The 72089-nt window shown below is 41.2% G+C and overlaps 2 protein-coding genes and 1 long non-coding RNA gene across 4 annotated transcripts; 1 reads left to right on the top strand and 2 right to left on the bottom strand.

Moving 5' to 3' along the window:
* Nucleotides 1-10724: 10724 nt before the first annotated feature.
* On the bottom strand, nucleotides 10725-20014 carry barx2 (BARX homeobox 2). The gene is made up of 4 exons (XM_029446829.1): nucleotides 19828-20014; nucleotides 14711-15020; nucleotides 11977-12061; nucleotides 10725-11570 (listed from the first exon to the last, which is right to left on the bottom strand). Exons 1-4 carry the CDS (start codon nucleotides 20012-20014, stop codon nucleotides 11262-11264), a joined length of 891 nt encoding a protein of 296 aa, XP_029302689.1. The 3' UTR covers nucleotides 10725-11261.
* A 3325-nt stretch (nucleotides 20015-23339) lies between these two features.
* rbm7 (RNA binding motif protein 7) lies at nucleotides 23340-27925 on the bottom strand. Its single transcript, XM_029447081.1, has 5 exons — nucleotides 27784-27925; nucleotides 27323-27485; nucleotides 26711-26777; nucleotides 24499-24592; nucleotides 23340-24342 (listed from the first exon to the last, which is right to left on the bottom strand). The coding sequence occupies exons 1-5, from the start codon at nucleotides 27874-27876 to the stop codon at nucleotides 23977-23979; spliced, it is 783 nt and encodes a 260-aa protein (XP_029302941.1). The 5' UTR covers nucleotides 27877-27925; the 3' UTR covers nucleotides 23340-23976.
* On the top strand, nucleotides 27915-55870 carry LOC115018196 (uncharacterized). 2 transcript variants are annotated; one of them, XR_003833332.1, is made up of 5 exons: nucleotides 27915-28046; nucleotides 29027-29099; nucleotides 49912-50072; nucleotides 50653-50860; nucleotides 54946-55870. It is a non-coding gene; the product is annotated as an uncharacterized LOC115018196 (long non-coding RNA). The 2 variants fall into 2 exon arrangements; XR_003833333.1 differs by having other exon boundaries at nucleotides 49912-50130.
* Nucleotides 55871-72089: the final 16219 nt, after the last annotated feature.

The raw sequence follows: 72089 nt of genomic DNA, 5'->3' as shown, positions 1-72089 counted from the left end.
GGATGAATCTGTGTGTGTGTGTGTGTGTGTGTGTGTGTGTGTGTGTGTGTGTGTGTGTGTGTGTGTTCATATACATGTGTATACGTTTGAAGGCCCCAAAGGGTCATCGGTCTCTTCCATCCTCTTTCTTCCCTCTCCGACGTCCCAGAATGCCACAGCACATGAGAGGACTGAGGATTAGAGAAAGTGTCCTCTCAGATGACTCGTCCATCTGTCCCCAGGATCGAGTTATAAGGAGTTGTGATATTGGGCCGATTCATTTCAATCAACAGCAGATCCAATTCAAATAAGCCCCTCAACTGTGAGGAAAATCCCCCCCCCCAGAGGCTCTGTTACCGTGTTCCTTTGGTGGAAGAAAAATAGCGCAGTGACATTTTTTTTTCTGTCTCTCTTGTTCTTTCATTCGGTGATGAACAAGCTCTGCTGTTCCTTTGCTTCATTATTCCCAAACCTCATAGCGGGGCCATTTTTCATCATTTCTTCATCTCTTCTTCCCTTTTTTTTCGCCTCCAGTTTGGTAATCAGGAAGCACCTCGTCTCTATTTATCATGGAAATTGAATCTTTACCACCCACACCACAGGAAAGAAAAACATCATCATTGCCTAATGCATTTGGTGACTGCATTTATAGTGATTGCCATTATGCATTTTAACAGATGCTTAATGATAATGCTTTTGATCTTCTTTAAACAAGCTGGCTTGAGATGTGACCTTTGAACATTTCCACATTTAAGCTCCGTTAGAACTGTCCCGCAGAGGAAACGTCCCGATATGTCTCTATATCACTGATTATTACTTAAACTATTAGCGTCTTAATCTGCCCTGCTCCATGTGTTTCCGTTGTTTGTTCAATCATTCATGTTTTAGTGATTCTTTTTTTATTTTTGGTGTATTCATTTTGGTATGTACCGATTTATATTTGGTATATTTCGATGTATTCACCGTCAGATTCTTCACTTCCTGCCCCCGTTGTTATTTCCCTCTTCTCCGCTCCGCTTGTCTGTTACCATTTCGTCCCATTTGTTTCAGTGAGTGTTCCAGTCCGGGAGTCCCTTGTGAGTTTTTTTTACCCAGTCACCAGAAAAAATGTTGCCATCGTACCTTTCTGCAAAACGTTTTAGGTAATTTAGGTTAAAAAAAAAAAAGCTACTTATGTGACTCAGTGAAGCTACGTGACATGACATTATGATTTTGATTTCATTACAGGGCATATAGCTGTCGCTCTTACCCAGAGTGACTTACAGTGAGTTAACTACAGGGACAGTCTCTCTGCCTTGGGGTTAAGTACCTTGCTGCAGCCCGTGGTATTGAACTCACAACCTTCAGTGTTGTGTTTGGAAGGCGCACCACTAGACCACTAGGCCTTCACCACCACATATAGGGCACGAACAGCAGTCTCCTGGATGAAAGTCTTGAGCTTGTTCGATTAAAATGATCTTAACTTGTTATTCCTGAAGCCTAAGAAATGTCACTCAAAATGTTCTGGTATTTGTATGTATGTGAAATGCAGGTTTATGCAAATATAAATGTGACATTACTGTCAACTTATGATGCTACACATCACAATTGACGGTTTGCTAAGCTGCACTTGTCAAGCTTGTTGTTCTCGTACATGTTGTCACCAGCAAGACTAAAAGGCTAAAGCTGCAATATTGTTCTTGGGTTATGATACGTCTGATTGTGCAACATTGCAGGGCATGAATTAAAAGAGAACAGTAGTATGATTCTGTCTATCATATGACAAAAGGGGTTGGACTAAAGTGGAAATGATTAAATAGTTCTACATGTCCTAGCAATTTTCTAACACAGGTTGAACACAGGTTGAAAATATGTCATGTTGGCAAGATCGTCTTCCTACAATTAAGTGACAGTTGATGGACAACAATAAAAGTATGGTTAACAATGATTCACCCCAAGGTTACTTGTCTTTGGAAATCGTCAGCTTCTCTGAAAACCACAAACATAAACACAAAATATCTTTAAAAACACTTCTTTCAAACTCTTCTCCATCACAGAATAAATAACTCTCCCCACCTTCCATCTCCACACTGAAGTGTGTGAAGTATAAAACATAATTATCTGGAGACTTTGGCATCTTCAATTGTATAATGATGTAAATATAGACTATGAACACAAATGCAACGGGGAAGCAAACAAATACTCAATCCTATTTCTAAACTTTGGTTTTTCACTAATTGGTTTTCACGTGTGCATTCTGGGTGCAGGTGATCGACACAGGTCTGCAAACAACACATGTTTTTAGCTTTGAATGACATGTTTAATGTAAATAACATTGTGTAGTTATTTGCGAAAAGTCGGGTTAGGCTTAGGGTTAGGGTTAGGGTTAGGGTTAGGGTGCTTTCGAATGTCTAACTTAGTGTAAAGCAGACAATGTGCTTATAGTTGAGCATATCTGACCAATAGATTTATATTTTTTGTATTTTGCTAATTAGAAAATTAGAAGAATGTAATGAACATTGGATCAGATCACAAGTTAATATGGTTAATAGGGTTAATGCGGAGACCAACAATAGGAAACTAAATGATTAATAATAATAATAATAATAATAATAATAATAATAATAATAATAATAAAAGTAATGCCTAAGTATGTGTTGTGCATTGTCAAAGAATGTATTTCTTTCACTGGCTTTTCCTTTTGACACTTGTTGACACTGTGATAAAGTGTGTATGTCTTTGTGTCAGTTAACACACACACACACACACACACACACACACACACACATGCCATGCCCTTGTGTTTCATCACCTTTAAGTGCTTATGAAATGAAATATATTCACTGATGGCTCAGAGCCTTTTCCTTTTGCTTCACCAGCCAGCAATGTTGTTTGTGCAGTCAGTCCTCGGGGCAGAGAGAGCTCACCTTGTCAGGGTTAAGGACAGAGATACACCTCCTCATCCTCGCTGTGCACCCCTCCTTTCTTTTTTCTTTTTCACCACCATCTTCTCTGTGTGTGTGTGTGTGTGTGTGTGTGTGTGTGTGTGTGTTGTGAATGACTAAGTGTGTATGTGTTTCGGCCTGTGCATACACCCCGAGTGCATGGCACGGCGCCAGATGCAGGCAGATAACATCTTGAAGGAAATATTACAGTACTGCATACTCAATTCAAATTACTCAAATGTTTATAGCAACCAGCGCCACAACAGGTGGAGAGGGATGAACCTTTTGGCAAGCTGGCAGGACTTGCTTTTCATGGAGCTGTGCTTTCTGATGCCTTATGACAGCAAGTCAAGAGGAACTGACTCACTTGAGCATGTCCCATATAAAGAAGGTTTTTGTCTGTGCAGAGAAGGCATTGAAAGTGCAGCAAAAACCTGCTGAAATGCATGCTCTTATATTACCCAAGTGAAATTTGCAAACAACAGCCATTATGATTTGATCCACTCTATATTTAGTGGCGACGGGCTTGTATTTACGTTTTGAAACTACACCTTGTAAAACAAATTGGAAGTTAACGTTATTATTACGGCATTTCCTTCCTCACTCGCCTCTTGTCAGACACAGCGCGGACAGTGCACGGCCCTGTAAATTACTTTCATTGTGGAACGAGCTGTGAGTAATTTCACTCGAAGTTGCCCACAAAAAACGAATCATGTCAACCTCTGTCTGTATGATTTGTAATTCATACTTGTTATTTATGACAATCATATGCAATATATTTCCCCTCAGATGAGTCATACATGCATCTGCCTCACATGTAGCAGCTTGTATGTGCCTTGGCCATAAGCACAGCTGTTTCAGCACATTTCATTCCAATGACAGCAGCGTAATTATCGTGATTGAAGAAGAAGAAAAAAAGGCTAATAATCAGAATATAGATATTATGGTACAATTAAAAGAATACTAAGGTTATTTCATTCATAAAAACCACATATTGGATTCAGTAAGAGCTTGCGAAGCATGCCAGTCTGCCGGCTCCACCCCCTCACTCTGGTAAATCCAGCCCTGGAGCTGACGGCTGACCCCTGGCTGCTCCCTGACATCAGCCGAGGCAGAAAAGCACCAGAGCCCCTTCACAGGATCACTGACATGCTATGCTGTCAAAGCAGTTGACAGAGGAGAGGCTAAACATGTTGAGAAAATAGAAGCTCCTCACAGCTTGCCAATCACCAATACCCATCCTCTCTTTTTTTTTTTTTTTTTTTTTCCCCGAGTGGAAATATTTGAAGACAGGACAGATCGCTCACCTGCGCTCATTACCTGCCTGCTGGGCCAACACAACACAATTTAAGTGACATTAAGTCCTTCTATAAACACAGTCACACACACTTTTCTCTTCGCAGGAACAGGGTGTAAGTCCACCGGTAGAGAAAAGGAAAGCACTGTCAGCGCAGGAATGAGTCCTGGCACGGATCTGCGTCAAAAATAAGTCTTATTCAAAGAAATGTCGACAAGGAGGAAGTTTTCTTTGCTCTCGTAGAGAAGAGAAAACATCAGTTGATAAAAGGTGTCTGGATGTGAATACAGAGCCAAGAAGATCTCTGAGAAAAGGCAAAAAACACACAAAAATTCACACACACACACACACACGTGTCCTTGGATCCCTTCGTTTTATTTCAGTTGGGCACAGACCTATGAAACGAGCTTTCAACAAATACGTAATTGCTCAGTCATTCTGCCACTTGGTTGATCCCACATTACACAGCCGGCACTAGTGCAGATTTTCCCCGACTCCCTTTGACATTTCCTTGGCTTTTAGTGCGGCTTCCTTTATAAACTCAAGACTCAGTGTAAAACGTGGATTACAAGCCTATTGAGCTCAGTTTTTCATGTAGCCTAAATTAAGTGCATTAGGAGCTGCTCTTTACCATTAGGGAAAACCCTGAGTGAAGGCCTGGAGGAGAGAGCGAGGGAAGGAGAAGTGAAGAGATTATATGTGTGAAATATACAGAGCTGGAAGAGTGTGTGAAATCCAGTTAAAGCGCTGTTTGTGCCAGTAACAGTTCCTATTTTCACTTATAGAATATGAAGTTTTTGCCTCGTCAAGACAAAACTTTTCGAGATATACGTGCAGTATGGATTTGCTGCCGGCTGTAAACACTCTCCCCCGTGTGCCATTCTTTTTACCTGAACGGTTTGATTTGTTACCGTAAAGCCAAGTAAGGGAAAAAAGCACCGTAAAATTCCTTCTCCCAAACGGCAAATGAGAGCACATCTTTCAAAGGCCAGACCAGGTCACGGCAGAAAGAAAAAACTGAACAGCAGGCTTTGCGGGATTTTGTATGGATGACTCCCTTGTACTCAGCTGTCCCTGAGAATGAGTTATGATCACAGTGAGAAACTCTGAAAGTACCCACCACCCACATGGTGCTTGTCTCACTTTGGATTTTTTTATGTAGTTGTTGCTTTTTGTAAGCATTTAGCCATAAATAGGATACTTTGTGGAAGAACAAGGTACAGTGTACCACAGGAAGGTTACAACTCACTGGCTCTCAGGTAACTTACTTTGCCCTATTAATCGTCTAACATGGAACATTTAATAAACTTGTGAGTACTCGGATACATTTTGCAAATGCAATGATGATGACCCTCTGATTCTGCAAAATCACAAATAATGTTCCATTACAAAGTGTAATGCAAAGGATTTTTCTTTTACAATATGTGCGCATGTCAACTGCAGGGTTATTAAGAAATACACTTTTAGGGTTTGGCAAAATAAATAATTTGGCTTCAGGCCCATCTACCTCCCCACCACCACACCCTTGTGGCCTACTTACATGAAGCCACACTCTTCCCTGCATTGGCTGGTAGTACGCTGCCGTATATCAAGACGTGTAGATTAGTTTAACGCTGCTCTTAGGGATACTGCGCTGCTTTTAAAGCTCTGGATTATTGGACCTTAAAGTTTAGATTATCTTCATAAAAAAAAAATAAAAGTTTACATGATTTGCATTTAAGGAGCTAAATCTTTCAAACACACTAGTATCCTTTACATACACACATGTATAGGCTGTTACCAGTGTATGGGGTTAAGTCACTAGTGGCAGGGATCTTCATGGAGGTCTGTGGCGTTTTGGGGGAGTCTGCAGTGATTTGGACATAACAGCACGCCGTAGCTCCTGGGTGAAACTCAACTGACAGGTCTATTACCGCCCATCTCCACAGCAGACGGATATACACCCCTGAGCCAGTGAACATGACTTCCATAACAAGCCCTTCAATATCCCTGCAGCAAAAACATGCACACAGACACACACACACACACACACACACACACACACACACACACACACACACACACACACACACACACACACACACACACACATGCACACGTATACTGGTTGATTTATGAGCTTGAGAGCCTGGAGGTGGGAGGCAGCGTCGTCGTCTCCCAGACATGTTGACCAGAGCATGAGCTATCAAAAGACGACAGGGAGGCGGGCAGCACTGTAATTAACACACTAAATGCATTAGGCTGAAGGATCCCACTGTACATCAACATGGCATGCTTGGAGCTCTTAGTCCGTACGCTTTTTATTTTATTTTTTGGTTGCTACTCTACACTGTGTCACTAAATGTCTGCTCTTCGCTATTCATTTTGAAAATAAAAGTAAACAGATTCATTGACTTCTATTCATCTGGAATGTGCATTCACCTTCATTCATTTATATCTGTAGTGGTGACCTCTAGTGGGCAATAGATGGAGCTTTATGGTGACATGTTGGTAGTTTTACTTTGCACGTCTCTGTGAGGAAAGAGGTTGTGGGGGAAATATAGAAAAATGTGTTCCTCTTATCACATCCGCTGTATCTGAAGGCCTTTTACTCTCTTTAATGCAACAAACATAGTCCGAGCGGAGTCTCACAGCAGGTTTGCTTTTCACTGAATGGATGATGCACGCACTAAATCATTCTACAAGTGTAGCAGAACTGTCAAGGGCATCCCTCAACATGTATTCAGACTCACGTCAATCCATTGAGATCTGAAATGAATTACAGAAAGATGCACACGGTCCTGTCGACGATCCATAAAGGCACGGTGGACGGTGAGTGTAAGGTCGGACGACAGCGCTGTGTGAAGAAATGGCGCCCCATCGTTTCATTTGAATGGGGTCACACGGTTCGCTCAGCGGGGGTGCCGACGCAGAGGGATCCAGCAAAAAGAACATAGGGTTGTTTGGCATAAGAAGTTGAACCTGGCGCAGCTTTTGCCGCAACGCAGCGTCGTCCATTAAGGTACTGCAGTGGCCAGCAGACATTTATGAACACCGTGTTTCTGTTGTTTATCGTGGGATTGATGGATTCCAGGGCTTTCCAGAGTTTTGCAGTGTTTTGGTGTCTCAATTGCCTTCAAACTCACTGATCTGCTACTCAAACCAGCCTTCGTATTTCACGACCCTGAAACAACACTTACATCGGGTGAAGGTGCAAGGGGAAATGAAGGAAGGTTGATCAAGTTGAAGTCAGAACTGTCAAGTTACAGTAAAGCTCTGTCTACTGTAACAAGAAACTACATCAGAGTGAATCAAGTGATGTGGAGGATACCAGATGCAGATTTGCACTGTATGCAACCTTCATCACGACTGCTAGAAAACATGTCGCCTGGCTTTTTAAGTGGAAGGTACAGAAAGATGGTTATTTACAAGGTTTTACTCCACGCCACATGTATTGGTGTCCACTCTGCACAGTCCATAGTTGCGAATTTACAAGAATGAACCTCCGCCACATGCAAGTGTTTGAAAACGAGAGCCTTAACACAGTTATATACAATGATATTATGAAGGCTTATGTCTGTTTGATTTGTATTTATAAATAATATTCCAGCGGGAGGACATTTCTTCAACACATATGTTGCTCAACAGATTCATAGCAGCAGCTACAGTCAGCCACATGTCTCACACACGCTCCACCAGGTGATCCTGATGCGAGTGCCGATGATTGCTGCTCTCTTCAACTGTTGTGGAAGACAATGGGGAGCATTGTGCATGTCGTAGAAAGCATCCGCCTTTATTGACTTAGGTAAGCCCTGCTGTTGCTCCTGCACTCAACATTTAGAGATAACTTCCTCTGTCATGACACAAATGAGGGTGACACACTGTGAGCTACACCCACTCTTCTTCTCCCCCCGTCAGCCCCCGCTAACTACCTGAGCGTACACTAAGCTGACAGGTGAAGGTGTGCAATGGATGTTTTAGTGGGTGGAGGGAGGGAAGAGGGGTCGCTGGGGTTGACACCACTCCACTCATGTGACCTACAGCTGAACTTGGACCTGTGAGAAAATAACAGGTTCCAATTAGGCCGCCAGTGTCTCACCTCGCCACACAACAATTAGCCCGGAGGAGCTCGGCAGCCTGTTAAGACATGCAAAGTAAGCTTTCTCGCAGGCCCGTGTTTCCACAAGGATATTTAATTAGAAAACGTTTGCGCTCATTCCCTGCAATTAACGCAGAGACACTAACCCTGCTCCAAAGACGCTTGTTATTTTTGTCTTAATTTAAGCAGGTGGCGAGGCTGAGTCACAGCTCAACATACACCTGGCAAGGAGCAAGGCCAATTCTAAGTCATCAACATTTTATCTATTCCAATAAATAGCTACTGTAAATGCCAACAGTTGTTACCATAAAGTATCATAGTCATTGTACAAGTTCCTTTAAACAGGCAGTTAGAAGTTCTTCTGTATAGTTGAAGCAATGGGGACAATTAAAGGGTAATTACTGTAATGACTATACTGAAAGCAATGCATTGTTTGTAGGAATCTATGCACAAACCGTTCATGGCTTGTTTTACACACTATTATATTTGTGTAAAAAAATAATAATAAAAGAAAATAATAATAATAATAATAATAAAAGAAAATAATAATAATAATAATAAAAGAAAATAATAATAATAATAATAATAATAATAATAATAAAAGAAAATAATAATAATAATAATAATAATAATAATAAAAGAAAATAATAATAATAATAATATAATAAATATAAATATAAATATATATATATTATTATATTACATAGCACTGTAATGTGATATGATAATGTTTTCGGATAAATCCAAACCATTCATATACTGTATGTCAATTATGCTGAAATTACAATAATGTTACAAATTAGGCTAAAACAGAAATAATAAGATAAATCATCAACACATACATTTTTTCTGTTCTATTTTCTATATTCGACCAGCAAACTGCAGAAAAATAACACTGATGTAGAAAACAGTTCTAATTGGAGACTTGCGTCACACAACCTGTGATAAAAACAAGTCACATTTATTCACTGAGACTAAGCAAAAGTAAAATATTCAATCCTACTTCCAAGAAGTGTGTCAGCTTCTGCTGTTGAATGCATGGCACACACAAACACACACACACACCCACACACACACACACACATGTGACGCATACTTAGAATGTTTACACAAGGCGTTAAAACCCAGTTCACTTTACTCAATGCAAACCTGCGCTGTTTGCTTTACAAACCATCCATGTCCGAGATCGTGCACTAGAAATACACTTGAGCCTCGCTCAGGGTCACGGAGGAGCCCTTAGGTTCACCACAGGCCACCTTGTTTGCTCTGCAGATAAAGATGATAAATGTCACAACAAGGAGTGCTTAAATGCTTTGTTCTCCTGACTGTGATTTATGGCAAACTTTGACTGTGGCTAACACATCTTCAAAAGCTTCCTCAGTAATGGATGTGCCTGAACGTCAACCCACAGTAACTGTTTGATTTACACACTTGACAGTACTTATGACCTGTAGGCAACTTTAATCTGTAGTAGAACTAGTTTCATTACAGACAAACCAAAAAAATGAAGCAGTTTCTTATATATTTATGGTTGCAAATGCGAATTTCAGCGTGCAAAACCAGCGTCAGTGTGATTTAACATTTAGAATAAACAGAAAAAACAGGATCGTATCAACCGAAACTCAAAGCCATTGCAACAAATGATACCGAGAGGAATTTAAATGGTTGCTATTTTATTAAGTGTATTTAAATACATAAACACAAACTTGTATATAGTGAAAAAGATTGTACACAAACCTAAAAAAAAAAGAAAAGATGCAAGCAAGCTTTACCAAACAAGCATTATTTACATCAGAAAAATACTGCACTTCTCATATGAAACAATAACAAAGAAAAATAAATCTGTATAAATTCAAAAAGTGAAAATCTTTAATTACAAATATTTGGAGGGAGGGAAGTACAGTTGGGAGTGACAGGCAGTTGAAGACGGTGTTATGTTAATGCAAGTCTAATGTACGAATTTGGGCACAGAGCCTGCAGGCTGAAAAGCTTTTAGATTTTAAATGTTCAGCATTTTGCTGTGCATCTTTGGCACAGGTTATGATTTACTCCCTCTGAGATCTCTGACAGCTTTAGAGTCAAAGGAGAATCATCCTGACTCCCATGAGACTAAGGAGAAAAAAGATCAGGGACGGCAGTAACGTTATGCATACAAACTATTTTAATCCAATTTAAAACAGCTGTTAAAAAATACTGTTTTTACATATATATCCAAAAGACCATATATTTTATACTTTATACACATTTCTACAGTATGATACAGTGTATGGCTTGGCAGAAATATTGATTTCTCAGATTGAAAAAATAAAAATGCAAGCTTTACCGACCAAATAATGAAAACACACGTGAGCCTTGAAGCTGTGCAGAATAACTCCAACGTAAACATGGAAGTGTTCTTCGAAGCCTAACAACTCTGTCTCCAGAAACGGCACTTGTAATTGCGAACCACTGTAAAAAATATACTTGCATTTTGTTTCCTCTGAGACCGACAAGGCACTGTAGCTATTTGATATATATATATATATATATATATATAGGTGTTGGCAGTGAAGTGATTTGTAATGCACAGATATATAGAGACACGACAGTAAGGCAAATCTTGATATTTTTTGGCACATGCACTACGTGAGGCACCTAAAGATGTTTGATCTTTCATTGTAATGCACAATAAGGTGTGGCGTTTTACGGGTTTTGCTTTGACAGACCTGCTTGTATTTGGCAGATTTACACTCCTTACACCACGGACCTGCTCAAATACAATATTTTTTAAAAGGCCGATTTCTTTTTACCAGTGCAATCAGTGTCTTTGCATTTTAGCTCTTTGTACGGTACATTTTCAAACACAAAATCAGTTTACAAAAAAGAGGCTGCATTAGGGTAAAGATTGGATTCCAGCAATATGTTTCCAGTCAACTCCCCCAAAGCAAATGGCTCTAAAACACCACACAGGCTTTTTACAGTGATCCTGAGGCACTATGTGTTTTCAGGTTGGCTTCAGTCTTTGGTTGTTTTGTCCTTGCTTAGCTGGCTCCGACGGCATCAGGAGCTCTCGCTCAGATCCCTCCATCGCTGCGGCTGGATTGTGATGTTCTGAACTGAGGTCTTGAGGTTCAAGCTGAGACGCCTCTCCTCCGTGACCCAGCACCGGCTCCTTGGTCGCCCACCTCATCTTATCCTCCTCCTCCACCTTAATTCTTCGCTCTTCAGCCTCTATTTCCTCCGTGGTGGGAATGGAGTTCTTCTTGGGTCTTCCCTTGGGCTTAGTCGGGGCCTCGTGACCTCCTTTGAGCACCTAGAATAACACACAGACAATCTTAGCGGACTGGTAATAAATGGCAGTGGCAGTCGAAGGCAATGCTTGCTATTATAGTAATTAAGAGAAGACGTATTGCTGCTGGCTGCACCCTTGTGCACTCATATATCTTTAACGATTTCAGCTCGTTTTTGTTCTCTGAGTTGTTGACCCTACAGAGGTGTTTGCTCTCCCTGCCGTCATCATCTGTCACACTTCACACCGCACCCTCTCTCCATGTCATACTGCTACCGACCATTCGCTTCTCTCACTGTTATAGTTCAAATCAGCTTTACATAAAGAGAAACAGTGAGCTGCCAGTAAAAACCAAAGCTTTTAAGGATGATAGAAGATAAAAACAAGGATGTTGTTGCCAGACCTGCCTGGCTTTTACTGCGTCTCTTACCAATTTCTTCCACTTCATGCGTCTGTTTTGGTACCAAGTCTTCACCTGGAGCTGTGTGAGGCCAAGTGACTGGGCCAGGTCTAACCTGCAATCAAAAACAAATCAAGCCACACATTAGTCCTCTTTAACCTGAACAGGCTCATACATCCTATTATTCACATGCTTTAAATGTATATGTGTACCTCTCCACCAAAGTATCCTGTATAATGCAGCTTCGTGCTTAGATGTTTGGCAGGATGTCAGGCTTAGGTACAATATAAGACCTTTTCTTGTACTCTTTGAATCTCACATCAAAGCTGATTTGCTAGTAGCTGGAGTTTGACACTGTACACCTGCAGCTCAGGGAACACTGTTTGAAACATATGTACCGAGGCTTGTAGCTGGACGATCGAGGCCGTCGGGAGAGAATTCTGAATGCATCCACCACATGTGTTGATCCATGACTAACACGGCTATTGGATGTGTGCAATGTGATACCTCAGGAAGGGACAGATAAAGTGAACACGCCATCCATTTGTAAAGGAAAGGAGCAGTTATCTGGGTTTCTTTAAAATGAGATTTCCTCTTCCCTGCTCTTCTCAGTCTTTAACAGTCAGATGAAGGCATTCTCACCCCCACCCCACCCCCCAGTGAAAGGAACTGACTTTCATTTGATGGTGAAAGTGGAAGCTGAGACGGAGAAAAGGCATGAACGGAATCTAAAAAGCAGAGCAGCAACAAAACCCCTGAGATTCATGGGATCATCGACATACCCTTATACCTTACATAAAGGGCTGTGCGTGGTTTCTGTGTGCGTGTGCGTGTCCTTGAACAGCAGACACACAGGCAATCAAGCTGTCTATCACACTTCACTATCATGCGTGCCTCAGACTGTAGCAGTGCAACAACTGGAGGCAAGGAAAAGTAATTGCAGAGAAGGAAAACACCCCTTTTATTTATGGTCATTAGTTCTCAATGGAGAGAAACCGCACAGTCACAGCAAATGAAAGAGTCCCTGCAGGCTTCTGCAAGACCGCCATTTTGTTTGATTCTCACACCTTTGACCTGGAGTGTAACTGAACTCTTTTTCTCCTAATGATGGTGATGACAGTTAGCATTATTAAGATACTAATTATTATAATTGAACGCTGCATAAAATCATTATTGCTCTTTGATGTAAATAATTAAAAGCCTTATTTTAGGGATATTTTTTTTTTTGTCTCCTGCCCCCGCACGTAGTCTCAATTCAAAACCGCAAGAGCTTCCAAGCCAAGAAGAGGGAGAGAAAAGAAAAGTTATCTTTGGATCATAACAAACCAAAGTGGGGAGCACGCCACACCTTTGATGTGGGGCTTTAAAGGGGGATTTTCTATGTTGATGTTTTTCCACCAACCGGGTATTTAATTAATTTTCAACGCAGTATCAGAATCGGATATTTTGACAGGACACATTATTTTGGCACCGCCATTCGTAAGGGTGCTTGGTTTTGATCACTGAGTTGTGCTCAGCCTCGGGGCTTCTGCTTTAAGATGACGCATGGCACCTTTCCAACGGCTCCCGGCAAAAGCCAAGATGTGATATATTTAATAATGCATCGTGGGAGTTTTTCCCCACAGATGGGATGTAAAAGGCATGACAAATAAATCTGGTTTATTCCCAAATATGCTTATGTCTTTTCAGATAAGATGTGGCAAGCAAGATACAATGTGTGAGACGGCTGTGTAGCTATTTGCATTTCTAAATGCATGAAGATAGTGCACATAAAGCCAGTTATTTCTGTTTTTAATCCCCGCTGATGTACTCGCGGTAAAAAATGGATGAGTAATGGGGGTGGAGTGTACAGACATCCAATCTCTGCTTGATGCAAGGTTCACAGGCAGTTTAAAATGCCTACTGCGCATGTGAAGGAAAGATTTTTATAACATATATGGCTCAATATTATTTTGAGTTATAATGGAAAATAAAAGCCTGCAGGCCAAATATAAAAGTGAGTCAAACAGGCCAAACAGGAAAATAAAGTCTAACCTCATGTCAGGTCCCAAAAATGACCCACGGAAAGGAACTTAAGACACCGATATTAACACAAAGATTACTTCATGTTACTGTAGAAATGTACTTTATATACACCTGCACATGTGTGAAATGATTAGTAGTAAATCAATGTAATACATTTCTGTTTGCTAGTGTTGGCCTCCGTCCCTGCTTTCTTGAATAAGGCAGTGTTTCTTTGTTGGGGATTTTTTTTTTGCTGTTCCAGAGCTCAGGGTTAAAACGTTACTCCTGTCTCAACTAGAATGCTGAGGTAATGCTCTGGCTTAGACAAATTCCCATTACATTAGACATTCCCCAGAGGATAAATCAAAAATTATGATGTTGGGTTAACCACGGCCATGATAATTGCAGTTGCAGCTTTCTAAATGTGCGTGGGCTGTACTTTCAAAATGCGCTCTATGCCAGGTATGCAGGTTATCAAAATGTCAGTGCTCAGTGATGCTTATACTGTGTTAGCTTTTGCTTGTGTTCTTTACATCCGGGTGAAATTTAAAAACTGTGGTAGTTACCTTTAACACACTAGTGGTTTGCTGTCTTTTCTGTAACTTAGTCACAAAACCGGTTTTAGTGACTGCTCTCAGTGTGTGTGTGTGTGTGTGTGTGTGTGTGTGTGTGTGTGTGTGTATGTGTGTTTCCCTGTATGTGCAACAGACTTTTAATCTACCTATCCAATCCCATGTGGTGCCTCTCAACTGTTACTGACCTGTCAGGTGTGGACAGGTACTTCTGCTTCTGGAACTTCTTCTCCAGGCCCATCAGCTGCAGCTCTGTGAAGATGGTGCGGCTGCGACGGGGCTTCTTCAGGCGGGGCGTGCTGCGCTCTGTATCCGACTCACTGCTGATGCTGAGGGGCGTCTGGCTGGGCGAGTGCTCGGAGCCTCGTGGATGCAGCGGGGAAAGCAGGTGCGAGGGGACCCCGCACGGAGATGGCGGCTGAGGGAGGTGGAGGGGCAGGTTGGGGGGCTGCCGCGTGATCACCGAGAGGAGAGGGTAGGCACGTAGTGACGAGGAGCCTAGAGAGCAGAGACAGAGCGTCAGGTGACAGTGTAAAAAAGATATTCTCTTGAATCACTGTGAGTTTTTAGTGAGCTCTTGGTTGTACGATTATCGACCGCCTGTAATTGCTTGGACAGGTTCTTTTTAATTGCCCTGTGTTTGCAGTGAAAAGTGTTTTGCTTTTGACCTCCCCCATGTAGAGGGCTGCGATCCCAATGACGCAGACTGTGTTTTACACCGCTCCCCTGAACCCTTCAAATGAATGATTATTTTTCAGAGGTTGTTAAATGATAACAGGCTTCCCAACACAGAACCACACTTACACACTGAGCCTGACAGCATGATGTAAATGCACAGACACACACACACACACACACACACACACACACACACACACACACACACACACACACACACACACACAGAATAAGATGTAATAAAATCCCCAAAAACTAAATCAAACAGTTGAGCTAATAAACTTTGCACATGTACGCAGTCAGATACACACACATGCACACGCACATGCACACACACACACACACACACACACACACACACACACACTTTTGCTCTTTATCAGAGCAGACAGAAGCAGCAAGACGCCAGAATCAATAAAAAGTAACATTTGTCTGGAGCCGAGATGGGAGGGAAGCAGACCAGGAGGGTGGCCAAGAGGATGCGGTGGGTTAGCCAAAGTGAATATAATTTATGTCAGAAAAATCCTTACGGCTTCAAATATAAAATCAATCCCCTGACCAAAATTTACAAGCCAACTGAGCACAGCGCAGACTGTTATGCACGGGCTGATAAGGAGCAGCAGAAAGGACACAAGGGGGATTATGGGAGTCGAGCTGGAAGATATAGAGGGAGATATAGAAGGCTGCAATGGAGCGGAGAAATAAGAGGTTGTCACACACCAACACACACAGTCTGTGTGTTGGTGGTTGTCTGTGGTGGATCTGTGTCCTTAATCTTCTCATCGATCCAAACAGAGAGGACACGGACACACACGGACACACACACAGATACCCACAGGAGACATGCAGTCAGATGTTTAGTAGTTCTGTTTATTTCCTTAAGGCTGGTGAGAAGAAGAAGAAGAAGAAGAAGAAGAAGAAGAAGAAGAAGAAGAAGAAGAAGAAGAAGAAGAAGAAGAAGAAGAAGAAGAAGAAGAAGAAGAAGAAGAACTTACAGTAGGACATGAATTCAGATGCTTGCACAAATGTACCTGTACTGCATACACGTACACATGCAGGTAGAGGCCCGGTTGCTCTACACTCACGTACAGACACACACAGACACACACAGACACACACACACGCACACACACACACACACCAGACACTGCCTTGGGCTCATCATGACATCATGGTAAGGCGCTGAGGTCATTAGTAATCCTCCAGCGTGAGATTGCTGCTATTGCAACGAGTCTAGACAAGAAGACCTCTCTTCTCTCGCTGTACGCTCTCGCTCTCCATTCACACCTTTCCATTTATATCGCCCTCCGTCTTCCTCTCCGTAAATCAGACGTGTAAATAGTACATGTTCTGATATCGGTGAATCAGTTGATTTAATGTTTGAGCTCCTTTCACAGGAGGAATTTCACCCAGAACATGTGTGGAGTCGTGTACAACATGGAAAGAGGGGGGGGGGGGGGGCGTCATTCTGAATGAAAGACTCACGACTGTCAGGAAATCTCTTGTCAACAGAGAGCTTGAAGTTGTCTCCGGACAGTCGCTCAGGGGGGGGGAGCGCCAGAGAAAGAGAAAGAAAGAAGAGATAGCGAAAGCGAAGAGGTAAATGTCAGTGGTGACTTTCCACTGACGGGGGAACTGCTTCTCTGACATGTTGTTGACAAGTGCCAGGGTGCTGTCAATAGTCTACAAATAAACTGTTTGAGTAGCTGCAAGAGCGCAACTCAGCCCCACACTAAAGTACACTGATACTCCTGATAATCACTGTCGGAATGTAAGGACCAGCACAAGTGCTTATGGTGACCATTACAGAAGACATAGCTGCTAAGAATAGATCAAGAAGAGCCGTTTGTTATGCATTCCTTTTAATACCAATACTTTGCTAATTAATCATGTAGTTATTGTGACCTATGTCTTGTTAGAATGAACCATATATCCAGAATCAGCCTGCTCCCTATCATAGCATCTACACTTTCTTTTGTCAATGGGATTGTGAAAAAAAGGATGATTCATTGCTGAGCTGAAAATCAAATACAATCTAGGCCACATGCCACACGTCTTAGTTATCTTCCCGAACTGATTGCTTTAATTAGAATCGTTCACCTTCGGGAGATGACAGATTGGAGCAATTTGATGCCAAATCTCACCAAATAGTAGCGGGTAAGTGTCAGGGACAGGAACATCTCGTTGGGTTTTATCGACGCAGTATTTTCCCAGGTACACTGACAAACTTCTCCTGCTGGAGCTGTACATCGAGCTTCACATTCAACAAAAGTATAATGTGAAACCTGATCCGCACCGGTGCTACTGCTGCTTTTAGAAGTGATTTATTACTGATCCTTGTCGAGATAGAAACATCTAATGGCAGTGCAGCAATGGTGCAGGGTTGTCATACGTTATCCTTAAGTGAATATGGAAGATGGACACGCATTTGTGTGTGTGTGTGTGTGTGTGTGTGTGTGTGTGTGTGTGTGTGTGTGTGTGTGTGTGTGCATACTTGCCCGTGTGTGTTGACATGGGCGTAATCAACCTTCTCAAACTGGCTTTATGCTTAATGGGAGACTTTATTGTGTGCAGCGGATTAGGGTTTAAAATGGGATAAAAACTCTTTTGCTCACTTGGATTTCTTCTATAAACCTTCATCTCGTACCTAAACACATGCAGCCGCCCTCTGGCTGCACACAATCCTGCTTTTTGTGTTGTTTTTTCATCATGCTGTCAAGTGAGATTACGCCACAGTTGATCTTAATCTCTCTCACCTCTTCCAGAAAGCACCACTAAAAGCCCTGCCCTGGGTCCTGCTGAAAGATGGGAATCTAAATGAAATATTGTAACCTGCCATTACGTTGTTCCCCATTCAGCAGCAGGTCAGGGCCCATTGTCTCTGATCCTGCTTTAACTGACAGGGAATTAACTCCACGAGTATTTGCCACTTTTAGAGTACAGAATTATATTTAAAAATAGACTCTGCCATAAGACAAAATACAGGAAGACGGTTATGTTGGTATGTGTGAGTGGCATGCCAGAGATAAACAATGCACAACCAACTATTAATTTGTTGTCAACTCCGTCAGGCATCATTACAGGCGTCACTGTCTTCCAGCGGCCCCCGCTGGTAGCGGAGCGTTACAGCATCCTTTCATTTGAAGAAGTCAACTTTCACTGTTGTGGGACCACGCAGGAGCCAACAGCCTCTCTGTGGCCCAGGACCTGCAAGCCTGCCAGCTTCTATATCCAGCACTAAAAGCCATTGATGTTAGAGAATATACTGTGTCTCACACCCCCGCAGCCACAAATAAGTGGTGGGCACAGTGTTCTAATATGCAGGGCGAGTTACTCTATCCATCCGAACAGAGGGGTGCCAAAGCCCAGTCATAGTGCCCTCTCGCATACACCAATCCATATCAGATGGATGAGGGAATCGCTTCCCCCTATTTTTATCCACCCACCGCTGTCATCATCAAATTGCAGTGGCTATTATTTCAGACTTTAGAGCAATTATCCTAATGGTTACTGGAGTGTGCGGTAGCTGTTCAGTTGTTTGGATTCATCTGTAATTACAATTAAGAATCAGTCAAGACGTTTTGTTTTGACAATTTAACATTTGCTGTGCCAACGGAGCTCCGTCAAACTACGTTGGTCATTTTCAGCATGTGCAAGACACGTATCTATTAATCTATCACGAAGAGATCTAGATAATAACCGCTTTAATGAGAGGAAAGCACTTCACGGGCAAGACGAAAAAGAGTTTATCATTCAAATGGATCAGCTTTAAATCAATGCAGAAGCATCAGCGCAGAGTATAATTCATCCTTTATAGGGTGCTATGACCAACCACAAGGACTTATTATTGTGTGCACAACTTTACTTTGCTCCAGGTCACATTTCTGTCTTAGCGCACTAACAAGATACAATCCTCCCATTTGCAAATGTCCAACGGCAGCACAAGGCATCAGGTGAGGCCTCTGATCAAACGGAACGACACAATGAATCAAGTGGAATCAGAAGAAATAAGCTGCAGTTTAAAGCTAGTAAGCTCTGGCTCTCTGTATCCGTCCTCCTGCCACTGCATTGACCTTTATGTGCATCTACAACTTCTTATCAGTGCATTCATCAGTTCAACAAAAGCCCCGAAGCATCCCTGACATTCACTCACTCTCCATGTCTTTGATTTTCAACACTTACTTGCAGTGATTTATAAAGTAACGCACAGAGTGAGGAAGAAACGTGTTTGTTGAAGCGTTCATAAATGAATTGTGATTAATGTTAGATTCCCTCTTGTAAAAAAACATCTGATGCAAACTTATAAACTTAATGATGGAGATGATTAATTATAGAAGCGTAGTAATGATATTATTTTCCTTATATATACATATATATACATATATATATTTTCAATTACAGCAGCATAACCAACCACACAATTTCACATGTCTGATATAAACTGTATTTTCACACTTCCTAACCCATGAATAAAAGTATCATCGTGTTTTCCCAATTTAAATAAAATATGTATTAATAATTGCGTAAAAGTGTCAGAATTTCCCAAAAAATAACCTCATCTCGTTTTTCCCACATATCTGCAAATGCTTTCTAATTTGTTTATGTCACAAAAAAAGAGTCCTCTTACCTGAGCATGAATGAAGCGGCTTCGGCCGTACGATGAGCGAAGGGCACACAGAGTAGAGAGAAAGTTTCTCAAAATAATCACAAGTCTCCTTGGAGAGGATCTCGTCAATCATGAAAGTCTTGTAGCGCCGCCTGGCAGCCTTCAGCTGTCCGGGGGAGGAGAGCCTCAACTCGGCTTGACAGTGCATGGTCTGTCCCGGTGCGCTATTCGCTGCACAATAGCTTTTGTTCACTAATATCTAAAGCTTTGCAGGTTTAACCGTGTGGCGAATGCGACTGCTGTAAGTTCATGCGCTTAAATCATTCATTGCTTTTTTCAAAAAAGGTAGTTTAGCTTTCCCTGAAGTGTCGTGGTGAAGATCAGTAGCCTTCAACTTGAGCTGCGCACAGCGCCACAGTGGTTATCAGCTGACTGCGATCTGTGCTCACACCCACTGCTATATAAACCATCCCAGCACATCTCTACTTACTTTACTCTCTCTCTCTCTCTCTCTCTCTCTCTCTCTCTCTCTCTCTCTCTCTCTCTCTCTCTCTCTCTCTCTCTCTCTCTCTCTCTCTCTCTCTCTCTCTCTCTCTCTCACACATACATTCATGTACTGTACTTACACATGGCCAACCTCCCAAACACTCACCCCGACTCCACAAAACGTTTCTCTCTCTCTGATTTACTTGACATATTAGTTGTAGTTTACAACAGTTGTCATAAATTGTCAACTTATAATTAATAAAAATAATATGTTATTATTATTATCAAAGTCCCTCTCATTTGAGGGTTATTAACACAATTCAAACGCTTTATTTGAATTAGGCTATGTGTCTGTATTAATGACCGTTTTATTAATTTAGCTATTAATTACCACGTGTGAAACTTATTTTCTTATTAACTTTACTTATAATTTAGACTATTTGAATCTAAATTTAATTAATACAAGACAACATCTAATCTATTCGATGTTTTAACTTTGGACTCACACTAAAACAAACTTGAAGTGCTTTATTCAAAGGCGAAACAAACAAGTAGAGAAACAATCATATTTTAATCTTTCTTTTTTATTTCCTAAACCCTCAACATATAAAGGGCTTGTCTAGTGGTTTAAACCAGTGAGTCGGTTTACTTACATGTAAGTTAAACTGTGTAATATTTGTTTTTGTTTTCACAATTTAAATATTACTGTTAGTAATAAATATTATAATTATAATAACATGTGTCGCAATAATAAGGATTCTCTTGTTGAAACTGTATAATTCTTAAAGCCTACAAGGAAAACAGCAACATTTAGAGGCTTACTTATATAAGTGTGCAGAACATCAGTAAAAGGCCAAGTCACTAATGTCCGTTTCTTTAATGAGTTGACAAGAAAACTGACGCATTCATTTATTATTAATCAACAACGTGTGTGCGCGCGCACGGAGTGAAGGCGCGCAGATAAAAAGACATAGCCAAAGCAAACTTACCTGTAGCTCTGATTTGAATGAAAATAAGTTTGTTTCGAGGAGAGAATATATTTTATTATAATGTATAAAAGTAGCAGCAGTGTCGGTGACATCACAGTCGCTGCCGGCACGTTCTCTTCTCTCCACACAGAGAAACCTTGTGTGCCTTTATCATCGTTTTATTCTTCTCTAAATCTATTTTAATGAGCTTTATTTTATGGCAAAATAACTTGTGTGTCTTCTTTTACGTCTTTCTGTCGTTTAGTTATTGCAGATTTTTTAGGAGATATTTGCTTGAAAGACTATATGAGGTCATAAAACGAGTTTTAAACAATTTGTAATTTAACTAAATTGTAAAACGAATAATCCCTCTGAGGAAACCCAAGTGCAGGAAGGGTTTCAAGTAATGTCGGTGTCCGAAGGAGGGGTGGGGTTGGGGGTGGGGGGGGGGACCGATTATCATCTAAAGAATTGGAAATAAATTTAACTCACTGGAGGCTTGTGCCTCCGAAGCCGCCGTGTTCAAAGCGTAGGAGGATTATGGAGGAGGAAATATGGGAGCTCTGCATGGGAAAGCTCGGCTTCTTTCAGAGGTTTGATGGCTTGATCAAAGAGGGGGAGATGAGAACAACTGCTGTGGAGCACATTTTACTTTTTTGGGGTGGAGTGAAGCCACTGGAAAAAAAACAACAACCGGTGTTTAAGATTGTACCTTAAATGTTTAAAGCTGAAACTTTTCTGATTACTTTTAATTGTAACTCGCCCTTCTTTCTTTATTCTGAATAAAGCGTTATTTTGTGTTTCACTAAAGAACACTTTGACTGCATTTATTGCTTCCATTAAACCCGACAATATATAAAAGTAATTCCACATTTTCACCTATTTTAAAAAGGAGATTAAAGATTGCTTGAAGAAGACAAAGACTTACGAGCAGCTAATTTAGGCCTGGCCCGTATCTCGGGCTACTGTGGCACCAATGAACCCAACAACCTGAGGTGGTGCCAAGATCCGGGAATCACGGCTGCTGTCACTTGTGGTTTGCGTTGCGGGACTGCTGGAGAGGGAGGGTCTCTGGATGTTTGGAAGTGGATCATTTCAGCAGACACGCTTCTATATAAGTCCACACAGCAGCGGCTACTGAGCGGCTTCTCTAATCCGCCCGCTCCAGGGCTGGAGACGCCAGGCAGATCAACCAATTAAAAGAGTTATGCCACAGCCAGAAGCGTAATAAGGGCCTTCCTAGTACCGACACCGAACAGAGGATACTCTCTATTAGAGCGATTTGGGAGCATCAGGATGCAATTTGACACGAGGCAGTTTACAGGCAAGACGGAGCTTAGTGCAGAAGGTGCAAATTCACCTCCACTTCTGGACACTGGGAGATTAATTTGGGGGATGTAGTTGTCGATATCACGCGGCAGCCACTGTTAGTGGAATAAGCACTTTCGGAAGGGTAGATTAAGACTGCAACACGGGACATTATCATCACTTTGTTAAAAGCAGGTCCGCATAGAGACGCTGGGGCATCAACGCTGATCACAACATGAGATGTTAAGGATCAAAGTGCTGCTAATTCTAGGATGGGACAATTCTTTCAGTAAATTGAGAAAAACCTGCTCCGTTTATAAAGTGGTGTTAAGCCTCTCCTGATACAAGAGAACAAGATATCAGTGTTCCACTTTGGCGAACAATAAATAAACCTTAACATAATTGCATGCTGTAAAGTGAACGGGGTGAGTGTCAAATCCACGTCAAGACTTGAAAGCATCCTAAATAGAAAGGTCAAAAGTAGGAGCTGATCATGTGGCTCAGATATATTTAACATCTTAATTGATTCAATAAAAAGGATGCGTGTGGCGCCACCTGTAGATTACTTCATAACCCACTACACAAGCATATTACTTACACATGGGCCATTTATAGGTGCAGATAAGGCCATGTGTTCGTGCATTACAGCATGTAGCATCAACATACAATAGCTCACTTAGTCAAACACACAAAGAGCTGTAAAAAGCATTCATGATGTACAGCCAAGTCCCAGGCATGTGTGCTGTGGCCGGATGAAAGACAATGCAACGATCAAATGAAAGGAGCTTTATAATAATAATAATGAAAGTGTTCATTTTTAAAACAGTTCGTCTTAAAGACTCAGAATAAAAAAATTCAATAAAGCCCATTGTTTTGTTTTTTCAGTTTGTTTTAGAAAGAGCAAGGTCAACAGATCCAACATTAAAAAAGGATGGTGCCCTATTACCGTAAAAGTGGTGCTGGTGGAATCTTTAGCTGAAACATTTGTTCTTTTTTTTTACAAAGTACCTGAAGAATTTCTGTGAGCACCATTTCAATATCTTTTGCATAACATAAAAACTGGCCAATATCCTAAATCTTTTTTTTTTTTTTTTTTTTTGTCTTCCAAAATAACTCATGTCTAATATTTTGTTCCTTGCTCTCCATCATTACAGCTCAAAAATATTTGCAACATCTGTGAGGAAAATCTCACATGGAAGTGTACACATTTAAAAACACCTTAAAAAGTCAACAAAAAGTTCTAGAAAGGCATAAGTTATCAAATCTGGTTGCAAACTGGATCATGTACAAACAACCTGAGTATACAAGTGAATTTGTCAACATAAATTCATGACTTTTTTTTTTTTGTAAGCTGTCCACAAATTTGTGAAGAACTGAAGTCTTTACAGAAGTTCTTTACGGAAGTCCTTTACATGTCTCTGTACCGTCGCCATCTGTTATCTTGGTGGCCACGGTTGCCACCTTTATCGTCATGTCTGTTGCCACCTCTGCTGTCATGGTGACGGTTGCCACTCCTGTCGTTCTGATGCTGATAGTTGTCCCGGCTGTGGCCGTGTTGCTGATGACGAGCGGGAGCCGCTTCGTCTGGGTGGCGCTGATTTCTGCCACCGCTGTGCATCTGGGACGGATGCCGGTAGGGGGCGTTATCGTGTTGCCTCGAGCCGCCTCCGCCGGAATTTCCACCTGCAGACGGCTGCCTCTGCGTAGATTTGGAGAGACCGCCATTCAACTGCTCAATCTGCTGCATGTGGAGCTGCCACATCATGTTGTTCATCTACGGGTGAAGGGAAAGACATAACATGAGGTTGTTTCTATTCCTGTCGACTTGCAGTGTAAACATTTCTTCATTTGTTGCAAAGAGCAGGTCTGAACATGTCACTTATTCAAATAAGAACTTTACATTCTGGCACGAAGTAGAAAAGAAGGTTACCATGACATGCTTCTGCAGATTATCGGGAGATGAAAGGGACCTCTGCATTTGGGGTGGAGGAGTATATGGTGGAGAACTGAACTGGATCGGGGTCCTGCAAGAGGTGAGCAAAACATCGTCAAATATTTTCTTATCATAAAAAAGACAACAAGTCTAGATGTCTGGCGCACATTCCAAATATGGACTATAACCCACTTTAACGCTCAACATTTTATTATTTTAGCTGATGTTTTAAAGTCATGCTTTGACCTTATTTCACTCATCTGGCATTTATGGAAAGGTCCTGTAACATTTTGTAGGAATCACTTTTTGAAAATCAGTTCTGCCTCAAGTTCAGAGCGATGAAAATGAACCATTGGGAGAATGAAGGTCAAACCTTCACAAACAGTTTAGGCAGCAGAAGCACTAAATACAGAGGGAACAGTTACTGACAGGTGACGAGCTCATAATTCAGTCGTTTTATTTCATTTAATTTGCTCCAACTACACAATAATCATAAAGCTCCACTGTAAAATGTTTAGAAGAAAATGCCTACGAGTACACGCAGACAAACATTTCTAAGTACGTCAAGCGCCGTACATCCCGCTATCAACATGATGTAATTAAGATCCTGCAAATGCAAACTCGGACTTTAAGCAAAGAGCAATCAGAACCTCGTCAAACAATATAAATTAACTCAGAATTCATCCATACACATCGAGCCACGCCAGCCAGATATATCCATGTAACCCGCTGCTGTTGAAGTTTTGAAAAACTTTAGTGATAAGAGAGTAATGCTAAAATCTGTGATGCAATATCTGATGGAAAAGTCCATCAGCACTGATGGGAAGCAAAGTCTGACATCGATTTCCTGGAGCTGGATCGACCTGCAACTAATGTTGCAATCAGTGGATTGTGCGCACCTTCGCCTCAAGTTGCAGACGAGTCTGTTTGCCATCAGTCACGACTCCGCTTTGACTGTAATCTGCATTAATGCTTCATGTTCACACTTCATGTTGTTTAAATCCACTTTGGTTTGGTCTGTGGCCAACCAATGTGAGTCCAGAACGCTTTGTCTTGAGAAAATCTTCCTCCAGACATGGTTTCTTTCTTCTTCCCTCTACTTTTGCTATCGTTATGGTTTTAAAGCGAGATTGTGTTCAGTCAAATGTTGTTAAAAATATATAGTAAAACTGACAAACACTACATTGTATTGAAACGTGAGCCGACTGGATTGACATGTAGCAAAGGATGACACGGTGCTCTAACCAGGTTAGTGATACCATAACGCCTGGGTTACCTCAGAGTTACCTGGGTAGCTCAATAACTGTACTTTGTGATATCAGTCCTGGGTGTTTTATCTGCTTCACTCAGTAACTAATAAATGCATAACAAAATAAGCTTCAGCTAGCACAATTATGGTTGTATGCAGGGAGTCAGTTACATAATTGTTTAAACATCAATAACAACATTTTCATTCTAATTTGTTCCACATGTAGACATAAAAAAGGTACATGAATTGAAGGAAAGAAAGATTTTAATCACCACAGAATGCAAAACACTACATTACACTGGTGTGATTACTGCCTAATTTAACTCTACGTTCAATACTTTCAAGTTTTCCAGCAAAAGCCGTTAACAGGCAGAGCTGCATGATGAAATGTGGCATGAAACATGGAAATGATTGCACACGGAGTCTTCTATACGAGTAAATACAGACCAGTCCAATCCCATTTCATGCCACATCTTTTGCCAGAGCTCCAATTTGTGTGCACAGGGCACTGCCAAGAGCATGGAGAACATGCATGTCTAAGTAATATTCAATAAGGAGGAAGCATCTTTGGGAGCACACGCACTGAACATCTGGTACGAATTACAACCATACAGTAGTTCCATTCCTCCAAATGATTAACTACTGACAAACTAGGTTACTAAAAGGCTCAATTCACAGACCCAAATAAAATAGGAGTGCATTTGCCTATATTGTTATTATAGTACCACATTCTAGAATACAGATCACCCCACTCTGATCTGCCTCAAGGATGAGTCATTAAAATGTGTGTTGTGAAAAACAGCTGTTTGCATCATCCCCTCAGAAACAACCATAGATGTATGCAACTCTAGGAGACCCTTTAGTCTATTCATACAGTTTGTTGTACCAAACCTGTGCTGCACCAAGAAACTTAAAAATGGCTGCTCAAAATTGAGATGTCTGTCCATGAGGCTTTCTTACCTCTGGCCATGTGGATTTGGGGTATTTGCAGGACTTGAGTTCCCTGGACTGCTGCTATGACTACTCCCTATGATGGGGTCATAAAGAACAAAACAGAGTTTATTAGTAAAAGCAAATTAATTCAAGTTTGACAATAACTTCCACAGTGATTACCAACACGGACACATTTAACTGTATGAGAAAATGACTAAATGATAACAGTTGTTATTTCCTTCCATGTTTCTGCAGTTCACTCACGATACAGTAGTCAATATGATCTTAGCAAGAATATTAGCCATATTGTCATGACATGAAATAGATCACGACTGAAACATTGTTATGCAAAATGTGATAATTTAATGACGGATTTAGTCCCATTACAGTTTATTTCCACAAGGCATAAAATATGTCAAATAAAACGTAGGCTTGCATGTATACATTGAATAACTAAGTAGTGTTTGGCATATATTCAGCAAGTATTGATGGAAACCTTTAGAACAACAATGTCTGTTACTACACGAGGGACACACACTGAGGCTAACGTTACTTCTAAACACGGGTTTAGCAGTGTAACTCCGTTAAATGAATATGTTCTAAGTAATGTTTGTATATGACAAGTTAACAACAACTCACCTGATCTGAACTGCACATGGATAGTTCTCCCATGCAACGATGTCCCGTTGAGTAGTTGCATGGCAAATGGCACGGACACTTCATGTTTGTAAACGGCAAACCCAAATGTTTTCTGTTTCCCATCGCCATCTTTTGGAATTTTAGTTTTGATGAGAGGTCCTGCCTGCAAAAACAAGCAGTTGGCGTTAATGACGTATCCAAACAACAACTAGCTAAAGCTAACTGTAGCTTCCCAAAGTAAACCAAGAACATCGCTATTGAAATTGTCCACAGCCTGTGCATAAAACACGATGAGCCAGGTTTGTTGTAAGAGAGCGTACCACTTCATAACTTAATATTTTGTGATATTTTACCTCCGACATTGCTTTCGATTTGTTAGCATTATGCGCGTGATGCTTTCCGTAAACTTGACATTAGCTAGCTAGCTAGCTAGCTAAATCTAACGTTAGTGACAAACGCACCTGTACAAACAGCTCGAACAAAAGCTCCTCCGTCACTCTTGAATCCAAATTTCTTATAAAGAGCGTCCGGTCCGTTTCCTCCTCTATTCCCATTGTATTTGAGCAGATACTAGCCTCTCAAGTGAAATAAATGATAACGTCTAGCTTAGTAAAGCGATCCGCCAAATATAACCGGAAGGCCTAGGTTGTCGTAAAGTGAAATGCCGTAAGACTTGAGCTTCTGTCGTAATGAACGGCGGCAACTTTACAACACTGAAAATACGGTATGTTTATCTGAATTGTTTTACATTTGCGTTGAGAATAACTAATTTGTTTAAACTGCAAAAGCAGGGGTGAATGCAAACATGTTTTTATTATCAATATGTTATAATACATTTAATATATGGGGTGGAACATGTTTTGTTTTGTTTGGTACTACAGTTGTAGACCAAAGTGCCATAAAACAACAAAATGTATTACTTAACTTTACCTTGATATTTACTTTGATATTTACTGGTACTTTATAATGTTTTTTGTAATTAGTTTTTAGGGGTGCAACATATTATTTAATTGTCAATTAATATAGCAATTATTATAAGATTCATCAATTCATTGTTTAGTTTACCCTGGAACAGGAAAAAGTCCTTTAAATATTTTTAAAATCCAAATTCAAATCTTCAAACTGCTTGTTTGTCTGTTGGTTTGGAAACTTTGGACCAACCGTCTTAAACATGCACAATGATAGGCTATGACAAAGAGTAAAGCAGGAAATGTTTTCTTGATAAATGACTCAAACGATTAATTGTTTATCAAAATTGGTGCAGATTAATTTTCCAATTAAGTAATTTATTATTCAACTGATCGCTTACGTTCTACAGGACACTTGTAGCCTACATGACCTCTATGTCTGCTTATGTATTTCCATTATGTGTGTCTTTTCTGTCAAAGAGAAGCAATCCAACTTGTTGTTAGATGTGCGTGTGTTTACCCAAAGGTGTGCAGACGCAGTGCTAGCTTAAGTGAGGGACATGGAATGGTTGAGAATGTATTTTAAATGGCAATTACTACAAGAAGATACTTTGATCTGGTAGAGGTTTCTCAAGGCAAGTTTACTTTTGTTAATTATTTATATTATGTATCACACAATGTGCCACATAATACAAGATTGTTGTGCTTGTACAGTATGTGTGGGAGTTATTTTCAAACTGGAATTGATCCGTTCTTTACTATTTAACACTGTTTTGTTCCTTTTACCCCATCACAGGAAGCAGTCATAGCAACAGTCCAGCTCGCAGGATTCAAGTACTACAAAAACCCCAAATCCGTCAAGACCAGAGGTAAGACTGTCTCAAGGACAGTTTGTCCAACAGTGTCCAAAACATGATCTGGTTACCATCAGCAACAGTAGCGTACAGTCTCTGCCTCTCGGCTAGACCTTTGTGTCCCTCAAGCTTTGTACTGGCATCTGCCTTTAGTAATGCCAGATGCAATTTTCTACCTTCTAACTTTGCTAATATAAAGTCATTCTTCTCTTCTTATCTCACCTCTTCTCTTCTGTGGCTTATTCAGTTTCCTTGACTGCCTGACTGTTGCACACAGATAAGGTTTTCTTTTTCTCTTACTCTGTGGCTCACTGTGATTGGGTCAGTGACTCAAGCGTCTGGAACCAAATGCCTCTGGTGGCTGCGACATCATTGAGTGTGGAGGTCAAGCGAGCGGCGTGAAAGGCTCGACTTCCACCCTAATCAGATGGGCTGTGGTGTCTGTCCTCCATATTAATTAGATCAATTTAAACTAATGATTTTCTCCTTCATGCCTGGAAATGATCCTCACAGAATGTGGCCCTGTTCAAGCTCAAGCAAGAGGAATCGGCTGACGATCTGAAAACCAATTTTCTTTGACTTTTCTTGCTGTTTTAATTTATGAAAAACCAGAGTGGACCGTATGCTCACCTTGCAATCTCTATTACATATTTATTCCATGCAAGGTGCTGTTTCCATCACTTATATTCCTCACGTAGCAATAAACACCGCCATTTAACACCAAAATCTTGGCTGTCAACGTGTCTTGTGGGTCCTTTGCTGCTGTGCATAGTTGTTAACACTTGACGTATTGGACGCATTGGACGTATTGGACGTATTGGACGCATTGGACGTATTGGACGTATTGGACATATTGGACGTATTGGACATATTGGACGTATTGGACGTATTGGACGTATTGGACGTATTGGACGCATTGGACGTATTGGACGTATTGGACGTATTGGACGTATTGGACATATTGGACGTATTGGACATATTGGCGCTTTCCCACGAAATGCTTATGATTTAAAATACTGCAAGGTTGCAATGGAAGCAGTAAAAAAAAAAAAAAGCCTAAACCATAAAACCACACCTGTGCAGTATACTATTTGATGACTAAAGCCCTTGAATCTATTTGTGTCCCTACATTGCCATTACCCCATACATCTCCCTGATGTATTCCCTCTCTTTTTTTATAACCATTGGAATGAATTCAGGAGAGCACTATGGAAGTGCTGTTGCACAGGACAAAGTGTACAGTGTGTAAATGGGGCAGAGGGGTAAGTGAATTGGAATACGAAACAGGCAGACCTGCTGAATCTGTAAAACCCTCGTTACTGCACAGAGAACCCGACTGTGCCATGTGTTGTTGTTTTGCCAAAAAATAAATGCATATTGCATTTAATTTATAAACGGAACTAGATTTTTAAACAAAAACAATGAAATGTCTTCACAATAACCATTTCATTCATTACTCTTTATACTGTACAGCAAGAGTGAAGAGGCTGACTCGTGCCAGTAGATGGCAGCGTTGATCCAGTGATGCTGGTTGTGGCAGCGTTGCATCAGTGGAGCGTCTTCTCTGTGGGGATGTCAGACGGTTGCTATGCACTGTGGAAGAAAAGGAAGCTGAATTTAAAGAGTTTGCTGGGAGGTTCTTTATGCGGAGAAGTGAATTGTCATAGGAATATCCTCTTTTCATGTTTCTGTTTCAGCCCACTTTCAGGTTTTTCCTAACATGAAAGGGTTAATGGCTTGTTAGGGACGTGGTGTTGTTGTCCACGGGACGACTTCTAGAGTTTTTGTATTTTCAGTTTAAGCAGAGAGTTATTGAGTAAAAGTTTGGGGTCCACACGGATTTACATTCTACACTTTACAGTACATGTACTGATATTGGAAATCAGGAATATGGTAATATTTGGACACCGGCGGCCTCCGCTGCTGTTTGTGCAGTTCGGTTCTCCAGTTTGCATACAATGTGACATACTGTGTGTGTGTGTGTGTGTGTGTGTGTGTGTGTGTGTGTGTGTGTGTGTGTGTGTGTGTGTGTGTTTGTGTAATTGTATGCACCTTAAAAACTTGTTTATCCATGGCACTTTAAGTCGCCCTACATGTTATTGTGGGCTCAGTTCATTATGCAACTAAATATTATGCATATGTAGTAGAAGGTCGTGTGTGTGTGTGTGTGTGTGTGTGTGTGTGTGTGTGTGTGTGTGTGTGTGTGTGTGTGTGTGTGTGTGTGTGACGGATATGACAAGCAGAGCACCGTCATGCCTTTTCATCTGTCTGGAAATAAGTACGGCTCAAGCAGAAAAGCATTGTGCTAATTTATAGCAATTACATAAACCCTTTCAGAGCTAAATATGAAACGGCGATATGCACTTTAGCTCGAAAACAATTCTACACTTAGCGTCATTAACATGAGTGCATCAGTTCCTCTTCTTATGACTGGGGTTTTGGATGCCTGCACACAAGTCTTGGCCGCATTGTTTTAATTAATAGAGGAAGAAGAAAAGCATGACAAAATGGGAGCAATGCTCAAGGGCAAGATGGTAGCCCGCGAGCGCTCGTGGCTGGTCCCCAGAAATAGGCCACCAGCAGCAACCCCTGCTCTGGTCAAATCAGGGTGAAATCTTATGGCGGTTTAGTGCCTCCACACAAGTCCACTGTAATGAGGCTATACATACACACACTGTGCTCACTTCTAATCATGACCTTTTTGCCTGGAGAGTTTGGTGGCACTGTGAAGTGATTGGCTGATGGCTGAACACATCCATCTCCTTCACCAACATCCACCCCATGCTTTAGGCTCCAACCTATACAAAAAAACACCCTTCCGCTGCCCTTCTCTCTTGTTCATTAATATTCATAATTCATGTGGAATGAAGTGATTCGGGATCATTAAACGCACATGAATATTTGTCGGATGAAAGTTTAATTAAGCCATCCTTCTTTGGCAGCGTGATGTCACAGAGCGGCTTCCCATTCAATGCATCCAGTGCACGGTTTTATGGCCTGTACCTTTGTTTTTTATAAGTGCTACTCAGCACTTATCCAGCAACAACCTCCACCTATACACGGTCTTATTTTACCGCTCCTGCGCTGCTGGATAGACTCAATTGATGCCGACGGTGTGTGAGTGGTTCTTATAGTTGCAGTGGTAGTATGTGGATCAATCATGCTTAATTTAATAGAGCAGGAGAACCACTTTTGTGGTAGATGTCATATATTATTCAGGACTGCGGACTATACATATAGGATCGCCTTTAGATTGTTACTAAGCTGCATATGCATACTGCATACAATATGTCTCTGCAACAAGAGTGATGAATGCTGAGTCCATAATGCAATTTGCATGTGTTCTATAATGTCTACAATCCTGTATGTGAGTCTGAACCGTTCTTAGATTACAGCACAAGAAAAGCTACACACTCTCAGCCACACACAGAGTTTAGCTTTACTCATCCTTACGTCTGCAGAATAATAATCATTTCCAATCAATCCATTTTTAGAGGTTTGCCTCAAATTTGAAGCGTACGACTTTAAGGAAATGTTCTGTCCTCACTTTGTAAGACACATCTGATAAAGTAACGCTCTCTCTCACACACACACACACACACACACACACACACACACACACACACACACACACACACAGACAAGAGCTCATCACTGGCAGCACGCCACACCGTTTCAACACCCTCCTGAAACAAATGGATGCAAAGATTCTTGTGAGGGGTGTCAGAGCCGCTTCGTTTCTTTGCAGTTTTCCTCTCCCGTTTCAACATGCTTGTTATCTCAATATCGCCGCTGCATGTTGCTGCCGCACTGACATGCTGTGACTTCATTTCCATATCTGTGACCCCCCCCCCCCCCCCCCCCTCTCACGTTTTGTCTCTCTCTCTCTCTCAAACACACACACAAGCACACACATTAAGGCAGGGATCCATCCTCTTGCTACAGTGCTGCAGTGCTGAGTAGCAGTATCAGAAAGAGAGAGAGCGAGCGGGAGAGAGAGGGATGTCTGGCATCAGCCCCACACCACAAAACGGACTGCGGCAGGGCATCCAAAACCCTTTTTACTATTCCAACTCTTAAATTAAACAGCACCCGCTTGTTTCCTAGTTCTCCCCTAGAGAGGGTGTCCAGTGACTAATATTAACTTACAGTATCTGATCAAGAGCATGGAAGCAGCATCTGTTGCAAATAAACAAAACCAAGGGACATTTTCTTTTGCATTCTCTATTTCCTCCAGCCCCCCTCCTCCCATTACCTCTGCCCCGTTAACTGTTGCAGAAAGTGAGGTGTCAGCACATTTACGATGGCCATGCTCACCCCTGATGCCTGCCTGTTGAGGAGCAGAATCATGCCCTTTGCCAAAGGTGCCATATGGAGGGTGTTTTATAGCTGGGGAGTGCAGGGGAAATGGCTGTCCTAGAGGAATAATTAAGAAATGGATCCCCACAGTATAGAGCTCATCACATCACAGCCGCTCTGGATGTTCCTCCACTCTCCTCTCTACCTCTCTCTCTGCTGCTGCTGCTGCATGCTTTGTAAAGCCTCACATACCTCCAGAGAAGATAATGAGCTCGGTCTCCTTTTTTCCTCTTCCAAAAGTAAGCTTTTGCCTTTCCCCCCCCCCACTTCATTATAATCAACAGTGGAGTGTCCCATATTCCTGCTGCCGAGCAGAACATGCCCTCAGAGACAGTCAATATTGCAGCTTATAACCTATAACTTTGAGCTCAACCCCCCAAAGAAGAAAGTTTTCCCTTTGAAGATTCTCATCACTATGTTAATCAGCTGATCAGAGGATGTTATGCCAACTCCTTGTGATGCAAATATTTGCATTACATGCAAAAACCTCCAGATTTTTAGCTATTTCTCTAATTAGCACTTGAGTTCAGGCTCGCACTCTGACTGCCATCAATTATGTAATTGCACTGAGTAAATGACACTCAAGAACCCTGTAGTCAGTCAGACCAACATCTGTAATGTCAGTTTATTGAAGACGTTACAGAGGAACTGGAATGGGGTTTATATTTTTAGTTTTATAGTCGAAATTCCTCCATTCAGACAAGATATCACAGCTGTTCTCAAACAGCAGCGCCTATCGATCAAATGCCTCTTGAGGAGCTAAAAGTTTATATTTCAACTGAAGTGGTGGTGTCATCAGCCTTGTGTGTTTAATGTGGTTTTAAAAAGACTCATATAAAGCATGCATGACTGGCACTCAGTTAAGGGGTTGTTAAGATACCCTAGGCTTTGGCTAAAATTGCCAACGACCACAAAGTCAATGATGCAAATGAAATAAAATTCCATTTATCCATGTCATTTCATTTCATTTAGAGAGTTTATGGAGATCATAAGAAGGTCGAATTCTTTTCAGCGTGCCGCTCCGTGGCCTCTCGTGTAAATGAATTCCCGAGTATCTTTCTGAGATACTTGACATCTTATATTGGCACACGACTGCAGAGCTAACCTTCACATTCACAAGAAGCTCTCTGGAGACCTCAGAGTTGTTGTTTTTGTTCTCCTCCGCCTCAGCCCCAGCCCCAGCCCTTTATCTTCACTATCAGTGTAAAGCACATTACTTCAAACCCGTGCAGGAGCGGCTCTAGGCTCAACTGTGTTCCTCACCGCAAAAATAATAGAAAGAAAAGTTCAAGAGGAGTTTGACAGATCCGGCAAGATAGGACCATGTCAAATCCATTGAAGGCTGTTTCAGGGGTTTGGATCTGTCATTGTCACAACTAATATATAGTGTGGTCCCTCTATCCTTGGCTTGTGGGTTTCTCCGTACAAGCGTTCAGCATTTGCCTTGACATTCAACTAATTTATTTACGATGTCAGAGAGTTGTAGGCGAGCTATGAAACTACCACAAAAAGAGTTGAGGGAAAGATGTGTAGGATTTACTGAGTCGCTATTCCATTGTGCCAGTACAACTATACAGGTAGATACTAGTTGACCAGCCACAAAAGTGTCATATAGTGTTCTCAAGACAAACAGAAGAATTCTCAAAGTCTCAGTAGGGCTCAACTGTTAATTCAAATTTTAACGAAATCGCAATATGGCTTACGGCAATGTTCAAATCGTAGGAAACGCAATATCTTTTGACGAAATGTGTTTCAAAATAGCATTTTAAATGTCATATTGTCGCGCTGCATAGATGCCCTACGCATCTTATTCTGCAGACCTAAGAAAACATCTTTGTTTGGTGCAGACATTTGCAAAAATCCTGCAAAAAATAATTACATTTTTTTCAAAACCGTGAGAATAAAGATGTAAAAACGGTTTATTCCTTCTATTAATGGGAATCACATTGCATCTGCGATATCAGTCATAAATAATCGCAATTAGATATTTAAAAAAAAATCATTCTTTCAGTTACTCTGTGAGAAGCACATGAATTATGTATACGTACAAACCAGAGGCACACGTAGACGTACTGTATAATTGAACAGTCATTTACATTTTCTTTCACTCTAATTGCAAAGAAGCTTCCTGATCATTAATGTAAATTACAGTTTATTAAAGATCATGCCTTGAGTTACTGTGTGAACGTCGTCTCCTCCGGTCTTGATTTCAGGATTGGATTGTACCAACTAGATAGAGCTTTACTATATTAGGTTGCACATTTCAAATTTAAGAAAATGCATTTTGTAAAAGACTTGAGTCAGTTACTAGGAAACATATTTATTGTTGTCCTATTACAACCAATCAGCTTTAAACAGGAAGTCACAAGATGCAACATAACTGCCAAAAATAGCAGTTTTAACTTAGAAATAAAGGTTTCAGAGTGAGTAGTATTCATGCAGTCTGGAATGAATGGGACATATCAGATTATGCTATTAAGTCATTTAGTCTAAATCTTTTACTATTAAATCTTCGTAGTTTACATACTAAATGTTCTGCTTTTATATAGCGCTTTTCCCGATCTTTACGATCACTCATAGCGCTTTACAACACATGTCAGCATTCAAGCATTCACACACGTTCATACAGAGTCAGAAGCTACCTTTCAAGGTGCACATCAGCTCATCAGCAGTGATAACCATTCTCACACTTGGCCATCGGGGGCAATTTGGGGTGCAGTATCTTCCCCCGAGGACACTTCGACATGCTGACTGCAGGGCCTGGGGATCGAACCATCGACCCATCGACCCTCCTGACCCACAGCCGCCCCTAAAAAATAATTACAAAGCATTTTGATAAAGGGTCAGTTAGAAATAGCTTTTCAATGGTATGTTAGCAAGTTGTCAGTTGGTTCAGTGAGCTATGCAACAGCAGATAGAAGGCCAAGATCTAAAAACAGCTAATCCATCCACTTTGCTTAGACTTACAACTAGGCTAAGTTTGAACTTACTAAGAGCTTAAAGAATGCAGAATCTACATAGTCATAGTTAAAAGTATTCCTCTTTAGAGTTCTCCCTAAAGTTGTCGTAGGAGATTTCCAGTCAGTCGCACGTTTCTGTCCACACATAAACTTGGCAACTCCAGTAAGAGGAGGGATTGTAAAGATGGGACATTCCTGTGACATACCCTTCTGCTCTCCATGCTCCCTACACTGATGCATGCAACAATGCATCAGTTGGCTGCCCCACTAGATTAAAGAAAAGAACCGGGGATCTTCCAAAAATAGCCCTTCTATCAACACTGCCACCAGCTGCTTAATGTTCTACCCGGGGTCATCATATTCCATCAATCTTTCAAGCATTTATTGACGGGATGTCCACATAAATTTGTGTGACGGGTGTTGGAGCGCTATGAAATATTAATTTTATATTTTCTATCTGGTGTTGCGAGATGAGGGTGGCAAGTCCCTCTGGCAATAGAAAGCAGCGGTTCGTACATTAAGCAGTGTATAATGTTGATGGAACACTGGAGTGTAGGTAATATATTGATGGCACCGGCTTACATCCCATATATGTGCAAGCTAGAGTGAGAAGCGATTATAAGAAAGTCACATTTGGTTATAATAGAGACTGAATTATACAGTCTATCTCCACGATAAAACGTGTATTTATACCGCTTAAGGTTCCCGAGTAAGACGCTGCCAGCTCGCTCGTGGTGTTGCATCAGCTAAACGCCGTTGACACATTGGCTGTTTATTGTAAGCGATGATATGAACCTGTTGTCACACCTCAGGGACTTTGCAAATCAGCCTCCCATCTCATTGGAAACACAGTTTTATAATCAATGGCGACAAACTTTACAGCCATTCGTTGCATTTTCATATTGGCGTTAATAAAAACAACAGAGGGGAGTCATTGCCTTTATTTTAACTGGCCCTTGTACGGGTGTGTAAAAAGAAAAGAAATGAGCGTATCCACACTTTGTTTTCTTCAAAGTGACAGCGATGTAACTGCACTTGGATGAGCCACCAAGGTTACTCTGCGGTGTGATGCTTCCTATTTAAAATCTGTCTGAAAGTAAATAAATTATGCACATCAATCCGTGTAGCAAGTGCAAGAAAAATGCTGTTGAGTGTAATTATAGCGGCGGATACAGATGGGAATCGGAGGGATGATGGCGGTGTTCCATAAATCATATCTGTGTATTGTATAGCCTTGCACGGGGCTCTAACAGCAACACATGCCTTCACTTTATCGCAGCGCATTCCACTTTTGCAACCGGTACATTGCGAGCACATCGCTGCGCCGGAGAATATGTAAAGATGGAGATTTATTGTTGTCTTTATTGTGTTTTACAAAGAGTCTGGACAAAGTCATAAACTGCAGCATAAACGTATATCAACAGACTGTCAGGCTGCGGAGAAGAAAAGAAAAACATCAATGACTGGAACGGATTGAACAGATTTCAGAGGAATAGCGAGGAGATTTTAATGATGGAGGGCTGATCCCGAGCTCGTTCTTTATTCATCTGCGCGGTCAGGAAAGTGTCACGCGTGATGGAGGCAACTACAGCGCAGTTCAAGAAATGACAACAGCCGAATAAGCAGTCCTCCCAATGATATATGACTTTATTAATGGCTGACACGTGAGAGGGGAGCACACTGCCCAACCTCTGCTCTGCTCCCAATGTTTTGATTTCATTACGATGCAGGGACGAGATAAGCGAGCTGTTTGGTGGGTCAAAGACCACCAACGCTGAGATCAATAGTGCTATCTACTGTAATACACAGCAGCCGTGATTGAAATAACAGCAAGAGGACATGAGCGTTTTCAAATCCAAGTCGTCCAGAAATGGAATGAAAATAGAGAAATCTATTCTAGCGAAGTGTCTGAACCTTTTTCCAAATTGTTTTGCGTTTCCTTGTGAGACAAACAGTATTTTCCACCTTTTTTTTTAATGAATATTCTTTGTTGATATTCATCTATGGTAAATAAAAAGCAACATATTTAACTTTTCCACCCTGCACAGCCCTTGCACTTGGGGAGGTCTTCTTATCATCTTCTGTTGATAATTTCCATCTGGCTAATGAGGGCTTATTCTTTACCGTGCCCAGAGGCGCACTTGTTTGTATTGTTGTATTTCATCACTTGGTTAAATGTTAATTGAGCTTTTCATATCATTTGTGCTGAGTTAATGTCTCACTCAAAGGATTTCTCCCAAATTAGCTTTAAGGGTCTCTGCAGGTGTTGCAATTCCACTCGCAGTGTTCGGTTCTGTGCATAATTGTTTGTTGTTAAACCATGTTTCTTCCCTTAATGAGCCGTCTGTTGGGTTTGGAACAGTAAACGGGATTGAACTGCAGACTATCGTGCAAGTGCTCCCACTTATGTTGTCCAAGATGATGATGATTTTTATCCCATAATATAATCATCGCAATGCGAGATCTCTGAAACATCTGTGGTTTTACCACCGCACTCTGCTGCCTACATGGATGAGATCTTTGCTGTTTAACATAATCAATGCTTTGCAGTTTCGAAACCCCCTCTTGTCTCATGACACTAATTACTTCATAGTATTTCACCGACAGCAATATTAGCTTATGTTAATCATACTAGGATGACTGAGATGTGTTGGCCTGCAGTTGTTGGACACATTATATATTCTACTGTATAATACAAAGAGGTTGTGGACGAGTACAGATGCTTCCTGACCTTAATGCATGCGCTTAAGGGTGTTGTATCTGCAAATGGATGCCAACATCCTATTGTAGAATGCAGATAGCAAGATTTCATGTGCTGCATGTATATTGATATCTGTAACTGATGGGTCTCTGGATGCACGGATGCAATGGCTCGGGTTAGAATGTTTTGGCAGTTTTATGTCGACGCGACGCCCAAATGGACGACATGTTTCATTATAATGAGAATGTTTGCCTTTAGGGGCAGCAGTAAATTAGTCAGAAAGTAAAGTAAGCATGTGCATCAGCACATTTTGTCCATGCACCGCATCATTGGATTTATGAATGCTTTTGTTTACCTGGGTCACAAACAGGTCACTGATGTAAGAGTGTGCAGTCAGAAGAGGTGAGCTTCAGATATAAGTGAGTGGAGAAGGGTTACTGACATGTGGAATCTGCAGTTGAACATAGCCGTGAAAGATGGTGACGAAATGTTGACTCTTTTCTTATTTAGCATTGAAACACTTAAGATTTGAAACTGAGTTTTCAGAGGCTTTAACTTTTATAGTGTTTGAACCAAAACATAAACTATATCAGGTCCTAGTCTTGTTAGTAGGATCTTATTCTTACATTGGTTTATAATTATTGCTGTCACTGTCAGGAGTTTTACTCCACGATTATAGTCCATCCATCCATCCATCCATCCATCCATCCATCCATCCATCCATCCATCGTCTACCGCTTATCCGGGGTCGGGTCGCGGGGGCAGCAGCTCCAGTAAGGAACTCCAAACTTCCCTTCTCCGGGCCACTTCCTCCAGCTCCGACTGGGGGATCCCGAGGCGTTCCCAGTGAGGAGATATAATCTCTCCACCGAGTCCTGGGTCTTCCCGGGGTCTCCTCCCAGCTGGACGTGCCTGGAACACCTCCCTAGGGAGGTGACCAGGTGGCTCCTTACTAGATGAACCACCTCAACTGGCTCCTTTCAACGCAAAGCAGCAGCGGCTCTACTCCGAGTCTCTCACGGATGGCTGAGCTTCTCACCTTATCTCTAAGGGAGACGCCAGCCGTGATTTCGTTCTATCGGTCATGACGCTTCATGATCATAGGTGTGGGTGGGAACGAAGATCGACCGGTAGATCGAGAGCTTTGCCTTCTGGCTCAGCTCTCTTTTCGTCACAACGGTGCGGTAAAGCGACTGCAGTACCGTCCCCCGCTGCTCCGATTCTCCGGCCGATCTCTCGCTCCATCGTGCCCTCACTCGCGAACGATTATAGTGGCCAAAAGAATTCAGGATAACGATATCTTTAGAAAATAATTCTAATAATATTGCTATTTTTTGGCAAACTAATTGATTTGTCTGTGAGGCGTTGGGGGAGGGAACAGAAAGAAACACTGGATTATTTACACTATATTATCACATGTGTATTATTAATCACAGTTATCGTCAATGCTGGTAGTTCGCGACACCCCTACTAATAAAAGCCTGATACAAATACCCTTACAATTTAAAATGTACCATTTACAAGATGTCATAATGTTCCTGTTATGTTGGAAATAATGACCCATATGAGATACCACTTTATTCACCATGTAACTATATGCACTTAATATTTATAGAGGACCCTGTGACCCTGTTACTTGGCACGGGTACGGCGACCGGCCATATATACAATGGAAGCCTGTGCAACAAAAAAAAAGACGGACCGCAGAGAAGTAAAGTAAAGGAAGCGAGAGGCAGAGATGGACAGCAGCAGTGACAGGCAGGCAGAGGAGTAGTGAGAGAGGAGTTGCTCTGAGCATTGCCCAAGTCGTGCTCAGGGCTATGAGCACGTGACTGAGGCTGTGTAGGTACTGCAGTGCTGATCACCACTGTATCAGCAACATGTCGTTTGTGTCCTTCACTTCATTAGTTACGCATCTGCTTCCAATATGTGGTCGGGGAAGCATCACCACCGCCCCTCCCCGTTTCTTTTCTTTCATTATACCATCAGAGTTTAACAAGCTGTGGATGAAAGAATATGTCATGGTAGTTCAAAACAATATATATTCACAAGTTGCATGTGCTTCAAACTGATTTATGTTATATCATCTGTATCTGTGCAACACATACTGTAAGTACAGTTACAATGTTATCCATAAATTCATTATGTTTTCTTGCTCTGAATGGGTTAAAAGCCTTTTTGCGAATATATTTTTAAGCTCTCCGCCTCTCTCTCTCTCCTCCACTGCCTCATGCATCTACACTAATGTGCAAGCAGCCTCCTTTACATTCTACAGTAAGACACGGTGGAAAGTTTTGTTCAAACAACAGGACCTCCCCAAGGACCTTCCTCTGGGGTAATGAGTACAGCTACCTGAAATTTGAGCAGGTTGGATAGCCACAAGCAAAATCCCACAGCAAGCAACAGCAGAGGAAATGGTGCAATCTACTAACGCATGAATAAAAACATAAATGCTAATGCAGATGAACATGCTTGCCCACGCACATATACAACCACAAGTTCTGGTTGCATCTAAAATTAGAGGTTCAAGGACACGGATAAGGTTATTCAGCTGCTGCACGGCAACACACGAGCACACCGGGGATCACATTTGTTACTCAAACTCCAGTCGTACTCAGTTTGAACAGAAAGAAATATGAGTTTTAATGACGTCAGACTTAATCCAGAGTCATTGATGATGATTTATAAGCTTTAACCGTAGATTACTAAGGCACTCTGAACATTTCCACGCAGGCCAAAATAAACCAATCCACTGAATTGAAGGGAGCATCAGCTCAGCATGTTGTGACTCTATATATACATCAACACAAAGACACTTGTGTTGGTCACAGCCTGGATTACCTTTTGGATTGTCAGTGACTTTAAAGACCTTAGAATACATGTATAGGGTAGACATACTGTACATTAATATGTAAGTAAAACAATAATAGTGTATTCTTCCACGGAGTTTATCAAGCGGTTGCAATCATCACATTCAAAATTGGCTTCCGAGTTCGGCACCAACTCGACAAATCAAGTGCTAAATTAAACCCTCTGAAATTACACGAACATGTCAAAACAGTGACGGCAACTCCAGATGAAAATGTCAATCAAGATAATTGAGAACTCCTTCAGTATGTTAGAAGCCGCAAGTGTCTGCAGGAGTATATGACTTCCTCTCGAGCTGACTGTGTGTGAGGAAGAGTTTGAGTGCGTAAGGCGAGAGGAGGAGGAGGAGGAGGAGGAGGAGGAGGAGGAGGGCTGAGGTGAAGTGGTGGAGTAAGTTTCCCCCTCATCATTTTTCTATACCTGGCATAAATCATCCTCATCCAATTATGATAAAGACTGCGGCCTAGATTACGTGGTTTTACCATGGGGCAGGGGGAAAGATCATTCTTACAGACATCTTCTGCGGTGAATAAGAGTGAGATTTCATTTGGGCTTCGACGGAGCATGTCCTTTTAATTAATGGGGCTCGGCTGAGTTGGAGATGGTGCAGCTATTTAAAATGCTAAATGGTTTTTCAGATTTTCTTTTTTTTTTTCTCGCTCAAAAAGATCCCCCTCGTCACTAGCACTACACACACACACACACACACACACACACACACACACACACACACACACACACACACACACACCTCTCTCTCAATGCTGTCAGACTCACTCTCGGTGGCATCTGTGATTAATTGTGCCTGTGCTGAGAGTAGGGCTTTGTCGTTCTGGTATGAAGCGCGTGTGTGTGTGTGTGTGGCTGAGATGGAAGGAGGTACAGAGCAGTGATGGATTGATTGATTGATTGATTGAAGCCTAATGTCATCTGCAATCTGGTATTACCCCGGTGGTTTAACAGGTCCAGGGACAGAGATTTGTATTGCTCAGGGAGGATTTGGAAGCCAACTCCCAACAGGAATTAGCATCCACACTCACCTGACATCTGGTGAATGTGTCCTGAAGGAAGGACGGACCCTTATGTAGGGCAGCGTCGGATGGAAGGTTAGAGAACTCGGCCTGTGAAGAGACAGTTGCATGTAGTAAAAATAAATAAAAAGAGCAACGCTTTCAATTAAGAGCTATGAAACCCTGACATGTTTAAAGGTCATTTTATGGCCTAATCAGTGTAATGTACTGTGTCCTGTTGTCAGAATAGCACATGGAAGAAGCTATTTGACACACGTGTTCGGTGGGATTCCCTGTGGATAAACCGCAAGCCTTTCTGAATCATCAGGCTGACGAATCAGGAGACTTTTCCATTAGTGCATCAGTCGTCCCTTACAACTCTGTCTCCTACAAAATTTCTCCTACAACTAAACTTCATTCTCAATTACGTTTCAGGGGAAACGAAACGAAACACAAACACAACAACTACAGGCAACAACAATGCTTGGTTGGGTTAAGTAAAACATCATGGCTTAAAAAAAGGTATGTTTTTTACGCTAAGTTGCATACCTAAATGAAACAAGTGAACAGTTGTCTATTGTTTTCACACGGGACACAGACGGCGGTCTCCTGGGTGAAAGTCGTGTGTTTGTTTCACCCACCCATCACCACCAACATCCTCCCGCAGCCAATTAGCTTAGCTTAGCATAAAGACTAGAAGCAGGGGGAAACAGCTAGCATGGCTCTGTGCAAGAATCCACCAAACGGCATCCTATTAAAAATCACAAATTAACCAATTTTTTTTTTTTTTTTTACAAGGGTTTGTGCCGGAGTGTGTCGTTACCCTCTTCCTGAGTCTTGGCATCACCGTGAGGTTGCTAGGCAACCAGTGGAGACTGCAGATGAAAGAAAAACAAGATCCAAGCGCACGTTAGCTAGACGTGCTGATAATCGCTAAAAAAAGTATATTTCCCCAAAATATGATAGTGCTTTAAAGTTGTGTATCTCGTAGTCACCACATATATTGACTTTGAACAATTATTCTAACTATTAACCAACAAATTATTCATAAACTCACTCACATTTAGAGACTCGGTGATCTTTAAAACTGCACAATTTAGGTATAAAATGTGCATGTTTACAAAAGCAAATATGTACAGTCAGAGAAGTTGATTTGTGGAATAGATTTCAAAAGGAAATAAAAATGTGTAATACACTTAATAGATTTAAAATTATATTTATATATAAGATGATTAATAAATATAAAACTGAGGTTTAAACTTGTGTGTATATGATTTTTTGTTGCGTGTATATGATATACATTTATTTCCTTTTGTTTGTTTCTTGTATTTTTAAGTGCAGACATTTCATGAGAATTGTGTTGTAGAAGTTAAAAAGCAACCTGAAAAAACCTTGTTGACCTTGAAGGTTACCTTGTGCGATGAAGGTTTCACACACCTACCTTCTACAAAGTGTTTCCCTCTGCTGTGTCTCATCACAGACATAACACATAAACTGTTTATGTTCCATCACAGTTTTATTTGGACTTGACAACAAAGGGCAGAGAGGATGAGAGAGAGTCCTGGCTGCACTGCAGATAGTTTACCCTCACGAGCCCTTGATAACCCCCGACCCTCCCTCCCCAGCATGCACCGTCACCCTCACACCCCTTCCCACCCCTTCCCACCTCCTTCCCCCACAACCCACTGATCCCTAGGGCTACCATTTGTGAATTCATCTCTGCCCTCACAGCCCTGCTCAGCTGTCACATCGCATCTTGCACGCGCAGACAGTCAACTATAACAGTGTTAGGGCTTTTCATATTCCATACACCCAGTTTCCACCTCCCACTGTATCGACATGCAATGTTACCCACAGTCTCTCTCTACTCTCACCCCCGTGTCTGCCTACTCACCCACCCACCACAGCTGTGGTTGGGTGGCAAGGGCTCAGAGGAAACGTGGCCTTAAACTCCACGTTAGAATGTGATAAGCTGTTTGTTTTTTTAGTCACACTGCTCTCAGTGCTACTTCTTAAAAAAAGAATTACAATAAATATTTAATAACTCAAATCTAAGAGGTTTCATTTAAACTAGAAAGATGTAGCACCATGGCAACAACAGAGCTCGTATGCTTAATATAAAACACACACATGAAACAGTGTCAGAGGTGAACACATTAAATATTTGGAAGTGTTATTATTACTGCATTATAAGTTCCTCCTCCTCCTTTTTTTTACATTCATGTTAATGAAGCTAATATCTTACATTTCATTTATTCATAAGTGGTGAGTATAATGTTGGTGCACTGCTCAGCTTCACAACCCACTAACACTAGCAGACACAGAGCGAGTCCATGAACTCACCACGAGTCCTGCTCACAATTCTGCTTTTACATCCATGTAGACTCAACTCACGTACCCCCATATCCGGGCTTTAACGCAAACAAAGCACAACAGCCAGTAATAGTAGCTGCCCATCCAGCTGCCATCTTTGTTCTGGATCCAGGAATAAAGAGTTTCAATTCAGGGCTCAGATTACAGATGTAGTGAATTCCCATTGTATGCCAAATGAGTTCCAGAGAATTGTCTCATCACAGTTTGTCTGTCCCCCAATTCCCATCATTATCAAACATGGTGGATCTAGTGCGTTCACTAGTATGTGGACTCTAAGCAATACCTGCTAAATTACTAGCGCAGAATGTTATCTACTGATATCTTTAATTTAGTACCACCTGTGAAGACTGGACCAAAAGTCACCCTGCTGATAAGACACCCGGCTTCTTCTAAACGTGTTGGTGTCCCAGCAAATTACATCTTTTATCCTGTGTTATCAACTGATCTTCCAGCGTTGCCACCGTTTCAAAATTGGGACATTTTGGCTAATAATATAATTCAAATAAACCATGAAGGTAATTCATACTCTCTCTTTTTTGTACATATTTAGTCATAGAATGGGGATATATATATATATATATATATATATATATATATATATATGTATGTATATATATATATATATATATATATATATGTATGTATATATATATATATATGTATGTATATATATATATAAATATATAAATATAAATATAAATATATATATATATATATCTATATATATATATATATATATATATATATATATATATATATATATATATTTTTTTTTATATATATATATATATATATAAACAAACCAGAGAACTTTAAAAACATCTCATCATAAACCTTGGGGATCTGTGTTTTAATGGATGGTAGAATTTAGGGCAGGATACAGAAGAATGGGCTTAGCTAGAGGAAAGAAAGCGTCTTGTGAGAGCTGGTCAAATGCATTGTAGAGAGTGCAGAGGAGGGACAGGAGGCCTAGTGGGATATGCCAAAGTGGAAGAAAAGACATCGTGAGAGTTTGACAGAAAACAGAAAGGAAGAGAAAGGAAGATGAAACTAAATAAGACATGTCTGTTTAGTGTACTGCTGAACAGGACAAAAGACACGGTGAGAAAGAATATGTTTCTGTTCTTTTGTTTTATAACATTCAGTTCTAATACAATTTTACTCTGCAGCTCGTAAAGACCGTCTACATCCAGTTTAATCCAATTACCAACATGATTTAATTTGAATAACATACTTAGTTATTGTTATTATGAGTGAACAATGGTCGACTGTCCTAAAATAACTGTTACAATAGTAAAATAATGTCTATTGCTGCATTGCAAAACGTGCCCAAATACAGCTGGTTTGGAAGGACAAAGAAATGCAAGCAAAGACAATTTGATTCAACTTGGAACTTTATTTTAAAACTAGAAGCTGTGATCTACAGTCTGTCGAGGTAAATGAAAAAAAAACCTAATTGCATTTCTATAATTCACCTTTCAATAAATGTTTTATCATTTGCAATGAAACTACTGTACAGTATTTCTATAATACATTTTCACAGTATCAACTCACCTGCATTGTCAGTTTTCAGGGTAACGTTTTTGACATATCACAAATATATTTCTCAATTTAATCCGCGTCTGTCTGCATGAACCCAACTTAAAACTTTAGTTGTATGTGAACGTAGTTTTGAAGGAGACGGGGTCGAACTCGCTCAGAAATACTCTTTAATAATAGAAATGAACAGCGAATATTGAACCGGGGATGTCAATCTCTTTCAATAAAACAGTTAATACTGTAAGTAGAACAGCGGCAGAAAAGACAGGTGTTCTTTTTACTCCAGATGAAGAATTTATTTAGTCAGTAAATCCCCCATTTACAGTACCAGGGAGACGACGCTGAAGCTCAGTATGGAGAGACTTCAAACACATGCTTCAGACTGTCGAATCAATAACACCTCCATGTGCATCTCTGCCAAAACTACTGACTGTGTGAGAGGCTAGTGGCAGACAGCACAGGAAACTTTTCAACAAGTTATGTGAGAGCAAAGTCGTTGAACTCAATATACACTTTCATTCGTGGGGCAAACATTGCAGTCGTTTAAAACAAAAATGCTATAACATGAATAATAGTCGCCAGACAGACCATGATACCAACTGGTCACTGTTGCTTCCAAGTCTTAAAATGGTTCAGGATGGGCAATCAAAAAGATTAATACTAGAGGAGGAAATAAAGCACTTTGAGTTCTTTAAAGAAAGTAGAAAGATCCAAAATAATTCACTAATTTAGAGATTACATGTTTGAATTGAAACGCGCAACACGATGAAAGACCAAATAAAAAACATGACGACTATAATAACGTTTTTGACACAAGCTTGGAATTGCCTTCATAACCCAGATAAGTTGTGTTGGTTTCGGACGAATGCATTAGTTTCAGAGATAAAAGTCACGCAAAGCTGTGTTTGAAAAGTTGTCGTTGTGAATAACTGCCAGGACATGGTGAACCACTGAACCGTGTGTTGTGTCCTCTTGTGCTGATATTCATTTTTGCTGACAGCCCCTTCCCAAAACTCCTTTATCACCCATTCTCCTGGACATATTCTTTGTAGCGTGTCAAAGGAAGGTCTCTCTGCCTCAATCACGGGCATTCAGCCTTCCGGATGCAGACGCACGACTTTACAGGTGTCACAAGTATGTTGCTGATGCTTCAATCGGCCGCCCCGCTTAGTGCGACGATAAGGAAAAAGTTGAGGAAAACAATAACACGCCGTCACTCGACTTGAGTGACTGACTGACTCAACTCGTTATTGAACTGCGCAAAGCTGACAAATAAAAAAGGAGATGAAAACACAGCATGTCAGTTCTTCAATTTCACGCAAGACTGCCTTGCATCATTGCAGTGTATCCCTATAATAAAGAGCCTTTTGCTTTCTGAATAGTGATTACCTCTCCTACTTCAGGGTGCCACACAGCTGCTGATCCAGCCCCTCCAAGGATTCTTCACTCTCACCTGACCTACATCCAGTCACATGAGGACACCTTGGGGTGTGTTTGCCTATGCGCCTGATATTATGAATGTGATTGTTTATGTGCTAAAGCGTTTGCTCGGCGTGACTTTGTGCACAGGTCGCTGGCGACATTGTTTAAGAAGCAGGTGTCTTTCTATTTCACCTTTTGTGTTTGTCTGTGTCTCCGTATCGACTGGGACACCTGTCACATGAACAGCCCCCTGGGGTTCTGCGCCCCGGTAAGGAAAAGAGAAGAAGGAGAGACACACCGGTGTAAGAGGAATTGGGCCGACAAGGACACCTGTCAAACTAGCAGGCAGGTTGCCCAACATGGTCTTGCAACTGTGAATCTGATCGATATTGGGATGGGACGTTGTAGACAGATGCACACATACACACACACACACACACACACACACACACACTACTATCTCCACTCCCTGATTACCCTAACTCACTTATTTGCGTGTCCACTCATGCCAGCAAGAAAAATGTCCTGTATCAGCATTGTGCCGCTGGGTCGTGTTTGCCATTAAGCTTTTGATTGCATTATGGGACATAAGCTTGATTGATGCAAGTGGGGAAAATGGTGATGCTGCAGAGGGAGGACAGTGCGCCTACACAGATAAGTCAAGCCTATTTGTAGGTAGATCATTTTGATCATTGTATACAAGACTGTATGAATACACACCCTATAGCTCCAAACCATATATTTTTTAGATAGTATGTCATATGGCATTTCTTTCATATCGATGCCTCGGGTTTTATACAATGACTTTACTGATCTGGGAGTCTGTTATTTGAGGAGGCTATAAAAGGTACACATTATCATCATTTATGACAGCCTACACGTGTACAACGCATGAGGGAAATCCTATTAATATCAATATTTTCCAAATGATGATGAAAAACGGTTATATCGGGTCATTTTGAAGCAGCCTTCACTCTTACATGATGCAACGGTGCCTCAGGATGGCATTGCACTATAACAAGTAATCCGCCATAAAAAAGCCTCCCGATAATCCCCTCGTTAAATCATTAATTCATAGCCTGATCAACTGAGTAAGGAGTAATTTACTATTATAATATGCCATTTGCCCTTTGCATTAGGCCTTGATGCTGAGTCACAGCATTATTCTACATTGTTACTGCCTAAACCTGCTCCTGAGGGCAGGGTCAGCGAGTGACCATGACTGATGACTTGGTTGTGCTGTTCTTGGCATCTGCATTTCTGTTTTTTAGACCTAACATAGGGATTACTCCCATATCACTTCTGATTAAATCAGATATATGCCTGATGCTCCGTTGTTCTTTCTCTCATGATAGCTCTGTCACATCCACTCATCGTTGCCATTTAATTCACTCCAGAGCTCCATCTCTTTCATGTACATCCTGGTTTGGTTCTTACAGCTTCAGCCAAACATTAGGCACATTGTCATCGTGTTTGGAGGGATTTGGTTACATCTGCAGTCATGTTCACAATACGATACGATATATATTCCTTCTCTGCCACTCATTCTAACCCCTCTCACTCCTTTCCCTGTCTTTTCCTTTCTTATTCTCCAGTTGGATAGAAATGACAAGCCGATGTTCTGGAGCCAGCCTGACACGCTCTAGTGGATGGACTTTGGTATAATGAGTGACAACTGCATGCTAGACAGTCCCAGCAAATCAACAGTGAAAACAGAGAGAGCTGATCCACGGGCCTAATGGAAACCACTGGTGCTGTAAGTGCCCGTCTAATGGTCCGGACGCATAAACACCCACACCCACACCCAGAACTCAGTAAGTCAGAAGGGATCAAGTCCAAGGATATTGTCCGTTCTTGCTAAATATATATATTGTGTTGTGAAATTTTACGATTTATGTCACCGGTACTAATGACTACTTAACACTCACAGAAAAAGATGGACCTTCAAAATAACAGAATATGCCTGAGCCAAGGCTCAAGGGAACTAGTGTACCCATTAATAATTCATGGTCAGACAATCAGACAAAGACAGGTTGTCAGTTACCAGATTTTTTTCTTCACAATGTAAAAATGCCGGATACTCATTGCTGTAGGGGAGGGCAACTCCGCACTTATTTTTCTTTTCTCAACTTCCTCCATTTTTTCCTGCTGGACCACCTGACCATACCATTCTTCAGTTCCTCTAGGCAGAGCTGGTGGCAGACAGGGTCATTAGTTACCGTCTGGGCATTCTCCCCACACAGCACCCACTATGGGAAAACCACCCAATATTAGGCCATGGGCCTATCATATCGTATTTCCTGCAAGCAGATGATGGCTGGCACCTCTGTTGACAGGTGTAGACTCTACGTCCCTCCCAATCCCCAGTCCTGACAAGATCCCGAAAATCCTGGATACCTTGTCTCCAGCAACCTTTCACTCATCCCTCAGAGGCTGGCTGTGGGATGGATGGAGAGAGGCATGGATCAAATGAAGGAAGAACTTTGCAGCTTCTTGTCCGTGCAATTTAATACACAGGAGACCCTATCACAATACTGAGATGAGGTAAGTCGCCTCTTCTTTGCTGTCACTTACTGTATATCAGATGATGTTTTTTGGAATACATTTTGGAGTATATTTGGTCTTTGTCATGTGTTGAGCAGAAGGTCATATAAATGTCATGTATGTGCAGCATGCAACCCACTTTTCTGTTGTTCAGCTCTTGTTGTTTACTGAGACTATGTGATTCCAGGTGGCAAGGCCTTTTTAATAAATTATGATCTATAATGGTGGCAGTTCACAAGTACATTCAACCGGTGAGTAATGCTTTTCTCACTTGAGTGGGTGCTAAAAGGTGGGGGTCCCTATTTGCCCTAAATGAGTAGTGCAAATGTGCTGCACAGTAGTTGGATTGCGGTCTGTGGCTGGCTGTTGGCTGAGCTTAATGGAGACTGTCTGTAGGGGGAAATCACTGATCTTCTACTTATCCCCGCTGATGCCTCTCACTTAATATAAAGGGTCAGGAATCCTATCAGAGAGACCCATGTAGCATAGCAGTGTGCAATCTATGTGCCCACTAGCTTAACGGAAGTTTCAACTCCAATTATGATGTTCACTTTAATCTTGAATGTGCTACCCTGCTTGGGGTTTTGCTTGTTCGTCACCGTACGGTAACCGGCTCAATTACAGCCATCATTGAAGAAGCAGTATCCGGATATAAACACGATTGCCTCGAATAAAGAAAGGTAGAAAACAAGTTGGGAAGAAAGAAATGGAAAGTGGTGTTTTTGTGTTGGACCTAAGCAAATGTACCCTTTCCCTACCCACAAGTCAGCACGACTCATATTGATGATTTCCTGGTGCCTGTCTCTGAAAAGAACAACAATTCTCTCTCTACCTGGGCAGGTAGTCAAAGCTGGCCCAGTTGTGTGATGCTAGCTCCCTCTGTGGGCACTTAGCCAACATTTGCATTTATTTATGCCAGAGCTCGCTCGCCCAACTTGCCCTGTGATATCCTGCCAGTATCAGCAATCTCATTTGCTGCCTCACGACTTGCTGCAAACTTCTATTCTCACCTTAAGCCCCCCTTACTAAGACATGATTTGAATAATGCATGATCTCCCCATCATGCACAAATACATACAGTGAAGGAAATAATTATTTGATCCCTTGCCATTTTTGTAAGTTTGCCCACTTACAAAGAAATGAACAGTATATAATTTTAATGGTATGTGTATTTTAACAGTGAGAGACATAATATCAAAACAAATGTACATAATTTAAAAGATATAAATTGATTTGCATTTAATGGTGGGAAATAAGTATTTGATCCCCTTGCAAAACATGACTTAGTACTTGGTGGAGAAACCCTTGTTGGTTCTGACGTCTGGGTCAGACGTTTCTTGTAGTTGGTCACCAGGTTTGCGCACATCTCAGGAGGGATTTTGGTCCACTCCTCCGTGCAGATCCTCTCCAAATCCTTAAGGTTTCAAGACTGATGCTTGGCAACTCGAAGCTTCAGCTCCCTCCATAGATTTTCTCTGGGATTAAGGTCCAGAGACTGGCGAGGCCACTCCATTACCTTAATGTGCTTCTTCTTTAGCCACTCCTTTGTTGCCTTGGCTGTATGTTTTGGGTCATTGCCGTGCTGGAAGACCCATCCTCGACACATTTTCAGTGTCCTGGCTGAGGGAAGGAGGTTATCGGCCAAGAGCTTACAGTACTTGGAAGTCGTCCTGTCCCCTGAGCAGAGAAACATCATAATGTTTCCACCTCCATGCTTGACAGTGGGGATGGTGTTCTTGGGGTTATAGTCGACTCTTCCTCCAAACACGGCGTGTCGAGTTGATGCCAAAGATCTCAATGTTGGTCTAATCTGACCACATCACCTTCTACCAAGCCTTCTCTGCATCATTCAGATGTTCATTGGAAGCTTCAGACGGGCCTGTACATGTGCCTTCTTGAGCAGGGGGACCTTGCGGGTGCTGCAGGATTTTAATCCATTACGGCGAAGTGTGTTATCAATAGTTTTCTTAGTGACTGTGGTCACAGCTGCCTTGAGATCATTGACAAGTTCCTACCGTGTAGTTCTTGGCTGATCCCTCACCTTTCTCATGATCATCGATACCCCACGAGAAGAGATCTTGCGTGGAGCCCCAGACCGAGGTGGATTGATGGTCATTTTATGTTTCTTCCATTTTCAAATAATCGCACCAACAGTTGTCTCCTTCTCACCAGCTGCTTGCTGATGGTCTTGTAACCCATTCCAGCCTTGTGCAGGTCTACAGTCTTGTCTCTGATGTCCTTAGACAGCTCTTTGGTCTTGCTCATGGTGGAGAGGTTGGATTCTGATTGATTGATTATGTGGGCAGGTGACTTTTATACAGGTTGATATTAGGAGTACTTTCTTAAAGTGAAAGGACTCATCTAACCGGTCTGTCGGAGCCAGAATTCTTGTTGGTGATCTTGTTGGGGTCAAATACTTATTTCCCACCATTTAATGCAAATCAATTTATATCTTTTATATGATGTAAATTTCTGGATTTTCTTTTTGATATTCTGTCTCTCACTGTTAAAATACACCTACCATTACATTTCTAGACTGTTCATTTCTTTGTAAGTGGGCAAACTTAAAAAATCGGCAAGGGATCAAATACTTATTACCTTCACTGTATACAGTAGATTCCAACGCTATTATGTTGTAACAGGACAGTATGGTATGTGCAAAGTTGAGAACAAGTTACAGATGACAAAACTTTTCACAAATTCCCCATAATAAAATCAGCCTAAGAATAAACGTGTAGTTATGGCACCTGTGAGAAAAGTAGCCATTTATTCTACTTTCCAGTACAGAAAATATACATAATATTGAAGTGCACTGATTGTATACTTAATTATAGAGTATAGCACTTGATGTTTATGTCACAATGTGTAATATATACCTGTTATTCTATTAATTTGGAAAATGTTTGTGTGATTTCTCATGCTGCTCAAATCAAGTAATATATTCTGATCTGTCTGACCAACACACAACTTGGTCTAAATTGGGATTGAAAGATAGGAATGTTTCTGCGATGAGAGGTAATATTCACAACAAGACGAGAGGAAACATATTATTGGAGTTTTTCTTACCTCCTTTTCCTTAATGTGAGATGAGTGTTGTGTGTACAACGACATAGCCTCAAACGAGGTTGGCGAGGTTCCATAGTAAATGTGTAATTTGGCTCGCAACATCAAGTAAACAGCGAAATGACTGGAGGTATGAGGGGATGGAAAATCCCCGTTAATAGACTGTTAAAGAATGTAGACAGGGTTAATGTCAAGGTTGCAAAGATTAATATAAAAATTTGATTTGCTAGAATTTACTGATTATCTGATGAAAGACATAATTAATGTCAACCACTGGAAAAGGTCAAATTGACTTAATAAATGGTGTTAACTCTTTTGTTACTCGCAATCTGACGAATACAACAGATTCTTCCGCTGAAAAAATGTTAGTGTTGTTTAATATAAAATAAAATCTAATTGCATTCCATCCCATTACCCGCAAAACTCATCAAGCTTGTCTTGTTTATACTTCATGCAGTTGAAGAAGTGCTGAAACTCACCAGGCTCACTCGGAGGGAACTGTCCATGTGATACAATGTAACATATAATCAGGACTAAACATCGAGTGTTTACACTAAAGGGAACCAGGACTTGCTGTGAGTCTAAACAGAAAATGTCCTGCCCTCCTGTTTGGACTTTAAGTTTTGCTTTCTGTCACGTAACCTGCCGTGTTAACAGAGCCCAGTGTCACAACGTGTGAAAGAACACTGTGTACGAAAAGCACCTCTCTCTGTCTTTTCTCAGCCTCTCCCTCTGTGTCTGTTTCTTCTTTGCTGTGCTCGCATGTGTGCATGATAAAGACAGAGACAAAATTCACACTTAGCCTGCCCTCATGTCTCTGAAGCACTTCCCTTTCCTGGATTTATTCACGTCGGCAAAACTTCATTTTTATGAAACGGTATCATGAGAGATGCCTACCGGGTCTCCTTCTCTGTGATTGCCATTGGGCTAACCAGCTCTTACTGTTCTGCGCAGGATGTTGCTCGTCATCGTCTCAAGCAAGGCGCTGACCAAAATAAATGGCCACCCTTTCTTCTCCGCAGGCCCATCTCTCAGGATGCCTGACAAACGGATGTCCAGGGATTAGGCTACCCCATCCCAGTGGATACACACAGGCTCTGTTTTTGTTTGAGAATTTGCTTTACTCCCTCGCAAATGTCAAGTATTTTTAGACAAGACTGTGTTGAAATGCTGAGTGGATGGACCGCACAGAACATGCATCAACACACTGGACGTCTTCCATTGTGGCAGCAGGTGATGCCTCATGCCACTATGTCTCTGCTGCAATGTGGCACGGCTTCATCGGCTCCTCAATACTGTATGTTTTGTACATTGCTTTCAGTCCCATCTGTGAGTGGAGCTAGTCTGTGACTGTGACTGGTTCATTTTTCCATGTAGTGATTGGAAACAGAGTAACATGCATAGGTTACAGCACTACCCATTGCTGTGAGTTGCAACAGTCTGGTTATTGTCATCATCACAATTGGTCCCATGAAAGAGAGACAGCTAATACTAGCTAGACCCCCTCCTTTCTAATAATACAGGACAGACACAGCACGTGACTCTGCAGGTGTTGAACTAACAAAAAGAAACCCTGAGTGGGAATCAATGCTAATGTGAGCAAGCTAGGCTAACTAGCTTGAACTCTGAGGAAAAACGAAAAATGTATAGCTTGATGGGTGCTCCCAAATATTTAATGTCGCAAAGGGACAGATGTCTCATATCACAGCTTAAATCTCAACAGTATAAGTAGCCACTCGAGGGGGATAGACAGCTTGAATCTGTATTTTTAGCCTTCAGCGCTATGGCGGTTACAGTTGCTAACGCACCACCGCAATTGACGCGGCGTCCTGTAGCATTGCTGGTCCTCAGATGTCTGAAACATGGGAAATGCACCTCCAGGTGAACCAAGTGACTCCGTTTCCACAAATATCTCAATTTTTGCAGTATCATTTTAAATAAATTGCAATTTTTTAAAACATCAATGCAAGGTTTTTGTATTTTCTTCATATTTAATATTTGACACTGATTTAATATTTATGATTAATTACAATCTATATAATAGCCTACAATATATTACAATGATATGTATTCTATGTATAGGCACATGTATATTTTATCACATACTGTTTAACAGTTTCTGTTGTTGTTTTTGTGTAGGTCGTGGGGTGTTTAATTATTTACATAGACGTGCATTGTGTTGCCTCTGCCCTTCTCTCTATCTGTCTTAAAAGCAGCTCTGCCTGTCAGTAACTCTATTCCTACACTGACTCCCTGCCATCTGGCTTTTCTGATGTATTGATACAGATTAGCGCCGGGGAGACACGCATTAAGTCGTAAGAGAAAATTTAGTTAACCCTCTCTCTCATGAGAATCCATTTCCTCCATGTTGCTATGCAAACTATTTATGTTCTCTACCTCATACACACCTATTAACCTTTTGTCTCACTCAATTGAATTTGCAAATGATTCTCTTGTGAAGGCAAACGCAGAGATAAATTCTCCTCCCGACCGGGTAATTGTCTATCGATGGAGATGTAGCAGTTTGAAGTGGTAGCTCGTGTGAGACTTTGAAAGAGATTGTATGAGTGTGTGTGATAATAAAGACGACACACACACACACACACACACACACACACACACACACACACACGCACACACACTCGCTCACATAATCACTCATACTCTAAGGATTGCTGCTTCTGGAGAAAGAGAGACATGCAGGCATGTCGGCAGAGAGGTGACAGCATCCGAGCCAAGGTGACCTTAAATCCATCAGCTGCTCCTTAGGGTGCACGTAGCTGGGAAATACAATGGGCTCCAGAGGCAACAGACTGAAGACATGCACACCCAGCTCTGCATAAACCTTCTGTATGCTGATGTTTCAGTGTTTCAAGGCTTTTGCTGCATGACACCTTTTTGCTATGCTGCTATATTTCTAAAGTAAGTTTTTAAATGTTATCTGACACATAAATAAAATGTATTCTATTGAGGTACAGGAGCGGAAAAGTTAGGCACTAAGCTAACCCGTAGCTTATGTACCAGACAGAAAACCAATAACAGTATTTCCCAAAATGTCCAACTATTGCTCTAACAAAAGGTTTAAGAAAGTATGTTTCATTTAAAAGACACTTTTTAAAGATGAGAAATAAGAGTTACATCTTTAATGATGTCATCAAGTTGTGGTTTTAGTGTGGACATGAGTTGTTCGCCTTTAACCAAGATGTTTTCTGTAAAATAGTTTATTTTGAAGGACAGGAAAAATGTAAACATCATTGTGTAAAGAAATAAAATAAAAATCTTATACTATAATAATTTTTTGATCACTCAGAAGTATCTTATCGAACCCTTAGATTAGCAAGATGCGTAAAAACAAGATATTTAGACATTTCTGTGAGTGAAAATTGGGATTAGAAATGCTCCAATATTAAAGTGCAGCCAAGGCTTCCCAGCCAAGCCCCTAACACAGTCATAAAGACGTATATTTACCTTCCTTGAATGTAATTAAAGTGCTCGTCCACTGGGACTTTAAGGCGAGCCTGCTCCCTCTGATATGCAGCTAATTGAGACCACCATCTTGTTCTTTAAAGGTCAATTGTGCTCCCCCCCCCTCATCCTCCTGCAGTGCGGCCACATCTACAAAGAATCATCCTTCAGATATTGATAGAACTGTGTTGACAGAGGGATGAGAATGTATTCAATGAACCACAACACCGCTGGGTCAGTTTCACCAGAGTGCTTGTCCTTGGGTTGTCGTTGAGGGAGGCTTTCTTTAAATGCTGCCACTTTTTCTTTGTTTGAGCTTATCCCAGATTTTTTCCACACTTAGAAACCAGCTTCTCTCTCTCTTCTCCTCTCAGTCACTTTCACCCCCCACTGGTGAGAGCACAGGCTTTTTGCTCAAGTTGCTTTAAGCAGACTAATTACAATAACTGCATCTGCGGGATCCATTTATACTATCCACTATACTGCAGTCTGGTGACGTGAGGGTAGATTGCTCTCTCTGCCCAACTTAAGCAAGTATGTGTTGTTAGTTTTATTGTATTTATCTTCTGTTATTGTTTTTAAACTGTAGACATTATTAATATGCAATAATAATAATAATGTTCTTGTTAATTTTCTTTGAAAGTTGCGTTGGTGTCCCAGATCCCAACAGAAATTGGGATGATTGTAAAACGCACATAACAATTACCGAGAAGGAAAATCTTCCAACAATGCTCATTAATTATGTATAAAATATAAAATCCCACAATTAAAAATGAGACTAAGTCATGAAATATGTTGTTAAATATAGACATAAAATATAAAAATATGAAATATATATTTGTGGTAGACAGCTGCACAGTCATTTGAAAATGAATATGTTGTATATGTGCAAAGAGAAGTAACAAATGTATACAGAGACGTAAACAGGTTGTAAAACAGTACGTAAAGGTAAAGTGACAATATAATTGTAAAGTTAGTGTCAAAGTGATGAGTTCAGAAGTCTCAAAGAATACAAATATATATGATTAATATGCCATTTCCTATCATCAAAGAGCAGCTTATAAACCTTAAATGTTACGTAAAGTGTGTCCCCAATGACATTGGCCAATGGGCACGCTAATGTGTTCTGTAATTGTGTGCACTAAGTAAACAACACTCCAGCTGAGAAATTAGCCACAGGAGCGCATAAACAAAATGTGTCCCTAAGCTTGTTAGCCCACCTCCTATCACAAACTAATTACAACAAAGTTTGACTTTTCCATAAAGCTGCTGCAGCAGCGTGTCCCTGGAAATACAAACACAATAGGTCCCTGAGAGTGACACCTGCCAGAAGACAAGGCATCTCTCTGCATTTCCATTAAGGCAGATTCTTCAGGGCAATGGACTCCCCTTCCTTTGTCCTTTAAAAATCAAAGGGGCAACACAAAAAAAAATCAATGCTGCTTTATTGTGGCTCTACGTCCACACATACAATAGAGGGAATGAATCGCTACGGGGTAGCGAGGACTCCTGGAGGAAATCAATACATAGTCAGTAATAATACTAATAACAATGCCACTAAATTCCACATACAGAATAATTTCGACTGTAATCTTTTTTTAAAAGCATGGCCTTTTGGTTTATTGATTAATAAAGCTTAGTACTCATCTGTACATGTCAATCGTATGTGCAGAATGAAGAAAAAACATTTCGAGCCCTGCAGTCACTGTTCTTTTTTCTCAGCCCATTTCATTTTACTGCTCCATTTATGGCAAAGGGATTTAATTTGGCTGTCCTATAGTCATTTAGAGGTTAAGAGAGCTGCGGAGGAAAAGTTCCCTCCCTAAAAAAAAAAGGAAAATGATGACGGTAATCACCGCTTGAGTGAAGCGAGATAAGAGGGGAGAAATGAAGAGCTATGCTCCTTGGGTTCAGCACACTTGACCTCATGACCCTTTAAGATCAAGCAGCCAAAGTCAAAGCTTGATGTTAAAGTCAAAGCCTAACATCTAACGACTGCCTCATTGTAAACTGTTCTGAATCAGATAGTGCATTCACGACTGCTGCATTTAAATTGTCATCAACTACTCCCAAAAAGTAGTCGACTAGTCAGGAGTTATCATTTTTCCACCCTATAATAATGATCAATACCCGACGAAAAGGTCTCAAATACAACGTAGTGCCAGGTGAAATAGAGTCCTCACTTGGCTCTGAGAGTTTACAAAGAAGTGCGATCTGATTGGACTAAACTCCCAGAAGGCTCGTCTGAGTAAAAACGCGACTGCATTCTTGCAGGAGTTTATGCTTCTCTAAATACCTTTTAATGTGCATAACATAAACACAGTAGGAGAAATTAATAAGAGCAGATACAGAAATATTACTAAAAAGAAAACTTCTATAAAATATAAATAAAGAAATTGTGTACAAGAAATATAAATATATAAAAGAATGTACAGAATGTAATAAAACATATGTACAGTATATCTTAATTAAAAGTAGAGGAGCTAGATGCTTTGAGCATTAACATTATCCTGCTAACATTAGCATGCTAACTTTAGCATGCTGACTTTAGCATGCTAACGTTAGCATGTTTACAGACCTAGAGTTAGCATAGTTACACGTAACGTGTCACGAACTTAAGTGTTTTGCAAAACTTTACATTTTATGTAATCTAATGTATCAAATGTTATGGCAACATTACTGATAATTTATATTTTTCTGTAGTGGATGTTAAAATACACCAATTTGATTATTTATTACTGTATTTATTATTCAAATGTATTATTATCTAGTGTTTTGACACATTTCTCTCATGCTGCATCCTTGTGCGTTGAAACCAGAGCTTGAAGTAATAGTATCAGTCACTCACCGAATGTACAATGTCGGGCAGTTACCTACTTTCCATCCACAACACTTAAATTCTCCAGCGCCCAAGGACATCAGCTGCCCTGTTAAAATCTCCATCTGTCCGGTTCCATCTGTGTGGACACAAGGATTTGCTCTCTGCTTGCTCACAGGTAAACTTCACCAGTGATCAAGGTGAGCAACCACCTGCGCTGGTGTTTGACAGTCGGGCTGAATAGATTGTGTTGTTTCAAAGGTGTTATGATGATGGAGGGTTACATGGCTACTTGAGATGCATGGCTGTAGAAAATGTCTTTATGTACAATCACAAAGAAAGTGCTTTTTAAATTTCTATATGAAAGTCATTTTTGTTTGTGTGTGAACTCGAGAACATCACAAGGGCCATTAGTAATCTGTGTTGGGAATGTGCTGAGAAGACAAAGTGCTAAAGGGCTTTTTAAAATTGTTTTATTATAATGTCAGCAACGTGCCAACATGGGGACAGTTCGTCAAATATTCCTCCCAATGTCCACTGACTAAGCAGAATGACCTTTTTAAGTCTACCTAATCCAGCCATGCTGTATCGTTCAGCTCTTTTTTCTACTCAGTAGGCCGAGCCGAAATAAGACCAGACTGAGCCGGAAGAAATCATCTTGCCTACAACTTAGTGCACGGATACATTATTGAAAACGTCCCAAACACAGCATTGTCCTACTCTTGAGTTCCTGCCTTAGGTCCCATTAAACAATCACGCAAAGCCGCCAAGCAGTCAGACCCACTCAAACTTGTCTTGTTCATTCATGTTCGATGGCGATCAGCAGAACGGCTTTCGGACTTGAATTATAGAGACAATCTAGGTATCTGTGCTCGTCTAAATGTCTGTTATTGCCCTAAGTGCTTTAGATCCTGAGATCAAAGGAAATGCATTAATGTCCATGTGGATTACTTTATAAATTCTGAGCAAAAGAAAATATCCCTGTTTGCTCTTTATTCTGTTTTTAGCTTTAAAGCTTTCAAGTATGGATAGATCTCTGTTCCTTTGTCGGCGGTTCTATTCCACTCAGCGCACACGGAGCTCCACTGGTGCCTGTGAAACAGTAAGTCTTAAGAAGTTCAACTAAGTTTCTGTTATAGTGTAAACATGAGCAACTCATTTACATTACATGAACTGTGGGTAGAGGAAGAGACTGGGACACGGCCTGCAGAGTTTTCACTCGCTCACTCGAGGGAACTCTGTCACAAGATTGGTGGACTCAAAAGCACGACTTCGAGACGGATGTAAAGTAACAACATGAAATACTTTACTGAAAACAAAGTAAGTAAGGAATATTTAAACATGAGGTGAGAGGGCACAGGTGGAAACAATCAGGGGCGGGGCAGACGATCACACCAAGGAAGGAAGTGAAACCAGACATGACACAAGGGGAAGGGAACATTTCAAAAACAAACAGGAAGTGAATCTAACAACACAAAGTGCACATGACAACCACAGACTAACATGAACATGAATACAGTTAACATAACTGACGAGACACAAATTGTCTCTGGATTAAAGGCTTTGACTTTTATGCACTTGTTTCCTACTAATACTGCACTTTTGTTATTATAAGGAATACTCACCGGCCCCTCAAATGTAAAGGAAGGTTAGAAGTAAGGAACATTTTAAGCCCTTTTTTCTTACTTATAAAGTTTGCTTTGTAACTAATATGTATTATTCTGTGTCATTATTTATTGGATGTATGCTGTACTGTATTCATTATGTCGTCTACATGAATTTTATAATACATCTCATGTTATTCTATTTTCAGGGTACCCTTTTAACACCTCGCCAAGGACAACAAATCCTGTTAATCAATAAGTATATAGTGTCAAAAGATAATTAGGGCTTATGGTGCATATTTACCGCATCTGTCTGACAGTTTGTCTGCACTCCAACAATAAGACAACTGGGTTTTGCTTTTGACTCTTGAAAGCGGAGTCTGTTTTTAGGAAGTGAAGTTTTAAGCCCCGCAGAGGACCAGACTGGAGCCTCATGGCAGCGCCACAAAAGGGAGATTTATTTTTAGCTGTTGAACAACAGGAAGGAGAAAAAGAGGCCAATACTACCTGGCAAGATATGTAGGAATGATGACATCGGCTCAGTGGAGTGTAAAGTGAGCACAGAGAGGGTGGTGCAGTTTGATAGGTTGAACACTGTTGGGGGAGAGAGAGAGAGAGAGAGAGAAAAGACAGTGGAGCAGTGATGGAGGTCCCGAAGCGTAGGACTCAGAAAGTTCCTCTGATGATCAGGCTGCTCTAGTGTTAAGTAAATGCAGTTACATTTCATGCATACACGTTCTATACACTGGCTCATAACCCCCAGTCAAAGTCATAACATTAAATATTAAATATCACAGTTAGGGGGCGAGCTATGACAAATACTTCTCAGGGAAACAGCGAGAGGTTTATCGTCCCAGATAGTATCAGCATATTTCAAGTTTGCTGTTGTGCTTGAATTTAGAATCAGAACATGACCTTTTTACTGGCTGTTGGCTTTCACATGCACATAATATTACTCAGGATACATATCAAAGTAACATCCCAATACTAATATACTACAAGTAAACACAATACAATCCTTCAATATATTCCAAAAGCCCAGAGAACACTGATGATGGCAGCGTCATGAGGATTCAGGATGAAACTGAAAGTGTTAGCAGAAATGATTTTCTTCTCTATGTTTCATTTATTGAGTCACTAAATATGTTCTGATATTGATAAACTCTTTCTTCCTGTACACACTCGAGTGTGTTGTGCTGACAGACCTCCATATGGGCACGTGTGCAGAAACTTGGCTCAGTGTGTCGTCGGTGGTACTGCACGCTCGAGATATTGCTCGTCTCACTGAGCGCTGCTTTCCAGCAATTCGTTCAGGTACCAGAAACCAGAGAATTCAACGCTCATCTCATGACAGGCTGCATATACAGCGCCTGCAGGGCTTTTCCAGCTTTGTTGCTAGTTTTGTTGTTTTGAGCATTGTTGTATTAGCGTATGAAAAGACTTCAACTGCCAGCCGCTACGACAGTATTCACCTGCACGGAAAACACAATACAAATGCTCTCGTGGAAACTGTTTACACAGCTTTTTATTTGTCACCCGAGATATCGTAACGTTGTTCTTATAACACAAGGAATGAAATGCATCGCAGCTTTGATGTGTCAGGAGCCCACGATGAGTAGTTTGAAACAGACGGAACAATATGAATGCACTCAATCCAAAAATAATCCCAGATGACAAGCATCATTTTAGCCTACATTTCATCTTGTTGTGTTCCCTTAGAACCACCTGTACCCTGCACGGCCGTCTGCCAGGCCCACCTCCACCCGCCCTCCCCTTGAAGTACTGCCAATACTTTAAATGCAAAAGACACATCAGGCCGAACTACACAGCAGCCTGTTTAGGAGGCATTTTTTTGTAGATGGAGTTTAGTGAATAATTTAATGGCAGATCCAATCTGCAAGTCAGAGGGGTGGCGTGCATGTGTGTTAACTTTGCTTAAAAGGCAGCGCTGCAGGGGAATGCCTTCTCTTCTTTTCATTACAGAGGGCAGATTGGGAAATGGATCAGGATCTGCATTCATTAGTGTGCACACAGAGGTATGACTGTGGCACACAGAACTCTAATTCCTCACCTGTCAGGCTTCTCTCACAGGGAAGTATTTATCAAGGGGGAAATGAATGTTCCCCCTCATAAACACCTTTTGATTTCAGCTTTCTCCAGGTATGACAACCATTAGCAGTTAAATGGCAATTTTGGGCAATTAAAATAAATGATGGGGAGGTAATCAGTGGGTTCCCTGAGCTATAGCCTGCACTGATGTGTCTGAAATATGCATAAGGAGCAGGAGGAGGTTCTGGACCAGGTTCAGCCTCTAATTAAGAGAGAATGCCCCCAGTAACTCAGGTGTCACGGAAACAGCTCGATGGTAAAGGCTAAGGAGATGAAAGGCTAAAGGCTAGCCTAAGCTAGAAACTCAACAAATCAAAAATACTGTATGCACATGTGGTCTAAGTCTAGTGCAGCAATGCCTCGGGCCGACTCTTTAAAACATCTCAATTAAACGATAAAACGGTCTTTGATTGTTCACTTTCAAATCTTTAAGAAATGGAGATGACGTTGATAATAGCCTTATGAAGTGCACTATGTGCTAATTAACAATCAATGGGCTTCATGCAGCAACATTCTCTTAAGGTTTCTCTTATATTTTCTCTTAATGTAAGAAGAAGAGGAAGAGGAAGAGGAAGAAGAAAAGGTACTGTTAAATAAACATGTGATTTTCCAGAGAGTCCGTACTGATGTTACAGGAAAATAAAAAAGCACCTAAGAGCCATTGAGACACTGAACACACACAATTCTCCAAGGCTTTTTAGTATCTTAATTGGGATCAATGGACCAATATGTCTTTATTAATCCGATCATTATAATTACACTCAAACATATAATAATCTACATTTAATTATTTGATATTCAGGCATTTTGTTTTGTTCCTTAAAACTTTAATGTATGCCTCGCGTTGGACAAGCAACTTTGTGAAAACAAGAAGTTTTTTTCTTATCTTGGTCGAAGTTTTCCAAGAGATCAGCAAAAATAGTTAAATCCCAGAAATCATTGGGTACTAACGAAATAAAAACAATTTGTGGATACAAACAAAAACAAGAGGACATTTGTTTGAATATCGCTGTCATGCATGAAGCTCAATACTCCACAGTTCTTCCTCACTTGTGTGTTTTTCTTGTCTCAAAATGTCATCAATAAGTAATGCTGGCAGGATCTGAGTGTGTGACTGAAATGTAAATGAGATGTGCTTTCTAACTCCCGTGTTCCCCCGTTGGTTTCCGGTCTGAGCCACAATAAATTCTTGATTTGCATTTGCTTGGAGATTTGGTGAACTTTGCTAGTCCTCTTCCCGTTAGTTTCCTCCTCTTCATTCCCCCCTCAGATGTCCGTCACTTCAAGAAGGACAGTGAGTTGTTGTTGTTGTCTTGCTTCTGTCAGATGATCCGTCGTGATGCGAACACTGTGAAGGAGACAGACGGCGCTTGAAGACGCTCTGTGTCTGAACACTCTCTCTCGGCATATTGAAAGTGAAAGTGAAAGTGGTCGACTTGGATGCTTGCATGGCGCTCTGCGTCACACAGACGGGCTTTAATTAGTTTCTAGGTTCTGTGTTACAATCCTCAGTGTCTATATTTGGATGTTGAAAGGCTTACTTCCCATATTTGTTCCGGAGTTTAACTTCGCTATTAGTGTTTGCCTCTGGTGACTGACCACATTTTTGCTTTTGGGGTAAATGATATGCGAAAAATTACTTTTAAGGTCTCAGTCGGCGTGCGTGTTGTCAATGGCTTTTCCACTTGACCCCTTTTTCCATTACCGAATTTGACAGAGCTAGTATTTAATATTCTGCTACTATTCTGGGCCTTTCGGAAATCCAATTAGGCTCCTGAATTTACTGGATTATGACGCGACCATTCGAGATTTAAAAAAACCTTGGTTCGGTCTTTGTAGAGGAATTATCAGAGATATTTGAGGGGGAGAACATTTTAATTGGTGCTCTATTTGTGTGTGTGTGTGTGTGTGTGTGAAGAAAATACAGATGTGAAATAAACAATCAATTGTGCGACGTCTACGTTTCACAAATGAGGAAATGTAGGAAGTTATGTGTGCACTGCAGCGCCAGGTACACGGTTGTAATGCTGCTAAGCGTCAGGAATGATTTAAAAATATGTTATGTTTTGCATTTTTCTGGCAGAAATCATTGTAGCTAACATCAACAGTTTGACTCCATCGAGGTGTTTTTGTAATTTTACTGCCAACAATGAACAATTCTCTGATAATAGTCGACGATATGCTGTTTTGTTCACACCTGCTCACATCATACGCACGGATTCATTCTGCTCTGTAAGTGTATGCCATTTCACTTCAAATAACAATTTTGCGGCGGCACCGGTAGGACAAAGTGGGACAGCCCCCACTGTTTTACTGTGTATCCTATTGACACCTTCAGATGTTTCATTTTGAAACAGTATGGCTTTTACATCTCCAAGGCAAATAGCGAATTAGAAATCAGAATACGGACGACTGGCAGTTTTCCATCGCCTCCTGAATTGTATCCGCCATGCTTGAATGATGCCCCCCCCCTCTTCAAGTGGCGCAGGAGACCACACCATTTGTCTGAGCTCCTCCATTCTTTATGTGATCAGGAGGTCTCGGCCCCCTTTTCTTTTCATTTTACTGTCACACTTTGAGTCATTTGTTTGCTGAATCACACAAAAGGCACTCTCAGTTCAACAAGCATCCCCCAGGTTTGGCCAGGGAATAAAAGTGTGCTCCTTCAAGCACAACTCTCATGTCCATGCAATGTTCTGATGTTTTCCCCCAGTTGTTTGGCATGCCAGGGGAAAACACTCATTGTGTATTCAACAATCACAAACGGCAAGTGACAGAGGATATTCCGCCGCAGTGGCCAGATATGTAAAATCTCTGGGAATGAGTTTCAGCCTGCTTGTGTGCCAGAGTGATCTGCAAGTATAATGGTTTTGCCCTGCATGAGCTAATCCAAAGTAAGGGAAGTATTTAATGAATTTAAAAGACCTATTTAGTGTTACACCATTGTAGAGGGAAGCATCCATCATTCGTTGGACTATTCCCTCAAGGCCTTGTCTACCTGACCATGACGTAGTCGCTATAGCACCTTGAAATGGATTTAATTAGTGTCAGTGTATCGGACGTTCACACAATCAGAGCTGGGCATCTGATTCTTTCCTCCTAAAGGTTTTCCTCCTAAGTGTGCTCCTCACTCGGCACGGGCTTATGATATTCAACCAGGCTTAAGGGGAAAAGGGGTGTTTTATGGCACGTCTGGAAATGATTCTTGTTTGCTGTGGACAAGCAAGCCATATATCAACGTGCCGTATTTGCCTTCCGATTCCTCTCCATGTACTTCTGTGTGTTGGAGCTCATTAAACGGGGCTAAGGGACTGGGGCGAAGTGAGCAGTATGTCCTGAGGAGGAACCTTGTCTTCCAAAGCATTACCATAACCTGGTGCATCTATTCTTCCGGTATGCTGGTGTGCCTCTCCCCCCCTCTGTTTGCAGTGGCCCTGAGCTATATGTGTATATTTGCTATTATTAGGAGGAGAACTGCTGGAAGGTATAGAAAAATGCCAGGGAGGGCAGCTATTTTTAACAGCTGGTGCTTGGCCTTGATCCCGGGTTTTCCCTCCCTCTACTTTTTTTCTTCTTCATATTTGAACATGCTGAATGCTCCTTTGCGAATCGTATCATGTGCTGGCTGGGCATTGCCCCCTCTTTTTTAACTCCTCGCCCTGTCCACCTCCGTGCACAAGTGCTGATGAATCGCAAAGTCTCACGCTCTCTCCCTCCTGCTTTATGTCCCACAACAGACACAGAAGTCGGCTGCAGAGAAAAACTTAATGCAACGGTGAAATGTACAGAAACGGTACCATCTGTATTGGTGCTATTTTTAGAAAACTTATCTCACGTCTTTTAATTTGACTCAGCCAGCGGCAAATTAATGAAGTGCATAGCCGGGCTTTTAAATAGTTTATTGCTGGAACTATACAGTCAGTGATATACGCTAGTCCTCACTGACATTGCAGTGCTAATGCAGTCAAGAGAACTCCTCCTCTCCCCCTATGCAAGCACCACAAGCTGAGCGCAGCAGGAGAAGCAGCTCTCCCTCTCCTCTCTCTCTCTCCTCTCTCTCTCTCTCCTCTCTCTCTCTCTCCTCTTCTCTCTCTCTCTCTCTCTCTCTCTCTCTCTCTCTCTCTCACGTGGGCTTTCTTACTCAAACATTTGTCTTCTCAATTTTGTTGACTATCATTTCCTTCTCTCCCTCCTAAAACAACAAAACACTTCTCTCTTTCCATTCAGTGTTTTTTTCTTTCTTTGACCCTCGTAACGATCCATTTCCATCCTGCCAAAGGAGAAGAAACAAGAGTCACTGGAGAAAAAAATAAAAATCTCTCATCCATTTACCCCATTTCAGCTGCCGACTGCATCATTAAAGTCTTATCAAACAGTTCAGGCCGAGTATCCAAACAGGACACCTTGGACTCTGGCACACACACACACACACACACACACACACACACTCACACAGAGTGTTATCTCCCACTTCAAACCATCAGATAAGGTAATCTCTTGATTGCCTAGATCATATTGTTTCTGGGGCACTTTTGAAGAGAGACAAAGACATAAGAGTGATATGACTCTGTGATTATATCATCCTCTAAAAATATCCAATTTGAGAGCTGTCATTCTCGACCACGAGAGTAGCAGTGGGGAACCGCTCCTCTATTCTACCCGCTCATCCGTAAAAAAAAAAAACATGATTTAACTGTTCTGCTCCCAGAGAGCTATTTCTGGTTCTAAATGTGACAGGTATAATTATGGCAGCCATATGTTAAGGTCCTCCTCAGTCGGCGTGCGTGTTGTCAATGCTTTTCCACTTGACCCCTTTTTCCATTACCGAATTGAACAGAGCTAGTATTTATATTCTGTCTACTATTCTGGGCCTTTCGGAAATCAATTAGGCTCCTGAATTCTGGATTAGACGCGACCATCGAGATTTAAAAAAACCTGGTTCGGTTCTTGTAGAGGAATTATCAGAGATATTTGAGGGGGAAGACATTTTAATTGGTGCTCTCATTTGTGTGTGTGTGTGTGTGTGTGAGAAAAGAAATACAGATGTGAAATAAACAATCAATTGTGCGACGTCTACGTTTCACAAATGAGGAAATGTAGAAGTTATGTGTGCACTGCCAGCGCCAGGTACACGGTTTTGTTGAATGCTGCTAAGCGTCAGGAATGATTTAAAAATATGTTATGTTTTGCATTTTTCTGGCAGAAATCATTTGTAGTCTAACATCAACAGTTTGACTCCATCGAGGTTTTTGTAATTTTACTGCCAACAATGAACAATTCTCTGATATAGTCGACGATACTCGTTTGTTCACACCTGCTCACATCATACGCACGGATTCATCTGCTCTGTAACGTGTATTGACATTCACTTCATAACACTTCGTCGGTGGTACTGCACGCTCGAGATATTGCTCGTCTCACTGAGCGCTGCTTTCCAGCAATTCGTTCAGGTACCAGAAACCAGAGAATTCAACGCTCATCTCATGACAGGCTGCATATACAGCGCCTGCAGGGCTTTTCCAGCTTTGTTGCTAGTTTTGTTGTTTTGAGCATTGTTGTATTAGCGTATGAAAAGACTTCAACTGCCAGCCGCTACGACAGTATTCACCTGCACGGAAAACACAATACAAATGCTCTCGTGGAAACTGTTTACACAGCTTTTTATTTGTCACCCGAGATATCGTAACGTTGTTCTTATAACACAAGGAATGAAATGCATCGCAGCTTTGATGTGTCAGGAGCCCACGATGAGTAGTTTGAAACAGACGGAACAATATGAATGCACTCAATCCAAAAATAATCCCAGATGACAAGCATCATTTTAGCCTACATTTCATCTTGTTGTGTTCCCTTAGAACCACCTGTACCCTGCACGGCCGTCTGCCAGGCCCACCTCCACCCGCCCTCCCCTTGAAGTACTGCCAATACTTTAAATGCAAAAGACACATCAGGCCGAACTACACAGCAGCCTGTTTAGGAGGCATTTTTTTGTAGATGGAGTTTAGTGAATAATTTAATGGCAGATCCAATCTGCAAGTCAGAGGGGTGGCGTGCATGTGTGTTAACTTTGCTTAAAAGGCAGCGCTGCAGGGGAATGCCTTCTCTTCTTTTCATTACAGAGGGCAGATTGGGAAATGGATCAGGATCTGCATTCATTAGTGTGCACACAGAGGTATGACTGTGGCACACAGAACTCTAATTCCTCACCTGTCAGGCTTCTCTCACAGGGAAGTATTTATCAAGGGGGAAATGAATGTTCCCCCTCATAAACACCTTTTGATTTCAGCTTTCTCCAGGTATGACAACCATTAGCAGTTAAATGGCAATTTTGGGCAATTAAATAAATGATGGGGAGGTAATCAGTGGGTTCCCTGAGCTATAGCCTGCACTGATGTGTCTGAAATATGCATAAGGAGCAGGAGGAGGTTCTGGACCAGGTTCAGCCTCTAATTAAGAGAGAATGCCCCCAGTAACTCAGGTGTCACGGAAACAGCTCGATGGTAAAGGCTAAGGAGATGAAAGGCTAAAGGCTAGCCTAAGCTAGAAACTCAACAAATCAAAAATACTGTATGCACATGTGGTCTAAGTCTAGTGCAGCAATGCCTCGGGCCGACTCTTTAAAACATCTCAATTAAACGATAAAACGGTCTTTGATTGTTCACTTTCAAATCTTTAAGAAATGGAGATGACGTTGATAATAGCCTTATGAAGTGCACTATGTGCTAATTAACAATCAATGGGCTTCATGCAGCAACATTCTCTTAAGGTTTCTCTTATATTTTCTCTTAATGTAAGAAGAAGAGGAAGAGGAAGAGGAAGAAGAAAAGGTACTGTTAAATAAACATGTGATTTTCCAGAGAGTCCGTACTGATGTTACAGGAAAATAAAAAAGCACCTAAGAGCCATTGAGACACTGAACACACACAATTCTCCAAGGCTTTTTAGTATCTTAATTGGGATCAATGGACCAATATGTCTTTATTAATCCGATCGTTATAATTACACTCAAACATATAATAATCTACATTTAATTATTTGATATTCAGGCAGTTTTGTTTTGTTCCTTAAAACTTTAATGTATGCCTCGCGTTGGACAAGCAACTTTGTGAAAACAAGAAGTTTTTTTCTTATCTTGGTCGAAGTTTTCCAAGAGATCAGCAAAATAGTTAAATCCCAGAAATCATTGGGTACTAACGAAATAAAAACAATTTGTGGATACAAACAAAAACAAGAGGACATTTGTTTGAATATCGCTGTCATGCATGAAGCTCAATACTCCACAGTTCTTCCTCACTTGTGTGTTTTTCTTGTCTCAAAATGTCATCAATAAGTAATGCTGGCAGGATCTGAGTGTGTGACTGAAATGTAAATGAGATGTGCTTTCTAACTCCCGTGTTCCCCCGTTGGTTTCCGGTCTGAGCCACAATAAATTCTTGATTTGCATTTGCTTGGAGATTTGGTGAACTTTGCTAGTCCTCTTCCCGTTAGTTTCCTCCTCTTCATTCCCCCCTCAGATGTCCGTCACTTCAAGAAGGACAGTGAGTTGTTGTTGTTGTCTTGCTTCTGTCAGATGATCCGTGGTGATGCGAACACTGTGAAGGAGACAGACGGCGCTTGAAGACGCTCTGTGTCTGAACACTCTCTCTCGGCATATTGAAAGTGAAAGTGAAAGTGGTCGACTTGGATGCTTGCATGGCGCTCTGCGTCACACAGACGGGCTTTAATTAGTTTCTAGGTTCTGTGTTACAATCCTCAGTGTCTATATTTGGATGTTGAAAGGCTTACTTCCCATATTTGTTCCGGAGTTTAACTTCGCTATTAGTGTTTGCCTCTGGTGACTGACCACATTTTTGCTTTTGGGGTAAATGATATGCGAAAAATTACTTTTAAGGTCTCAGTCGGCGTGCGTGTTGTCAATGGCTTTTCCACTTGACCCCTTTTTCCATTACCGAATTTGACAGAGCTAGTATTTAATATTCTGCTACTATTCTGGGCCTTTCGGAAATCCAATTAGGCTCCTGAATTTACTGGATTATGACGCGACCATTCGAGATTTAAAAAAACCTTGGTTCGGTCTTTGTAGAGGAATTATCAGAGATATTTGAGGGGGAGAACATTTTAATTGGTGCTCTATTTGTGTGTGTGTGTGTGTGTGTGTGAAGAAAATACA

Source organism: Cottoperca gobio, chromosome 13 (genome assembly GCF_900634415.1).
Source record: "Cottoperca gobio chromosome 13, fCotGob3.1, whole genome shotgun sequence".
Taxonomy (NCBI): domain Eukaryota; kingdom Metazoa; phylum Chordata; class Actinopteri; order Perciformes; family Bovichtidae; genus Cottoperca; species Cottoperca gobio.
The sequence above is the reverse complement of the archived record's forward strand: the minus strand, read 5'-3'. Positions and strand labels throughout refer to the sequence as shown.

Excerpts from the sequence above, each read along its gene's own strand:
- barx2 (XM_029446829.1), bottom strand. The coding sequence starts at position 20,014 with ATGCACTGTCAAGCCGAGTTGAGGCTCTCCTCCCCCGGACAGCTGAAG. Across the intron at positions 12,062-14,710 it reads TACCTGTCCACACCTGACAG|GTTAGACCTGGCCCAGTCAC; the intron begins GTCAGTAACAGT and ends TTTTGATTGCAG. Across the intron at positions 11,571-11,976 it reads GCATGAAGTGGAAGAAATTG|GTGCTCAAAGGAGGTCACGA; the intron begins GTAAGAGACGCA and ends GTGTTATTCTAG.
- rbm7 (XM_029447081.1), bottom strand. The coding sequence starts at position 27,876 with ATGGGAATAGAGGAGGAAACGGACCGGACGCTCTTTATAAGAAATTTG. Across the intron at positions 27,486-27,783 it reads TGTTCGAGCTGTTTGTACAG|GCAGGACCTCTCATCAAAAC; the intron begins GTGCGTTTGTCA and ends TTGTTTTTGCAG. Across the intron at positions 24,593-26,710 it reads CCAAATCCACATGGCCAGAG|GACCCCGATCCAGTTCAGTT; the intron begins GTAAGAAAGCCT and ends CACCTCTTGCAG.